This window comes from Ceratotherium simum, chromosome 2 (assembly GCF_057802395.1).
Source record: "Ceratotherium simum simum isolate JZ-2026a chromosome 2, ASM5780239v1, whole genome shotgun sequence".
NCBI lineage: Eukaryota > Metazoa > Chordata > Mammalia > Perissodactyla > Rhinocerotidae > Ceratotherium > Ceratotherium simum.
In genome coordinates this window covers 17,848,099-17,909,046 of record NC_141901.1, presented here as the reverse complement: position 1 = coordinate 17,909,046, position 60,948 = coordinate 17,848,099, and the positions used below count along the sequence as shown (strand labels likewise).

Sequence of the window (60,948 nt, the reverse complement as noted above, 5' to 3'; positions counted from 1 at the left end):
AGCTGCTGTAGAGAAGATGTATCAGAGGTGAACACTTGATGTCCAGTCTCCTTAGGTGGTCCATCTGGCACAGAACTTGAACACTCCTTGTAACTGGTACACACATACAGGTAATAAGTCTTGCTGGATACCAGTTCTATATGCATGTTGTGGAATCCATTCCATTACATTTACTATTGTGTGATAAAATTTAAGAAGTTCCTGTAAGGTTTTTCTTTTGGTTGTTTAACTTAAAATGCAAAAGAAGTGTCCTATGTATCAAATGATTTCCTAAGAGTCACCAAAGGGATTGAGAAAGAAAAACTATTTAGGGCAGTTATTTTGTCCACCAGGTAGCCTTGTCTCAGCTTCAGAAACCAAAGTGCAAGGTGACGCCCCACTTCTACCAAGGGCTTGGCTCTGCTGTTTGCATATTTTTGGTTCCAAGGTTCCTTCTTAGTTTCACAGAAGGAAATTGGGGGCTGAGTGAGCATGTGATAAGGGGGGTGGTTAAATGGGTTAGATACATTGTTTGCTCTTCTTGATTTGATGGGCATGTAAGTCCCACTCCATTTCTCCTCATATGAAAAGCCTAGGTGAGCCCAGGGGACTACTGGCCTTGGGTTACAGAGTCACTCTAGAAAGTCCCTCAGCCCAGCCCAGCCCCCTCTTAGACTTCAGAGTCCTGAGAGCAGGGATGTTCTATGCCCTTCAGGTGATCATAAAAAGGAAATTTCTCTCAAGTTGTAGAAAACAGCCTTTCTGGGGAAGAATATGCATTACCCACTCCCCCCCACCCCACACACCACAGCATCTTCCTACATCTTTGAATAAACTCAAGAGACATCCCAAGTAAAACCAGCCCCTGAAATCACTTTGTCCTTCCAACCATCCCCACTGAACTGATCTCAGATTTCCATCTTAAAACAGAGGTTAAAAATCAGCTTTTAGTATTGTGTTGAATGAAATATTTCATGTCATTACTTCAGTTTTAACATTAAAAACTAAATTCAAAGATAACAGTAAGTTCATACTATTCCAAAATTTTACTTGCGATTAAAGGCATTATTAGTAACCGACTGCTATATAATAATTATTCACTTCTAAAGAGTTGGATGTTAAAATAGAGCTAAACTCAGCCATGGTCATTTTTTTAATCATATTTCTCTTTATATTCAAAAGATTTCATTAACCATCTTAAAAGTCCTCTAAGCATTGACTTCAAAAGAGCAAAAATAGAAAAACAGAGTTTTTTGCTTAGTGGATACCCATGATTTATCTTCAGTGAATAATTAATTTGGCTTTAGTATCATTAAGTAAGGATATCGCATCCTTAGAACCAAACATTGTAACAAAAACCTCACTTTGCTTCTTTCAGGAAGTTAAGTTCTTCTTATTTATAAAGAAATAAAAGTTGCAATGAGATAGAATATAAGCTCACATGACCCATGGTGGTTCAACTTCTAATTCAGATACCTTACTCCTGAAGGAGAAAGAAATATGAGAAAACAGTACATGTCATTCCTGGGCAAAAAGAGAAGTGAGGACTCACATGTGGAAGATAAACAAACATATAGATAAGGAGAACAGATTAGTGGTTACTAGAGGGCAAGTGGGTGGGGAGAGGGTGAAAGGGGTAAAGGGGCACATATGTGTGGTGACAGATAAAAACTAGACTGTTGGTGGTGAACACGATGCAGTCTATACAGGAACTGAAATATAAAAATGTACACTTGAAATTTATACAATATTGTAAGCCAACATGACCACAACAAAATAACTAAAAAAAAAAAAGAGCAGTGAGGAGAGACAAATGTAACAACCCTTAGCCAGCTGACCAATTAAAGAAAGGGTTAGCAAAGATAAGTGAATCTACCGATAATTTAAAATTCTCATTTTGAAAAAGTTCTCTTTTTAAGAATTAAAAAGTAAAGCGTATGAATTTCAAATACGTTTCCTCTGCCAATGAGCAGACTACTTAGAGAAGAAACAAAAACAAAATCTTAGGAAATTAACAGACAGGATAACCAAGTTTAAAATCACCAGAGGTTAACTGTCAATACACTTGGTTACCAGAAAGCATACAGCAGGGTGTGTTAGAAAGCAGACTGAACAGCCAGAGATATATTAGAGAGAAAGAAAAGAGTAAAGAAAGTGTGGAGAGAAAACTAAAGTGAGACGTTTGGGTCACCCCCAAATTTTCTATCACTGAAGAAAAGTGACTGCTTGAAACCGTGAAGGGCAAATAACAGTGGCCCTTGGCTCACCGTAGCAGGGAAGTTGGCCTTCACCTCCAACAGTTCAGGGTGCTGCAGGGGGAGAGACTTTCTTCTCACTGAGGAGAGGGGAAGTTTGTGGTGCCCAGAACAGAGCTCTTCCTTTGAAACTTTGAGCTTTGAGTTCTCTGTATAGCAACAAGCGGAGACTTGAATGAATTCTTCTTTGGGGAAGGCCTTTCCTTTGTTATGTGAAAACCACTCTAGTGGGCCCTTTAGTTATAAGAACTGAAGCAAGTTTTCACCTTACCCATTGTTTGGGGGGAAAACTGTGATGTTGCAATTAATCTGAAAGCAGATGTTCTAGAGTTAGACTGAGCAGCCAAGTGAGCTGGTGTGTTAACAGTTGTGTATAGCTGAGTCATGTTGTAATTTGGCATTAAAGTTAGTGTGCCTGCCTAAAAGCAAAAGCTCCGAGTTGTCCTAGATTCCAAATGAATATTTATTAAAATGAAAGTACATCATAGTGGTTTAAAATTAGAAAAATTTAACATAGGATTAAGAATCAGAAATCAAGATAATGACAGCTCCTTTATAAAGGCAGCTGAAATTAACCAATTACAATTTTCCTTCTGATTCCATCTCATCCATATAAGCAGAAATTTCTCCACAAAAATTGTGTGAAATACTGAATGACTTAGGGCTCATGACTCCTTTTAGAGTTTTTCCCTCTTCACAAAATAAAACTTTTTAAGGATCATAGTAGGTACTTAAATACTTGTTGATTGACGTGAGATTTCATTTGCTAGCAGAGAGTTTAGTTCAAGCTCTTCTAAAAAGTCCTTGAGAAATGAATGCACTATTCAAGATGGATTATGTCTCAATGTACACACTCTGATTTAATAGAGAGGCACTAACTACAGGCTTCCAAGTTTCCTTCCTTTAAATCATTGAAAGAAAGGAAATCCAGGCTCTTCAGTTTAGCTTCAGCATTATCAGTAAACTCCCTGGAGGCTTTCTGCAGTGGAAGCCGGGGTGGGCCCATTGGAATCCCGGAGACCAGAGTCATGATGGCTTTGGTCTGTGACACTCCAAAACCTAGACAGGAAAAATAAATGAGGAAACATGACTGGGACTGTCAGCTTCACCACAAACATCCCAAAGGAGAGATCATATTCTTACAGTGACTACTACAATAGGATAAGGTGGTACTAAAAGATGGGAACATTTCTAGTCAATATGGCAGACCGAGCAGACATAGGAAATCCTTCTTCCTGCCTCAAATACATAGAAATGCTGGAAAATTCTTAACAAGTTGACAAACTGTAAAACAAAGACTCAAAGTAAGATGCAAAGTCAACCTCAAAAGCAAGAAGGAGGGACCAAAGTTATCTGGAATAAAGAGGTCAGAGTGGTGAGGAGGAGCTGAAGCCAAGTGGTCCATAGGATAATCTGACTCAGGGATATACCGTTGTTGGTCAAATGACCAATGAAGTCAAATGGACTTCATCTCTAGGAGAGAATTTAGCTCAAGCACATCTAAGAAGTCCCTGAGAAATGCACTATTTAAAGTAGTTTATGAGTCAGTGCTACTGTTTTAGAGCTGGTGTTATAAAACTGGAGCAGGAATGCAAAATGAAGCCTTGGGTCTGTGCACAGCAAGGACCTGGAATTAAATTCCCTGTATGAAACTGGTAGCTAGCCTTCTGTGAAAAGCAATAGAAAAAAGCCCAGCCCACTGGCCTGGGGATAGAGAGGCAAAGAAGCTTGACTTCTGCCAGGGCTGTGGATGGAAAAAGATCATATGAAAGAAACCCCAAGCCTGTGCTGTATATAAATATGGATCCATATTTGCATTACACACTTGGTATAGGAACCAGACTAAGAAATTAACCTAAAGACTGGTTAGAACTGGTGAAACTATAGTGTCCTAGCAGAGGCAAATGTAAAACCACTTGACTGGACACCTCACAACCTAGAGCACAAAGGATTCCCCAGAAAATGACAGTTTCTGAAGATGAGTTCAGAAATTACAAAGCACATAAGGAAAAAGAAGCTGCAGGAGAGCCAGCAAATGCCACAGCTGACAAATTTCATATGATACAAAATTCTGAAAGAGACTTCATGGAGAAAAAGAAAGAGTAGAAGCCATAGGCTAAATGAAGGGCATATAAAAAGATTAAGATTTGAAAAAAAGCCAAAAAAGAAATACTGTAAAGGAAAAATATAAAATTAGTGAAACTAAACAGGAGAAAACATAGCTAAAGATAGAATTAGTGATTTTGAAGGTAGATCTAAGAAAATAATCCAGAATTCAGCAGAGAGAGAAAGATATTTGTTTTCTTAACTGGCTATTGCTTTTGGATCCAAGGTATGATAAATAACTTTCTTTTGCTAAGTGAACTTAGTTACAGTAACAATTGAGCATTAGAAAGAAAAATACTAGCATGACTAAATATATAGACTATAGTTTGATGAATGCAAAATGGCCCTCCCAGGCTTATTATGAATAGTGGAATAGGGAGCTACCTTCATAAGACTTAAAGTTTATTAAGATAAGTCTGTCTTTGACTAAACCATGAAAACTCCAATCCTCAAGGAAGTCTTAAGATATGTTCTTTTAGATCATAAAAACTATCTTCAGGAGTCTCCTTTTAAAATGCAAATATTCTGCCAAAAGAGTAAATCCTTTCAGCTAATATCTTAGAGGTATATTTTGCAAAACTGTTGCAGTATTACTGCTGGTATGCAAAATGGTCTTATAAACACAGATAAACTTTTAGTTCTTTTAAAAATTTAATAGTTCAATATCTACTTTAGTGCACTTTAGGAACATATAACTATCATAACAAAACCAAAATTTTGGGAAAAATATTGCTTAGGACAAGGGGATAATAACAGGTAACTAACAGCACTCATAGCACACAAATATGACAAAAATCATGAAGGTGGAAAAGCAAATGGGAAACACTGTCTTTGAAGGATTCAGAGAGCTAGCTGAGAACCCTATGAGAATGAAGGGCATAATACATAACAGGTGCTTGGGGCTCGGGAGGAGTTGCCAGGATGAGGCAGAAAGGCTCTGAAGAGGAGGTGGGATGTCTGCCAAGAATAAACCTAAAACTTTTCCTGGACTTGACCCAGGTTCTCAGGAAGGGCCAATCTCTTGCAGAAGTGGAGTGAATGGTGGCCTTGGTCATTTGTTATGGGATAAGACTTGGAGACTCTGGAGAGGTTTCTCTAATAAAATTCATCATATTTTCCTCAAATTTTACCTTGTCGTCTATCCAAACCTCCATCTATTTAAGCTTATTTGTGTGAACAAACTCTTTTTAAATTGCAGACACTCTTGGGAGAGCTTTCAGTCATTCACGGTTTAGTAAGATCTATATTCAAACTCCCTTCCTCCAAGCACTTAGGCTGAAATCAGCTATAGTGTGGCTGTAGAATTTTAATAAGCAGAGGCAAGTAAAGGGAAGGAGTGCTGCTGGTATAGGAGAGAAGGAACAAAAAGTGGTGTGTGTACAGAGCGGGGAGGTGAACAAAGTGCTAAAATGGAGGAGAGAGATTTGTAGAAGGGTGCCAAAGACCTTCCAACTAGGTTTACTTCACCATTTTATAGGGTTGGCCCTGAAGGTTAGTATTGGAAATAAAACTCTGCGTACAACAAAGCATTAAAAAGTGTTCTTGTTGGACTTTCAGACAGAGTGATGAAAGTCCCCCCTCACTTTCTCTGAAACCCTCAGAGAAGTCCCTTTCCTTTACACTCTCCAGTAGCAGACGAAGCAGGAAACTTACCTAGTTTGACCACAAAGTTGATAAATCTCTGAATACAAAACTGGAAAGGAACAAACAAATCTATAGTCAGTATTACTGAACTGTGATAACAATTTAAAGCATTTAGAGGTCAAATTGCAGAAACTCCCGTCTATAATAGTCCACACACCTTAGTTTTCTAAAGGTGTGTCAGAGTGGAGAAAAACAGCCAAGTGAGGATGGTTGAGATCCATCCAGGAGAAGATAGGATCTTTTCATACACAGAAGTTTATAAAATGGGCCCATGTAGAAAAGAAGCTCCAATGATAGAATTGTACCAGAGAGAGTTAAGATGGCGGAAGGCACCCTTTATCCATCTGGCTTACGTAGGTAAACTTATCAGCTAGTGCAGTTGTTTTCCAAGTGGGGTACACTAACCTCTGGGGCACCTGTCAAGACACCTAAGGGGCACCTGGCGAAGGCTAAGATTTACTGGACTCAATTTATATATCCTCAACTTCCAAAGTGCTATTTTCTAAAACTGATCAGAATAAGAATTCACATGTAATGGAGGTGCAGGTTGTCCTTTTATATTTCCCCTTTCACAGTCCTTCTTCTCCCATTTTTGAAAAACATACCTCCTATATCACTGCCTCAGGACACCTCTGGGAACCAAATAAAGGAGCCAATCAAAATGTTGGTATTGGCACTGACAAAGAGTGACAGAGTGATTCCTCTAATTAATGGATAACAAGTCCTCTAAAAAATCATAGAGTTTTCAGTTTTTTGTTTTCAACATTGCTTCCAATGTTGTTACTCAGGTTGTCAGCTGAAAATCATTAAATGATCAAGCATTCTGTGATTTTTGGCATATGATTCAAAAACTGTTCGAAGAATTGAGTGACATTGCTACAACAAAATTTCTTCCATTCTTATCTACTAATTTATAGGAATGGGGTTTCACAGAAGTTATTTCTCTAAAATCAAAAAACAGAAATAGTATCGATGCTGAATTTTAACTTATCCTAGCATTAAGTAACATTCATCCATGAATTCATGAACTAATTCATAAAAAAAGACACCCATCCATCTCATTAAGAGATGCATTTTCAATAACATTTTACTTTTATGTTGTTTTAATCAATTGGATACTAATAATAAAAACTTCAATGCAGAGTAAAATTTAATACCAAGAGCCTTACAAACATATATGTTCTTTTTTCCCTCACATATAAGCTGTAGCACATTACATTCACAAGTTTGTACTTTGCCGCTTTTTACACTTAATATATCATGGAGATCTTTCCAGATCTGTACATATAAACCCATCTCTTCCTTTTAAAGGGCTGTACGTAATTCCACTGCATAACTCAAACATAATGTATTTAACATTATGGATGGATATTTGGGTTGTTTCCGTCTTTTGCTATTATAAACAATGCTGTAAGGAATATCTTTGTACATGTGTCATTTCATTTACATAAATATAACGGAGGGCATTTAAGTCCATGAGAATGAATAAGTTTAGCCCTAACTTTTTCCTTGTCTGCTTCTTCATTTGACTGCAAACTCCCTTAGGGCAGAGACCAGCCTTTTTGAAACTATGTCCTCAGCTCAGCCCTTGGCATATGAATAAATGAGTAAACAAGACCCACTTGCACTTGCCTTCTGTAAGAAGAAACAGGGAATGTGGTCAACTAAATTCCTTACCAATACTGTTGAGTGGGATGATTTGAGTGGGAGTAAAGGAAAAAAAAAAAGAGAGCTGGAAACTAGATCAGCCAATAAAAGAAACCACTAAGTGAAAAGGTCCATATCACAGCTGTTTCAGTTTACTCTATCCTATGATTTCCCTGTTGTTCAGCTCAGAACAGGTTGGAATTTTCAGAAATAACTTTTTCTGGGAAGCCAAGGAAAAAAAAAATAACGAGGAATGCAAAGAGATGGCAGAGTCCACACAATTCAGACTTAGTCTCTTAATTCAAACCAAAGTCTTGCCAATGTTTAGTTTACTCGGCATAGCTTCCAAAGTCCCTACCCGGTTCCTGCTCTCAGCTTCACTTGGTCTGGGGCTGAACAAAGGGGAATATTAAGTAAGCTATTTAAACTTTAGGTAGAAAGTAGATTTAGCCTGGCTTAATGTTCAGGACTAAAGGGTGGGGGATAATTAATCACTCCTGGCAACTGCCTCCTCATGTTCTCTCTGGGTTGGAGCTCAGGTCACTCCCTCTAACCTCGAGGATGCTTTGTACTTCTGCTCTCTAATCTGATTGTCCTGATGGTGGCCTGTCCTGTTCAAAAAGACCCCTTATCTGAGCTTTACTGGGACTGACCATCTGCTCTAATCTTGCTTATGCCTTTCATTCCCACATTTTCTTGGGATACTCCTCAGCCGTTTTTATTATTCTGAAAACCCCTGTGCCTCTTGGCCTCTAAAAGTCTTTCCCTTGTGCCTACCCTATTTCTTTCCACCTCATTCCATTTACCTAAAGTACACACCCTACTCAGCTGCTGAGACTGGTTCTACCCTTCAGTGAGGCTATTCATTCTCTGCACAGAGAGGTTGTCCTCCATGTAACATTAACAGCAGCCACCATTTCCTCTGGGGTCTTCCCTGTAACACACTAGCTCCTGCTGCTTTTCCTGTTTCAAAGCCGGTGTCTCCTTCTGGATCAACCACTCGGCTCTTGTTTCCTGCCTGGTGGATGTTTTCAGTTCTCAGCACATTTCCAGGGTTAAGAAGACTGACCTGTCTGACTTTGGATTAAGTCTCCCCATTTTATGTTAGCAGCTTCATAGATTCTTCAGATACTCTGGTGACTCAGGTGTGACATCCTCAAGGGGATGGCATGTGGTTATTTTCCCAGAGATCTATCACTATTATTTTACAGTCACAAAAATACTTTGAACATACAGTAAAAATAAGATCATTTCTAGGAGGAACAGAGAGGAACATTCCCGTATGGAGCCTGTCCTGATTAGATGTGTAGGGAACACAGACAATGGGGATAGGTTTGGTTTTAAACAAGAAAAAGTAAGAAACAGAAAGAAAGCAAAGAAAGAGGCAGCTAGGCGATTTTAATGAGGGCAGGTGTGGTAGGAATGCTGATGAGAGAGCGTAAGAATTATCCAGTGGGGAAGAAAAAAGCCTGATTTATGTGAAGGGAAGAAAAAATTAACCTGGTGGTTCAGGGCTGAAGAGAAGTCCTTTTTTTCAAAAGCCTCCAACATCTGGTTTGTCTTTTTTCCCAGGTAATTATAGGTACTGAAAAGAAAACAGCACACACTGCAGGATCAATAACTCAGTGGGAAAGGTCCAGATCTTCAAACCCCTCTGCTGCTTAAAAGGGAAAAACATACCTGGACTTCTAGAGGTCTATTCATAGGCCCTAATCTATTAGAGGATCAGGTGTCTAGAAGTCTATCTGTAGGCCCTAATCTATTTGAGGATCAGGTGTCTTCAGTTGAGTCTTCCAGCAACACGGAGCAGGGCCAAGAGGAAGCAGAGAACACCAAAGGGAATAAAGAAAAGGAAGAGAAACAAAAAAAGGATAAAGTTAGGAAAAAGAAAAAAAAAGTGAAAGATGGAAGTCTAATAGGTAGGGAGCAACTGAGACCAGCTGCTGCTCCGGGGCCCACACTGGGGGCAACGCTGGATAAGAACTGTGGATAAAGTGTAATATCTGAGGAGAGTCCTCAAAGCCTTCTGCTGAGGAACTGGGTGAACAGAGCACCACAGTAAAAGGGGCAAATCCCAACAGATTACCTAAATTCTTTGCCAACTTACATATTACCTAGAGACTAGTTTCTAATAATAACATTAATAATGATAATAGTAAAATGAGAGACCATTTGTTAACTGCTTGACGTAAATTATGTCTAATCCTCTCAAAGCCCTGCAAGGTAGAACTGGTTTCTATTTCACTGTGAAAAAACTCAGTTCCAAGACAGGCTACAGAGTTGTCACAAAGGCTTTCCATCACTTCATGCTGCCTTCTATCACAATTCAACAAAAATGAAGGTGAGAATGTTATTTGATCTGATAAAATGTTCTTGTGGACTTAAAAAAAAATCCCTAACTTACCAATAAAGACAAACATCTTAGACTAATTACTGAATTCTTAGGGAAACCAGCAAGGTAGAAGGTTATAGAAATTCGTAACAAGGATATTTCCCCAGTTTCTAATGACTTCTCATATACTAAGTCAGTGTCAGAAAAATGTATTTATCTTGATGTACCAAGAACAGAATGTTGTTGCTGGTACCCCATATATGTAGACCCCAGAGTCAACAGCAAGAGATTCCAAGAACGTGAAGTTCACATTATCTTCTGGTAATAAATTAAGGAAAAATAAAATATAATAGCGAAGTCACTGGTAGATGTGAAACACTCCTAAGTCACAATATGTACATGAATGTCTGAGGAGTTTCAGAATCCTAAAATTTGAATCCCAGTGGTTTTAAATGTATCCTCAGTTAGACAGAGAGGAATGTGATTATAATTAAGAAGAAATGAAGTCTAACCAAATGTACTTTGCTTATAGACTACGTTGACAGAATCAAAATGCCTAGTACGGAGGCCAAAAAACAAGAGTCAAAAAAGTAAGCATTTCCAGGGGAAAAAAGTTTCCACAGTCAACAAATGCAGGCATCCAGGTTTCCTTGGCAGAAATGTCCTTATACTGGTGATGGATGCCACACGCCATCCTGGCTTGGTTAACAAGCCATAAAGACCATCCAACTCAATCACCCTTCATCAAAGCCAAGCTCACCAAGACACTTTATGAATATTACTTTGCTTCTCCTGTACTTTTCCTACGGGGAGGAAATGTATTTTCAGTTAATGAAAATATTTCAATCAATCTGCTTGCAGGTATATTTCTAATGAATTAGGTTAACATGTGCAGTGGACATGCTAATGGAGTTACCAGCCTTCCCCAAGCCTTCTGCTGAGTAGGCATTCTACGTTCCTGGCTGCAGCTGATTGGACCTTAGGTGGACACCTCACTAGGCAGTGCTACCTAGTGATATCCTGAGATGCTACATTTGGGCATCATGATTGGCCATGTGCATGGAGAAGCAGAGAAAGCCCATCTGGAGAGAAAGAGAAGGAAATAAAGGGATGTGCAGAGAGATGCAGAGGTGAGAGTCTCCAGAGGACCACAGACGTAGAAGAATCTGCCTTGGCTGTTGAGGGCTTTGCAGTTCCAGGTTCTCATCCTGAGGCCTGGCTGCACTTCCTCCTCTTGGGTTTTATGTAATTTCCCAGTATTTTATAATAACTTACCTTCTTTTACATAAGTTAGCTTGAATGGATTTCTGTTATTCATAACCAAGAGATTTCTGTGCATGCTCTCAGCTTGTGTGCCTCACCTCTAATCCAACAGTGCTTCTAATAATGACTGAGTTGCTAACAAACTGCTAAGCTCTAAATTCCCTTTCACTGAAAGAATGTGGGAAAGAAAGGCAACTTCCATCAGAAAAGGTATACACGCAAGAAGGGTAACTACTTAGGTGATGAATGCCCCTGGAGGGGTACTGTACATTTATAACCATTGGGAAAAATGAGTCATGCTTACCTGCCCACCGCTCCAGTCGCTCCCATCACCAGAGCACTCAACAGTTGCTAATCAGAAAGAAAGAGTATTCACTTTTATGAAAAAGAGAAAGAGAAATGATGCTACATAAATTGTTTTGGACAGAAACTAACCTACTGGGATATGCCAGGGGGTGACTTACCTCATCCACCCCAAAAAGGAAAGCAAACTGTCGCTGGCGATTCTGATCAACACACTGCCCGAAGTCTAAAAGATCTGTGTCACTGAATTTCAGCCCTTGGAAGGTGGGGATCTTCTCCTGAATCCCATCCAACACCTCCTCAGCACGAACTGCTCAAAACAATAAATGCTTCATTAACCTGCACACCTCTGGAAAATGTCAAATAACATTTCATACAGCCCTACACAGCTGCATTGAGCTACCAGGGGCTGTTCTCAGCTGGAACTGACTGCAGACTGGACATAATCACTTGCCTTCACCTAGTAGTTCCTATGTACTTTTTAAAAATTTTGATTTATTTTTTTATGAGGAAGATCAGCCCTGAGCTAACATCTGATGTGAATCCTTTTTTTTTTTTTTTTTTGCTGAGGAAGATTGGCCCTGAGCTAACATCCGTGCCCATCTTCCTCTATTTTATATGGGATGCCACCACAGCATGGCTTGACAAGCGGTGCTTCGGTGTGCACCTGGGATCCGAACCTGCAAACTCCGGGCCACCGCAGCAGAGTGCATGCACTTAACTGCTTGCACCACCGCGCAGGCCCTAGTAGTTCCTATGTACTTGTCAAATTATAGCCCCAAGTCTTCCGTTCCTTGAAGACAGTAGATAGATATTTATAAATTTATAAAGCACAACTTCTGTTTTTTCTTTTAAGGAAGTTAGAAAGCAATGAGATTTAAAAAATAATCTTCTAAGAAATTTCATCTAATTGTAACAATCTTCTTGCTGGAGAAGTATAATAATAATAAAAGAAAAGCTAGAAGAAAAGTGAGAAGAGATCAGAGTACCTTCCTAAGTGCCAGCCAACGAGAATAGTGTAGGGTACAAGGTAGACACAGTCCCTGTCCTATGGCGCTTACAGGCTGTGTCTTCCCATATAAGGAGAGGTGTGTGTGACAGACACAAAGTGTCTTCTAGAAGCGCTTGGGGGCCAACTAGTCTTTCATACTTAACTTCCATTATAAGGTGGTGTCAATGATTGATAAGGGCTGACTTTATTTTTTTATTTTTGGTGAGGAAGATGGGCCCAGAGCTAACATCTGTTGCCAATCTTCCTCTTTGCTTGAGGAAGATTGTTCTTGAGCTAACATCTGTGTCAATCTTTCTCTATTTTTTGTATGTGGGATGTTGCCACTGCATGGCTTGATGAGCGATGTGTAGGTCTGTGCCTAGGATTCAAACCCATGAACCCTAGGCCACCGAAGCAGAGCGTGTGAACTTAACCACTAGGCCACCAGGCCGGCCCCAGGGCTGACTTATTTTTGATGAGTGACTTATTTTGAAGCAATTGGAACATCTAGTCAACAGTGTTATGCTTTTGTGATGCGGGGTGGGGTGGGGTGGGGTGGGACGGAGTGGGGGTTTCTTAGCGGAATAGAGTAAAATGTGAGAGGTGGAGGGAAAGAAGCAGTACTTACTCTTTATCCCTGTCACGGCAGGAATGTGATAGTAATAAAATGGCAATGCAGGGGCAGCGGCAGCCACCTCCTTTAGGAAATTAATCAGGACATCTGAAAGAACAGCAGGAAAAGTCATAGTGTGAACAAGTGTAAAACACTGCCTTTCCCTGGTAAAAAATGAACCATCTAATGAAATGCAACCATGCTTTATGGAAGCTGAAAATTCTTGACTACCCTTACCATCCCCGGACCTTGCAACTGCAATGTCTTTGCAACTCACTTCACTCAAAGTTTTATTTTCCTTTCTGTAGAAAGGCCAAAATAGTATGATCACTTTCCTACCATACTATAATTTTATTTATTTATTTATTTTTTTTCCCCAAAGCCCCAGTAGATAGTTGTATGTCACAGCTGCACGTCCTTCTAGTTGCTGTACATGGGACACGGCCTCAGCATGGCCGGAGAAGCGCTGCATCGGTGCACGCCCGGGATCCGAACCCGGGTCGCCAGCAGCAGAGCGCGCGCACTTAACTGATGAGCCACGGGGCCGGCCTTTTCCTATCATACTAAAGTGCTATTAAAAAACTGATGCAGAGGATTCTGGGAAGATGGCAGTGTAGGAGGACTCTGAACTCATCTCCTCCCACGGACACAACAAATCTACAACTCCCTGTGGAACCATTTCCTCTGAGAGAGATCTATAAACTGGATAAATAGAACCCCACAACTAGGGAGAACACTGACAGGGTGAAACGGGCAGAAATACACCTCTGCTGAAGAAAAAACACATCCTAGCCACAGCGCTTCACAGCTGGGGGCAATCTTAAAGCCTTTCTTGGAAGAGTGGGGGGGATCTGAGTGGGAGATCTATGCCACAATAGGCATCCCAGCCTTTGGATTCAGCACAACCGAGACGGGTTCCCATAATACCTGGCTTTGCCATTAAAACCAACAGGGAATACCCACAGAAAAACTATCAAACTTCAGGGAAAGAAAGCCTGCTGTTAAAGGGCCCATGTATAGATTCACGCATTCCGGAAACCAAGACAAAATCACCAGAAAGAAAGGTGCATAGTCCTTTGGTAAAAGAGACTCTCTTGCTAAGCTCTGAGTGCATCTCAGACAGGCAGGAGGCAGCTGGGCCCACCTCCCCAGGACTGAAACACTGGCGGCAGCGATTATTGTGACCTAATAGGGCTGTTGTGCTGACACAGATGCTGGCAGACACCACTGGATTTCCTCCTCTGGCCTGTTAGCACAGGGATTTGCCCTGCCCACTAGAGCACCGATTTAATCCAGCACAGCCAGGGCAGGTAGCCTGCCCGAGGAACTGGCCCTGCCCACCAGCAAGCCTGTGGGCCCACCTAGGTGAGGTGTGTGGGACTCCACAGCAGGGTGAGTGGGTCTATCTTGGTGGGGTGTACGTGAAGGGCAGGCCTACGTTGGCACGGTCTGTGGGCCTGGGGGCAGTGGGGCACATTGTCCACAGCAGACTTGTGTGCTGCCAATCTCAAACAGCCACACAAGAGATCTGCCCCTCCTTCCAATGCCTCAAACCCCATTGTGTGCTGCCATGCCTGAGGCCAGCCACACTCATGTGTGCTCCTGAGAGAGCCAACAACAGCCCAGCGCTGCAGGGAGCCTCACAAGAGGCCAGCAGCCATTGTGAGTCCCTGAGCCTAGCAACCAGCCACACTGAGGGCCTGACTCACTTAACAGTAAAACAGCAGCAGTTGTGTGCTATCAGACCTTATAGCCAGCCATGCAGGAGCTTGCCCAGCTCAATAAGGTGACTAAAGTGACCACAGCAGTCATACACAGCTGAGCCTTACAACCAGCTACACGGGGGGCAGCCTAGCCTACCCGTGTGCCCACAGAAAGAGCAACCCTGCCACAACAGAAGGGCACACGTAGCCCACACAGGGGACACTCCTGGAACATTTGGAACTGGTGATGAGATGGAAGCACACTGCTGGCCCCCATAAGGCATCTCTTACATAAGGCCAAATTTCCAAGATTATGAGATGTAGCTGATATACTTAATACATAGATATAAACACAGAGAAATAGGCAAAATGAGGAGATAAAGGAATATGTTCCAAATAAGGGAACAGGACAAATCCTCAGAAAAAGAACTAAAAGAAATAGCGATAAACAATCTACCTGATAAAGAGTACAAACTAACAGTCATAAGAATGCTCAATGAACTTGGGAGAAGAATAGATGAACACAGTGAGAACTTCAACAAAGAACTGAAAAACATAAAGAACCAATCAGAAATGAAGAATACAATAACGGAAATGAAAAATTCATTAGAAGGAATCAACAGCAGAGCAGATGACAGAAGAATGGATCAGTGAGCTAGATGAAAGAGCAGAGGAAATCACCCAAGCTGAACAGAAAAAAGAATTAAAAAGAAAGAGGATAGTCTAAGGGACCTCTGGGACATCAAACATACTAAAATCCATATTATAGGTGTCACAGAAGGAGATGAGAGAGACAAAGGGGCAGAGAACCTATTTGAAGAAATAATAGCCGAAAACTTCCCTAACCTAAGGAAGCAAACAGACATCCAGGTACCAGGAGCACAAAGAGCACCAAACAAGAAGAACCCAAAGAGGCCCACACCAAGACACATTATAATTAAAAATGGCAAGAATTAAAGAGAGAATCCTAAAAGCTGCAAGAGAAAGGCAACAAGTTACATACAAACGAAACCCCATAAGGCTATATCAGCTGACTTCTTAGCAGAAACCTTACAGGCTAGAAGGGAGTGGCAAAACATATTCAAAGTGCTGCAAGGAAAAAACCTAGTCAAGAATATTCTTCCCAGCAAGCTTATCATTCAGAACAGAAGGAGAGATAAAGAGTTTTCCAGACAAGCAAAAACTACAGAAGTTTATCACCACTAAACTGGCCTTATAAGAAATGCTAAAGGGATTTAAGTGGAAAAGAAAAGACCACAAATAGGAATAAGAAAATTATCAAAGAAAAAAAATCACTGGTAAAGGCAAATATACAGTAAAAGTAGTGGAAAAACCACCTATAAAGCTAGTGTGATGGTCAAAAGACAAAAGTACTAAAAATATTTATCTCCATGATAAGAGGTTAAGGGATACACATGCACACATACAAAAATAAGTTAGATATGATATCAAAAACATAAAATGTGGGGGGAGGAGAGTAAAAGTGTAGGGCTTTTAGTAAGAGGTCAAACTTAAGAGACCATCAGTTTAATATAGATTGCTATTTACATAGGTTATTATATATGAACTTCATGGTAATCACAAACCAGAAACCTATTATAAATACACAAAAAATAAAGCAAAAGGAACCCAAACATAATACTAAAGAAAGCCATCAAATCACAAGGGAAGAGACCAAGAGAAGAAGAAAGGAATAGAGAAGAACTACTAAAACACCCAGAAAAAAGTAACAAAATGGCAATAAGTACATACTCATCAATAGCTACTCTAAATGTCAACAGATTAAATGCTCCAATCAAAAGACATAGGGTGGCTGAATGGATAAAAAAATAAGACCCACATATATGCTGCATACAAGAGACATACTTCAGACCTAAAGACACTCACAAAGTGAAAGTGAGCAGATGGAAAAAGATACTCCATGCAAATGGCAATGAAAAGAAAGCTGGGGCAGCAATACTTATATCAGACAAAATAGACTTTAAAACAAAAACTGTAACAAGAGACAAAGAAGGGCACTACATAATGATAAAGGGAACAATCCAACAAGAGGACATGATACTTGTAAATATCTATGCACCTAACATAGGAGCACCTAAACATATAAAGCAATTATTAGCAGACATAATAAAAGGAGAAATTGACAGTAACACAATAATAGTAGAGGGCTTTGACACTCCACTTAAATCAATGGATAGATCATCCAAACAGAAGATCAATAAGGAAACACTGACCTTAAATGACACATTAGACCAGATGGACTTAGTAGATACATGCAGAAGATTCCATCCAAAAACCGAAGAATACACATTCTTTTTGAACGCACATGGAAAAGTTCTCCACGATAGATCACATATTAAGCCACAAAACAAGTCTCAATAAATTTAAGACTGAAATAATACCAAGCATCTTTTCTGACCACAATGACATGAAACTAGACATCAACTACAAGAAAACTGGAAAAGCCACAAATATGTGGAGATTAAACAAAATGCTACTAAACAAGTGTCAATGGAGAAATAAAAATACACCTGGAGGCAAATGAAAATGAAAATATGACATGCCAAAATTCATGGGATATTGCAAAAGCGGTACTAAGAGGGAAGTTTATAGTAATATATGCTTACCTCAAAAACCAAGAAAAATCTCAGATAAACAATCTAACAGTACACCTAAAGGAATCAGAAAAAGAAGAACAAAGAAAGCCCAACATCAGTAGAAGGAAGGAAATAATAAAAATCAGAGCAGAAATAAATGAAATAGGGACTAAAAAAACAATAGAAAAAATCAATGAAACCAAGAGCTGGTTCTTTGAAAAGATAAACAAAATTCACAAACTTTTAGCTAGACTCAAAAAGAAAAAAAGAGAGAAGGCTCAAATAAATAATTCAGAAATGAAAGAGGAGAAATTACAGAGGACACCACAGAAATACAAAGGATTATAAGAGAATACTACAAAAAAAGGCTATATGCCAACAAACTGGATAACCTAGAAGAAAGGGATAGATTCTTAGAATTATACAACCTTCCAGAACTGAATCAAGAAGAAATAGAGAATTTGAACAGACCAATCACTAGTAAGGAGACTGAAACAGTAATCAAAAGCCTCCCAAAAAACAAAAGTCCAGGACCAGATGGCTTCCCTGATGATTTCTACCAAACATACAAAGAAGACTTAATACCTACCCTTCTCAAACTCTTCCAAAAACTGAAGAGGAGAGGAAGCTTCCTAACTCATTCTATGAAGCCGACATTACTCTGATATCAAAACCAGACAAGGACAACACACAAAAAAAGAAAATTACAGGCCAATATCACTGATGAACATCGATGCAAAAATCCTCAACAAAATGCTAGCAAATTGAATGCAACAATACATTAAAAAGATCACACACCATGATCAAGTGGGATTTATTCCAGGGATGCAGGGATGGTTCACCATTCGCAAATCAATCAATGTGATACACCACATTAACAAAATGAAAACTAAAAATCACATGATCATCTCAATAGATGCAGAAAAAGCATCTGACAAGATACAGCATCCATTTATGATAAAAACTCTGAATAAAATGGGTATAGAAGGAAAGTACCTTAACATAATTAAGGTTGTGTATGACAAACCCACAGCTAACATCATACTCAATGGTGAAAAACTGAAAGCTAAGAATGGGAACTAAACAAGTATGCCCACTTTCGCCATTCTTATTAACATAGTATTGGAAGTCCTAGCCAGAGCAATCCGCAAGAAAAAGAAATAAAAGGGGTCCAGATTGGAAAGGAAGAAGTAAAACTGTCACTGTTTGCAGATGACATGATTTTATATATAGAAAACCCTACAGAATCCACCAAAAAACTATTAGACATAATAAAGTTGCAGGGTACAAAATCAACATACAAAAATAAGTTGCATTTCTATACATTCAACAATGAAGGAGCAGAAAGAGAAATTAAGACTACAATCCCATTTACAATCGCAACAAAAAGAATAAAATACCTAGGAGGAAATTTAACCAAAGAGGTGAAAGACTTATACACTAAAAACTATAAAACATTGTTGAAAGAAACTGAAGAAAACACAAAGAAATGGAAAGATATTCTGTGCTCATGGATTGGAAGAATTAACATAGTTAACATGTCCATACTTCCTAAAGCAATGTATAGATTCAATGCAATCCCTATCAAAGTCCCAACATTTTTCATGGAAATAGAACAAAGAATCCTAAAATTTACATGAAACAACAAAAGAGCCCGAATAGCCAAAGTAATTCCGAGAAAAAAGAACAAAGCTGGAGGTATCACATTCCCCAATTTCAAAATATACTACAAAGTTATAGTAATAAAAACAGCATGGGACTGGCACAAAAACAGACACACAGATAATGGAACCCAGAAATAAACCCACACATCTATGGACAGCTAATTTTTGACAAGGGAGCCAAGAACATAAAGTAGAGAAAGGAAAGTCTCTTCAATAAATGGTGTTGGGAAAACTGGACAGCCATGTGCAAAAGAATGAAAGTAGACCATTATCTTACACCATACACAAAAATTAACTCAAAGTGCATTCAAGACTTGAATGTAAGACCTGAAACAATAAAACTCCTAGGAGAAATCACAGGCAGTACGCTCTTCGACATGGGTCTTAGCAGTATCTTTTTGAATATCATGTCTCCCCCGGCAAGGGAAACAAAACTAAAAATAAACAAATGGGCCTACATCAAACTAAAAAGCTTCTGCACAGCAAAGAAAACCAACAACAAAACGAAAAGACAACCTAACAATTGGGAGAAGATATTTGCAAATCATATATCTGATAAGGGGTTAATATCCAAAATATATAAAGAACTCATACAACTCAACAACAAAAAAACAAACAACCCAATTAAAAAGTGGGCAGAGGATATGAACAGACATTTTTCCAAAGAAGATATACAGATGGCCAATGACACAGGAAAAGATTCTCGACATCACTAATCATCAAATCAATGAAACGCAAATCAAAACCACAATGAGATATCACCTCACACCTGTCAGAATGGCTATAATTAACAAGACAAGAAATAATAAGTGTTGGAGAGGATGTAAAGAAAAGGAAACCCTCATACACTGCTGGTGGAAAGGTCAACTGTGCAGCGACTATGGAAAACAGTATGGAGATTCCTCAAAAAATTAAGAATAGAAGCACCACATGACCTAGCTATTCCACTTCTGGGTATTTATCCAAAGAACACAAAAACACGAACACAAAAACACTAATTTGAAAGATATATGCACTCCTATGTTCATTGCAGCGTTATTCACAATCACCACGACTTGGAAACAACCTAAGTGCCCACGAATGGATGAATGGATAAAGAAGATGTGGTATATATACACAATGGAATACTACTCAGCCATAAAAAAAGATGAAATCTTGCTATTTTGTGACAACATGGATGGACCCTGAGGGTATCATGCTAAGCAAAATAAGTCAGATGGAGAAAGCCAAATACTATTTGATGTCACTCACATGTGGAAGATAAAAAGCAAACAACAACAATAACAATAAACAAACACATAGACACAGAGAATAGACTGGTGGTTACCTGAGGGGACGAGGAGAAGGAGGAGGGCAAAAGAGGCAAAGGGGCACATGTGTATGGTGATGGACGGCAATTAGGCTTTGGGTGGTGAATATGACGTAATCTACACAGAAGTCAAAATATAATGATGTACACCTGAAATTTATATAATGTTATAAACCAATGTTACCTCAATAAAAAAAATGAATCTGAAAATGAAACAGCCCCAAAAATCTAATACACTGATTAAAAAACAAAATGGGTGTGAACCTTCCCACATATTAAGAGAAGCTCATGAAATACTCTTATAAAAACCAGAGACCCATCAATAGGGCACTTGCCCTCTCACCCCAGAGGGCAGCTAAGTGTGGTCAGTGAATAAGGACTCTGCATAAGAATCAGAATAATCAAGTTGTAACTGAGAAAATTCTACTATAAAAAGACAAAGAACATCTGTTTAAAGAGGAATGTTATAAGAGTAGTGGCACATCTCATAACAGTCAACCATAGTTTGGTACTTCTCCCTTTTTGGGAGAAATTCAGATACGTCAGAAGAGAGCTCACTCTGGCTTATTGAGGAATTGGGATTTCCTACGTTATCCAATGTGAGCTTCAACTGCAACATTACTGCAGATGATAGATAAATCCAGCAGAATTGCTTACACTTTGGATAGTGGGAGAGAGAATCTTATGTACTTCATCTGAATACTGTGATGATGTATTTTGTCTATGATAAATATTTCTGCCAAAATTATGTACAATTTGCTATTCTATCTTTTGTGAAAGGTAGTCATGTAAAATCTTTTAAAACCACGTGGAAAAAAACTTTTAAAATGTTCCATTCTGGGCCGGCCCCGTGGCTTAGCGGTTGAGTGTGCGGCTCCGCTGCTGGCGGCCCGGGTTCGGATCCCGGGCGCGCACCGACGCACCGCTTCTCCGGCCATGCTGAGGACGCGTCCCACGTGCAGCGGCTGGAAGGATGTGCAGCTATGGCATACAGCTATCTACTTGGGCTTTGGGGAAAAAATAAATAAATAAATAAAATTTAAAAAAAAAAAAAAAAAAAAAAAAAAAAAAAAAAAATGTTCCATTCTAACCTCTTAAAATAGCAGTATTTAAATTACTTATCTATATTAACAACTATTTTCTATCAATAATAGGTGATATCTTACGGTAATTTTGACCCATTATACATTTAGTTATGGATTTATTTAATCATGCATACAAATAACATCTTGTCTGTTTTTAATCATTTTAAAATTTGTATTTCTTTTTTTGCTAATCAAAAGGATGAAAAAGACTCAGCACACTTGGAAACCACAAATAGTTTCTACAGAGGAAGCAGAGGAGAAGGGGAAGGGAGTAACTTGATATTTTGGAAGATAATGGATATTTCTGTGAAAACTCTTTCCAAATTCATCACTCACTCAACCTTCAATAGAATATGTAGTGTCAAAATGCCCATCATTTATGTTGTTCTTTTTTGAGAAAAATGGTCCCACACATTGCCATGTAACCCTGACACTCTGCACAACTGACTGGACAAGGAGTGGACCCCTGACCCAAACACAGGCACCCATAGGTTGACCCAGGGCTTGGTGGATGACTCAATGGGAACTCTTGGCAAGAGTTGAAGCCCTTTAATGGAGTCTTATTTTATGGATCCAGGGAGGCCAAATATTCGGGAGAACCACTGTACCAATTCAACTGCATGCCTCCAGTCCATAAAACTTTACTTTCATGAGTTAAATACAAGCATTTTGAACAAAACCAAAAAGAAGTGGACCACTTGAGGCACTGTGCATTTGGACCTATCTACTTACCTTTGTTCCACGGCTTGAGAAAGAAAGGTGCAATGACAGCGATGCCATCGGCTCCTATTTCTGCTGCGTGTTGTGCCTTTAAAAGAAGAAAGATGACCTTTATGGGTCTGGTCACACTTCTGATGTGTGTGGGTGTGGGTGTTTCCCCACACCAACAAGCAATTCTCCGACACCAGTTGGGTGTCCTACAATTCAACTCAACTCTGACACTACGTACCTGGAGATAGAGTCAGATTCCACAGGTTAAGGACTCAGTCCCACAAGACTACCCTCACCCCTGCCTTCAGATGTCACTCCCGAGCCCAGGTTATCACCTGTGCTTCTGACTGGCTATAGATTGGAGGTTCCAACAACCCCCTCCTTGGGTTGATTAAAATTTGCTAGAGCGGCTTGCCGAACTCAAAAACTGTTTACTTACTGGATCACCGGTTTATTACAAAAGGATATAACTCAGGAACAGCCAGATGGAAGAGATGCATATGGCAAGGTATGTGGAAAGGGTGGGGAGCTTCCATGCCCTCGCCGAGCTCCAGCGTGCCACTTTCCCCAAATCTCCACAGGTTCACCAATCTGGAAGCCCTTTGAAACCTGCCCTTTTGGGCTTCTATGGAAGCTTCATCACACAGGCATGATTGATTAAATCGTGGGCCACTGTCAACTGTTTCAACTTCCAGCTCCAACCCTTCCCCTCCCAGGAGGTTCGGAATTGGGACTGAAAGTTCCAACCCTCTAATTACTTGGTTGGTTCTCCTGGTAACCAGCCCCCAGTCTTAGGTGCTTTCCAAAAGTCACCTCATTAACATAACAAGAGACACCTTTATCGCTCTCATCACAGGAAATTCCAGGGGTTTTAGGAGCTCTGTGCCAGAAATGGGACAAAGACCAAATATACCTTATTATAAATCACATCACAACCATCCTGGAGTAAGTGATTTATTATATTCACCTACAGCTTAGATACTAGAAGTTAGCAACAAACCCTTTAAATTTGCCAACTGATGCACCACTAGAGAGTGGAAAATGAGCCAAATTTAATGATAAATGTCATTACCAGGAAAATCCCAGGTTGCAAAGTAGAGACCCCCAGTGGAGGTGAGCTGTGCATTTAATCTTATTCTTCTTCAGACTTTGTCAGTAGAAAAAAACCTTTGCAGCTCAGGAGACATGAGTGGTTCATTTTGATAGATTATAATGTTAATACAGAAACTTGCAGGTGGAATTTCTCTTCTAATGTTGAACCCACTGGATGATACTGTCTTTCCTGTCCAATGATATCACAGTTATATTTAAAAATTTATATTATGGATTGGGAATGTGGTTGAGAAGAAACAGATTATGTACATCACAGAAGATACATTGCACCACTCTTGTGTTTTCTCAAATTCCCCCACAAAAAATGAACATTTCCTCCTACTGGGCCCTCATAATATTTTTGTCTATTTCAGGTAGAGTACCTAAACCTACCACATGGTAAGAGAGTTGTGTACAGTGACTGTTCTCCAACCAGAATGAGTTCCCTGAGGGCAGGGGTCAGATCTTATTCACTCTGTTGTACAGGTCAATCAGGGTGCTGAGCACATAGCAGGGACTCAGTAGATGATTGTTGATTGTTTCAGAATATGCCCCACTACCTAAAAGGGAAAAACGGCTTTCCTCTGAGACTTCAACTAGTAACATCTGTATCTAATATGCACAAGTAAAATAGGCGAGTCAAAGAGAAGATTGGGATATAGTCTGAAGACCAATCAAGACACTGGGTGTAATTTCATCAACACAGGACTGGAATGTAATATATCTGAATCATTCGTTTAGTATTCTGTTTAGGACAAGAGTTAGAAGGGTAGCCTTAGCCGAAAGTAAGGAAAAAGGAAACACCCAAGAGACAGTTGATGGCAGTGCCCATTCAGGCATCATCCAATGGTCAGTTATGGCTAAGCAGATGCCAATATTATTGTCTCCAATAGACACCAATACTATTATTATAGATTATCCCTGTAGCAGGATTATCCCTACTTTTAGCGCCACTGGGCAATCCTTTTTTAAAATATTAAATTTAAAATTTTTTTTTAAATTGTGATAAAAAAGCACATAAAATTTGCCATCTTAACCATTTTAAAGTGTACAGTTCAATACTGTTATGTACAGTCACACTGTTATGAAACAGATCTCTAGAACTTTTTTATCTTGCAAATCTGAAGCTCTGTACCCCATCAAACAACTCTCCTTTCCCCCTCCCCATAGTCTCTGGTAACCATCATTCTACTTTCTGTTTTGTAAATTTGACTATGTTACATACCTCATATAAGGGGAATCATATAGTATTTGTCTTTTAGTGACTGGCTTATTTCACTTAACATAATGTCCTCAAGGAGGTTCATCCATGTTGTAGCATGTGACAGGATGGACTTCCTTCCTTTGTAAGGCTGAATAATATTCCCTTGTATGTATATACCACATGTTGTTCATCTATTCATCCATCAACAGGCATTTGGGTTGTTGCCACCTCTTGGCTATTGTGAATAGTGCTGCTAACAACATGGGTGGGGACAATCTTTTTGCGTTTCATTTCTCTCTCTCATTCTCCAGGCAGCAATTCTCAATTTTTACCACTCTTCACGTCTGAACCCCTTCTTCCACGTCCTTTATGCCCAGCAGACGGCCTTGCCTTGTACTTCCTAGAGATAACTGAGGTTGGCTCAAGTTCTGCTCCTTACCTGCAAACTTAGCTACATCTATCCCCATCCTTACTTTACTCAGAGGAAGAGGTGCCTCTGTCTCCTAATCAAAGCTCTGCTACAGTAGTTATCGCCTTGGGCTCTTCTCTTCATGGCTCTGTGCCTGCTTCTAGATGGTGGGCGCCCTGAGGTCCCACAGCTTATATTCTCCAGCATAGCATCCGATATATAGCAAAAATGGTACTAACTTCAGCATATAAAAGGAGGCCCATCGAGTGGTGTCTCTCAGATGGACCTATATACATACCAGTTCTTGTGACTCTTTCAAGCTTAGTGCTCCTACGTGAATTACTACCTGATCCAACCTGCAAAAGAGAAAACACTGTGGCATCACTTGAAGTTTACAGTAACACAGAAGGGCTCACTATCTTGGTTTGTGCTGGTTTTAGCAGTTAGCTAATGTCTCATTAATTTCAATCTCAAGATGATTAAATTCTACTATTTAATTAGTCTATTCAAAATTAATGTAATTAGGGATTTAAAAAAAATGTCCAGGGAAAAAAATTGAAGGTTCAACCAAGCAGTAGAATTTTGAAACCAATAAACTAATTAATCAATACACGAATACTTATTTTGACTAAGCATTGTTTTAGATGCTGTATTTGATAGTGACACGTATATGAAGATAAGTATAAAACTGAGATATTTTTGGTTGGAGATAAATATAAGGAGGTTCCTCAAAGAACACAACCAGAAACCAGCCATATGAGAAATGAATTCACTGTAAAAAGCTTTGTCCTATCTTGTAAGTCCTCAGAATTTAGCCATAAGAGAGGTTTTCTCTGACACCCCAATGTTCATCTTTGGGAGGTGCTCCACACAGACCTGTGGGGAGAGGCCACAGTCAGACCATTGTTCTCAGGGTAGGATTAATAAAACTCAGCTGTGAATTCAGTCATCCCAGCGAGTCTTCCTAGTGAGGGACTCTGAATGACAATACGCCTTCCTCGTGGGATGGAGACACCACATTCCTACTTAGGTCCAATCACTGAGTCCTCCAATGATTCTTGACTTGTTACGTCTTAGGTAAAATGGGACCTAGTTGGGAAATGACATGATCAGGTTTGCACTTTCAAAGGATAACAGAAGACTTCTGAAAGGAGAAAAGAAGGCTGACTGACCTGTTTTACCAACAGCTTTCTTGCATGACCTCCTTAAACCTTTCATTACCCCTTCTCCCAGCTTAGGTTAAAACAATCATCCATTCCCTCCTCCGCTCCACCCTGCTGCTAGGCGCTGCTAGAGAAAACCACCCTATGGCTTTAACACAAACTTGTAATTTCCCGATTCAGGAGAACGAGGCTCCAAAAAGCCTTCTGGTTGTCATGACTTACTTCCCTTTCCGATTCTCTGCAGTGGCTACTCCACATCTTGACTATTCTCCTCAAGCTCTAAATTCCACCACAACTCCTTGTTCTTTGCAGATGTCCTCGCTTCCTAGATACCAAAGATAAAGATGCTTTCACACATAGACTCCCTCACTTTTCCTCCTCTTCACCTGTACACTTAGCTATGTCACCATCTATGCTTTCCTCCCGGCTTCTTAGCCGTCTTCTAAAGTTACTCTAACTACTTTTGGTTTTATTTCAAACCTCCCACCAAGACCTTCCATCCAAGGCATCAGTTCTCTACTCTCTTTTAATCTCTTCTCCCATGGCAGTGTCCTTTCAGCAAAGAAACATGCTCAAGACTTCTCCACTTTAAGAAAAGAAACTACCCTTCTTTTAATCTTGTTTCCTCCTCCCTAATCTACTATTCCCTCTCTCCTTCCCTTCACCAGGAAATCTTTTGTGGGAATAAGCTACACTCACTGCCCCCACTTCCACATGTCGGCTGCATTCTACAGCTCACTGCAGTCTGCTTCTGCTACACTAACCCCACCAGCTCCACTCTCTCTCAGGTCATTGGTCACTTTCAATGTGTCAAAACAAGTGGTCTTCTCAGTCCTCCATCTACTGACTTTCATAGCATCTAATAATTATTATAATAAATGTTCAAACAAACTCAGCATCTTCTGCAAATAATTAAAATGAATTCTTGTTTGAATCCTCACCACCACCTTATAAGATAAGTACTACTATTCCTATTTTATAGATGAAGCACAGGGTAGTTAAGTGACTTACCTGAGTTCTCAGAGCTAGTAAGAGGCAGAGCCAGGACCAAACTCAGGCAGTCCAGCTCTACGGTCCTTGCTTGTAATTTCCATGCTACACTGACGCTCTCTGAAACCATTCCTCCTGCAGTGACAGCATTCGCTCCTGACCTCCCTCCTACCCTTCTGAGGGCTGTCTGTTTCTGCCCACTTTGCTGTCCCCCTTCTTTCTAGTGCTTTTCTTAATGTTTATCTTTAACCTTCCTCTTTTCTCACTCTGCCCGTGTCTTTAATCTTTTTGGAAGCAGGATCTGACTGAAAATTAGCCGAAAGCTGATGGATCACCAGAGACTGCTTATGTGGACATGCACTCAAACTTGGCACACAATTTCAGAGTCCCCAAGGTGCTCTGGAGCCATTTATGGATTCCCAAGGTGGTCATGGGCTTCCCACTGACAACCTCTGTTCCTGACTCACTTGGGACTTACCTCCAATCTTTGCCTCCATCTAAGGCAACATCAGTCAATCCCTTCTCTGATCCCTGTTTATCCTATTTATCAGAAGGATCAGAAGGTTAGTTTTCATAACCTGACATCTCTATGGGACAGTAAGCAACCTGATGGCAGAGATCCGTTTTATAACCTCAGTGTCAGAACACAACATAATAGACAACGAATAAAACTTGGTTAATTGAATGTGCTTCATGAACTGATACTGTCCTATTTGTTTAACCATGGCATGAATTGACAGTTATAACAAAAACATATCATTACACTGAGGTTTAGAGGATGCAGAAAGTTCCCTAAGATTACAAGAGGAAGTACCACAAAGAGCATGCTGAGTCATATGCATAGAGATCTGTGAGGGAGAAACAGGCTGACCTAAATGTCAGGCACCCATCCTGAGGAGGGAAGGAGTATGAGTTGCTCAGCAGAAAAGCAAGGAGCGCAGCAGCGTCAGTCACCAGCACCTTCCTCTCTTGTCCCCTCAGCCCAAGGAAAGGTATCCTGAGGAGAATGGCCTGGTAGACAGATAATAAGGGGCAGTTTCGTTTCCAGATGGAACCTCAAGGAGCCAGGTGTGTCTTGCAGCCTGACTGCTCTTGCACACAGAAAGGAAGGGTGCTCCTCTGCCTCAGCTCTTTGCAGAAGTGCGAGGATCCTCGGGTCCCTGCTCATTTTCCCACAAGCTGACCTCGAGCCTGGCCTCTGACCAGGAGGCGGGGAGGCTGTGTCATCCAGGGAAGAGCAGTACTTTACACAGCTCTTGCAGATGAGAGTTTTTTTTTATCCCCGTAGAGCCACTCACTTGTTCCTCCCTTTTGTCACCCACTCTTCTGCGACCCGGCGGCGCTCTGAGACGCTCAGGGATAGGCCTTCTCCTGTTGTGCCATTCACTGTTCCAAACAAAGAGGCAGTCAGTGGGACCAACCAATACCTTCTGCTCCTCCAACGCCAGTGCTGGGAGCACAGGGTCAGAAATCCCTGCTTACGAGGAAGTGACACGGAGAAACATCAGAGGATACAATCTGGGAAGGGAAAATGCCATGTTTCCATTTTCGCCTCAGACTCAGTCTTTTTTCCATCTACACCTTGTCAAAAGCAGCAGGAAGGTTAATTATAACTTGTAATTACAATCTGTCCTGCCATCAGGGACAGAGAGCAAATATGTTGAATGGAGACAGAGAAGACTGCCCACATTTTAGGCAAATCTCCAAACACACCCCCCAGTTCTATATTTGGGTGGGTATTCAATGGCAGGAAAATCATTACCATTGAATACCGGGATGTCGAGGTGGTCATAAGTGGGAGTTACTTATGAGGACAGTGGTGTATACTACAGAACTAAAACCACCTCTGTCTACAGTCTGACACGGTAGTGCTCTAGGACAACTCATTTTTTTAGTGATAATTCATCAGAAAGCACCAGGATATTAATATTTCTTGCAGCAAGCACCCTTATACATTCACTTATTCTCACAACAACCCAGCAAAGTACAAACGATTCTTCTCATTTACAGATGAAAATATGAGGTTCTGAATCACTAAATAATCTAAGTTTTGATCTAGATCTGTGTGATTCCAAAACTTTCTCTTCTACTACAATCATCTCTTAATAGATCACAGAAAGGATGCAAATGGCACTAGGATATATTACTGGGGCCTAATGCATACAGCAGCACTTTGGATCTCAAAACACTGAGCACTCAATTGGGGTAGAGGAGGAGGGTGGGAGGCGAGGGGGAGTAGGAGAGAGTTTTTATCACTCCTTTGGGGTCTTGAGACAAGTCAAACATGCTCCAGTAGTAGAGATGTTCCTACTTCTTCCCTATACCCAGGGGAGACCTGTGGCCCTTGGAGGAGGAAGAATCTGTCTTCACCCCTATGGCTTAGAACCACTGAGAGGTTCTGTAATCAGATTTCAGTCTTGAATGCAGTCTGGACGCCTTTCCACTGATGTTTTAACCTGATTATGACCACGGTGCCTCCAGCTCTGAAGGGGCCCCTGTTGGCAGGGCAGTAGCTCAGGGCCAAGGTGTAGTGTCCTCAGAATGACAACCAATCCAAAGGGCTGAGTGCCCAGAACACAGCACAAGGGGTAGCTCAATCGCAGGTAAGTATAGTTCTCAGGCTTAAAATGTTCAAGGTCTGATTTGTTTATTTCCACCGTCTACAAAGTAAATGAGGGTAACTGCTAGACCTGGGATTCCTCTGGGCGCTGCACTTAGAGTCTTTCTTTCGCTTACAATAGGAGAGGTCTGGTGAAGAGAGAGTAAAGCCCTTTTTTAAGAGAGAGCAGCCTGGGTTTTGTAGTTACTCTACACCTCCTGGCTGAGTGCACTTGAGCAACCTAAACAATAGATCTGAGCCATAGATTTTCTTCTTTAAATGGGAATAAAAATAATACCTTATCTGTTTTGAAAGCACACTGCCAAATTAGACTATCTCTTGAGGTGCTTTATAGGCTTAAAATGGATGAGTCGACAAATTCACAGATTTTACATAGCTTAGCCACACTCAGTCATAACCTATGACACAACGGTACCGTGACCTCCTGGCTAGTAACAGTTGAGAGCTACTTTGTAAGGACTGAGCTAGAGACAGGTAGAGAAATCTCTAAAGATGACTTACCAAAAACATTCTTCACTCCCTGTTCTTCTACAAGATAATCCACATACTGACCAATGACTGAAAAGTTGATTTCTCTAAAAGACAGGGAAAAAAAAATAGAAAAAATGCATACTTAGTCTTTTTTAGATTATTATTTAACCAATCTCCAAATCTACAAACTCTTCAATCTTGTTAACAGGTTATTAAAAACCACCTAACCAGTTTGTGAAATTCTTAGCCTGCTCTGAATAATGCCTGTTTGTTTTTTTCTCCTGAGTCTGGTGATTTCTGTACTCAGCCACGTCTGTCTCACTTATGTGAGCAAAACACTATTAGTTATCAACAAAGGCTTTACGTTTAAACCTCATCACAAGTAATATTTAAAAAGTAGTTACTTAATCATCTTTTGCCCTTTTTGGAAAGAATGATGGTTGGAGGCATGGTTAAATGAGAATTTAACATTTTCCATTTGTGAGAAACAATCATTTTTTAGGCTTACAAGATAGGAAAATTTGATTTTAATAATTTAAGAATTTTAGCACTTAATATTGATGACAACAAATGGAGGCTTAAATTGTATTTGCTTAAATCGAAGAGGATTAACAGTTGGAAAGGAACTTTGTGTCACGTTGCCTCTCAAAGCGTGGTCTGCAGAACGGCAGCATAGGTATCTGAGAGCATTTGTTAGAAATGCAGAGTCCCAGGCCCCACAGAGACCTACCCAGTCAAAATCTGCATTGTAACAAGATTCTCATGTGATCTGCATGCACTGTGCAGTTTGAATAGCTCTGACCTTGTAAGGATCTGATGCTTAAGGCAATAAAGGCTCTTTTCCTTAACGTCATATTGATTTTAAAATCTGGAAACTGACTCACACATAAATCATATAAAACGACCTGTTCTCAATCAAAATGCAGGTAGGAAGGACGGGATGGAGAGACAAAATCCAAAGGAAAACTGTGTGGCAAGTCTGTGTTAAATGTTGCAGAACCTGTGGTTACATTGCCAAGAACAGAAAGTACCAGTTGCCTGACGTCTGCATTTTTGTCAATGGGGCCAGAGAATCCTAACTTAATTTTAATCTTATTAACATTCTTTTCATCTTTACTTACTGTATTCCTTAAAAAAACAAACAACAGAAAAAAATCTGATGCATATAGAAAAGAAAGACATCAAAGGGTATTTGTCAAAGGGAATGGGGCAATAGAGATAAAGCAAAGACTGCACAGGCAATCACTGCCCACAACACACAAATGACAACTAGTCGGAGCCTGCCACTTGGGAAAACGTGTGCTTTCATGTAGTTAGAAGGCCCCCAAGGGGAGCAGGCTCCCTCCGTAATGGCTCATGTCCCAGTATCATAACATCGCCCCTCCCTGTCCCACTTGTTCAAATGCCAAATCCTGGCCTCTCAGTCTTGCTAAGCAGGGAGGCTCCCTGAATGCGTGACAGGAACAAATTCAGGTTGTTCTTACCTGAGGGGAGGATGGGGGAGTTAGCTGCCTAGACAATGCACCTCAAGACCCTCATTTAGGTCAGCTTGACCTGCTCGACTTCTTGAAACCTCTCTGCCTCAGACATTTCTGACCACTTGGAACCACACCTTTACGATATAGTCATGCGTTGCTTAACGACAGGGACAAGTTCTGAGAAATGCGTCATTAGGCAATTTCCTGCTGTGCGAACATCACCGAGTGTACTTCTATAAACCCAGATGGTACAGCCTTCTACACACTTAGGCTATATGGTACTAATCTTATGGGACCACCGATGTATATGCGGTCCATCGTTGACCGAAACGTCCTTACATGGCGCATGGCTGTACACCTGCCCCTTGCTGCTTCCATAAGCTCTTCCCCACTTGGGATAAGCTCTGAGATGCAGGAACAATCAGCTGGGGCTTTGTGTGACACTAATTCTGGTTTTGACCAATGATGTCCATCTGCTCATGCCAGCAACCAGGGAACAGCTCTGGCAGACCCAGGAGACTTCTGAATCAGATTGGAAACTGGAAATAAACTCACTGGGCAATAGCCTGTGTCGGGGTCATAGATTCAAACATAGTGGCTCCCGTACAATTTCAATGAAGTCTTGACACCTCCCTGTCCCACCTCGGCCACATCCTCAAAGACACTGAGAGCAGGCCTGGCTTTTTCACCAAGGAGCAGCCTGTAGACCTGTGGATGGTCGAGGCCTGGGAGGCACTGTACTCACTTTGAGGTGCTTCTTCTGGTTTAATCTAATGCTTTCTTATTTGGAAAGGGAAGCTAGAGAGCTTGTTTCCATTTTCAGAAATCCTTAAGAAGAGAAACCAATTTAGTCTGTTAGTGTGTATGTGTGTATCCCCAAAGTGGACTATAAACTCAGGAGGGACCACCCCTGCCAAAGTGGGCCTCTAACGGCCAGTCCAGCACAAGTGCTCAGCATTGCACCCGGCTCCAATTAAATGCTCGATATCATTGCTGTTATTATTCCTCAGTGACAAAAACCGGAAATACCTCACACTCCCAGCACAGCTCACATCTTTATTATTACGAACATCATTTGGTAAACTGTTTATGCCTGCTTTCCAGGCTGCAGCAAGAACTTCCTGAAGGTAAGAACTGTGCCTTTTCTACTTACAATCCCTCGTCTGCACCTACAGCGCAGATGCTCAACAAAGCCTGGTGAAGGAGGCGTGACTCACGAACTTCTGATGATGAAATACCCATGATCTCTCCCTTAAAAGCAGCTTATCCCACACTTGCAGGATGCATTTAAATTTCACTATGATACTAACTGAGTAAAGGAGATAGCAAATATAAATAACTAAAATATTAAGGAAAATATGATGAAGGCTATGACTGAGTTAAAAAGTATATAGGGGTTCAGAAGAAGGACTGATAATTCCAATTAGGAAGGCTGGTAAGGATACTTCGAGGAGGAGTTGGAATAATAAATAGGGTGAAATCCTATGATGCTCCTTTCCTCCGACATTCTTGAGAGCTGCTATTTGTCTGGCCCTCCTCTGGTGTCCTCCTCTTCCCTGGAAGTTGGCTGCACCCTAGACCAGTATGTGAAACCCACAGTTCCTCCTCCTTCCTCAGTGAACTCCACACTATTCTATGGCTTCAGTGGGTAGTGCTTCTGTCTACAACTTCCCCTCCCCCTGCTTTAGGCTTTGCTGGATGACAGCTGTGACAATTTCACTCAGGTTAGGGTGCTAACGGGTGATACGTTATCCCTTCAAGAAAGCACAGTTTGCTGCTTCTTATAAAACGCCCCTAGCCTACAGGAGTGACACTAATGTAGAATTCCAGGGGCAGTGGCAGAGTCACCCAAAAATGTCCCTGGACTTATGGTCTCTTGGAACTACCAAATCCCCTCAGAGAGATCAGAAGTTGATAAGGGATGGCTCCTAAATGTATTCTGTTTGACTTTCACAATGTTAAAATTTTTTTCATGTTAAAAAAAAAAATGACTTTATTTGAAAAGCCAGAAGATCTAACAAGGCCAGGCCCACATTTCCATACAGCACCAACTGGCTGGGAAGAGCAGTGGCTGCCCCCTTTGGAGGCACAGAAGCACCCCAGGTCACCTCAGGGATTTCATGTCCCTGCCTGACCGGAGGTGCCAGTTTGCAGCCCTTGGCAGAGATGCTCAGTGGCTCCAGTCACAAGCGAGTCCCGTGAAATCACACAGAGCTGTTGCCATATTTGTCACCAAGGCGCCCCAAACAGTAGGGCTCGGGAGGCAACAGGATGATAATTCTCTCTGGGGACTTTGCTTCCTTCCCTATTTTCCCACCCACTCGCCCTCCCCTGGGCATCTGGGTTTATGGTCATTGCTGTAGGCACCGCATCAGTTATCAGGAAGTCACTAGAGAGAATGGAAACAACGAGATTGGATTATTCTTCTCCCCACTGGCTGGCTGCGTGGGGCTTGTTGTTCAGGGAAGTGAGAGGTGGCACAAGCCAGTTCACTTGGAAAGGTTGGACTGGCTTTCCACTGCATCATCTCGTCCTCCATCAGCCCCCAACACATCTAACCACTGGCCACCTCAGGGGAGAGTGGCCCACAACCAAATTCCATGCCTGCTGTGGTCATTCCCATACTTAACCCCAATTTCATGTCTTAATTTTAACTCCCATGGGTTCGGATTCTTAGCCTTAGGTCCATGATTTTTTTTTTATAAAAGTACTTTATTTTTTTTCATATTACAAAAGCTATATAATTTATTTTAGAAAGTACACACAACAAGAAAAGGAAAAAAAAAAACTCACTCAGGATCTCCCTGGAGATTATTACTCAATATTTTTTCACTTAGCATTCCAAATTGAATATTTTCCCACATCTTCAGATATTCTGTTATTATACTGGCTACAGAGCATTTCATGTATGGCCGAACATAATTAATTTAGCTAATCCTCTATTCTTGGACATTTAGTTTACTTCCAATCTACATAAGAGGAGAGAACATTTGTCAAATTATTTTTGCACAAACTGAGGCCCTGAGTGGGTGAACTGTGAAACTGCACGTAGACTCCTCTCTCTTTCCTTAGGGTATAAGGATAACAGAATTTTTCTGACATGGCTTTTCAGAGAAAAATCCCTACTGCTGTTCATTTCCTCTCCCGGCGCATGACACACAGTGAAGGACGTGCACTTTGAGAACAAAGAATCACGGGGACAGGCTCTTTTCGTCACTGGATGATCCCACATGCATATCAGAAAATCTGACGTCCCATCTTTTCGCCTTTTATACATAACTCTCAGCATTCAAAATCAGATGGAAGTTGTGTGTGCTTATGGCAAAATAACTCTTCTTGGCTACTTCAAAACTCCTTCACCAGAGAAGCAAGCAGGGACTGTAACTGCCCCTCCTTGCCAGAGGTAGACAACGTTCTGTTCTGGGAACCTGGGTCATTTAGTCTCCTAACACAGTTAAAAAGACAATAATCTGTACACCTCCAACTCCAGCAGGCCAGAACCTCTCTGACTGGGGTAACAGGTTTGTTTTTACTACAGGGTGTTGTGAAGATTCCTATGGTGAAGTCAAGGGCATTAAAGGGAGAAAACACAACTTTTTTCTTGACATTTGGCCAATCAGAAAATGGACTTTCTAACGACTGTGTACTTGCCTAAATGAAAAAGTGATTTCTTGAAACAACTAAGGAAAGCAAAAGTCTTTTACTCTGGTGCAGAAAAAGACGAGAGTTGGGATGGGTGGAGAAAGCTCTTCCTTTGGAGCTCTGTGGCTAGGCACAAGTGTCTTAATCTTTAGGATCTGGGTTTCATCAACTGCAAAAACAGAGATCACAGCTCTCTCAGAGAGTTGCTGTGAAGATTAAACTGGAACGTGTACATTAAAATGCCAGCACAGTGGCAGACACATAGTGTTTAGCCAATCAGTGTTAGCTTCCTTTCCTCACGAAACAACAAAATTTACCAGACACTGTGACAGACGCTGAAGATACAAAGATAAATAAGATACATGCTCAGTCCTTGTGTATTGCCTGGTACTCAGTAAATATCTGTTGAGTAAGGTTAAGCAGCTCAAAGCCTGCTGGGAGAGACAGACATGTAACAAAGAGTTATCGTAATAATTATCATAAAGAAATAATTCTGATGTAATGTAAAAGGTATGTACAGGGTGCTATGGGATCACAGGGTAGGACTCTATAACTCTTTTCAGGGAAAATGGGGAAGACTCACCAGAGGGTTTTGAAGAGTGAACAGAGGTGTTCAAGTGGAGTAGAGAAAGAGAGGCTGCTGACAGAAAAAGCAGAAGAAACAGAACGCGTACAGGCACAGAGGGAAGAAAGGGTATGAGGTACCTGGGGAAACGAAAAAAAAGGCAGATTGTAAAGGACTACGTCATCCCAGAGAGCCTGGGCTTCAACCTTTAGACCAGTTCATCTCAGACTTTAACGTGCTAAAGAATCATCTGGGGACATTGTTAAGATGCAGGTTCTGGTTCAGTGGTATGTAGTACGGCCTGAGATTCTGCACGTCTAGCAAGTTCCTAAGTGATGTTGGAGCAAATGGCCCATACCACACAATGAGTAGCTAGGCTTAGACAAAAGGGAGTCAACAGAAATTCTTAAAGAGGAGAGTGACATGATTAGATTTATTTACAAGGATGCTCACTGGGCTACAGTGTGGAGGATGGACTGGAGTTACAGGGACTTTATACATTGGTACTTCATGGGGATCACCACAATATCCCTAATGACGATACTAAAGGACTGCAGACTCTCAGAATTCAAATGGGCCTTAGAGATAACGTGGCTGAAGTCCTCTGCAGAATATGAAAGGGAACTTTTAAAAGGTGACAAGACCTCCCCAGGGTCAGACAACTAGTTGGCGGCAAAGCTGGGGGTCAAGAAGGCAGACACTCTAACTAAAATTCATTAACCACGTTCTTTCTGCCAACCTCCCCCACTGCAGGATATCACCTTATATTCAGAGAGTGGAATCATGAATGAAGATTCCTTAGAATTATTAACAAAAAAGAATGCAGGGGAATAGTCCTTGCTCAGCCATTCCAAATTATGGAGGCCATGCTATACAGTATGAGCCAGGTTAGGAAAACTTCCATGATAGCAGGTCACCAGGCAGAATTTCCACGCGTTAGATTCCACGTGACCCTTCTTTTTGTCCCATCTCTTGGAAACATGTCTGAAGCACAGATGCCCTCAAGTAGGTTAATGGCCACTTGCTCTCTGTGGGGGCCCCAAACCTGCTTTGTACCTATAGGAATGTTTGCAAGGAGCAAGTGGTGGGAGAAAGGGGAACTAACACAGCTTACGTGCCTACTCTGTGCTATATACTAACACGTTTTAATTTAGTTTAATTCTTACAAAGCCCTTACAAAAAATGCATTCCTATTTTGATTTCACACCTCAGGAAAGTGAGGGTCCTGGAAGAGAAAAGAATTGGTGAAAAAAGAGGAGATAGTGAAATGGAGGCAGCAGGGCCAGGGGTATTTGGGAAATGGAGAAGGATCCAGCAAAGGAGAGTCATTTCTGTAATCTCTAATACACGGGCCCTGGCGTCCCAGGAAAACAGCAGAATATGGAGGACGAACACACTGGCTCTCTCAATGGGTCCCAGATGAACAAACAAGACTGTTTTAAGAAGCCACTTCTAGACTAAGAGGGGTCTGGTTAAAAAGGTTACAGGAGAATCAACCTTAGTATTTTGAGCTTGCAAACAGGATATTACTCCATAACAGGAAGTAAACTCTGCCTGCTTATGCAATCACATGTCTTCTGTTTTATCTGCCCAGTAAGTGGCTGACACATGGAAAAAGAGCTGACTTCAGTCTTTTCTAGAACTTGTGGAAAGAGAGAAGCAATAGAAAAAAAATTGCTATTAACCACTGGGTAATCTAAATGCCATCTCACCAAGAATTTTACTTAGACTTAGTAAAGATGTGATTTTTTCATGAATCTTAGCAGCTGGAAGTCTTGAACTCCAATGATCTAACGGAAAACTGTGATATGGCCAACTTTGAAAGAGAATGGTAAAAGTCATACGAAATTTCATCTACTTTAAAGGGGTAGGGTTAAGGTTTATATATTCGGCATCAGAAGACCAAAAAAATAAAAGTCTTATTTAAAGATATCTTAAATACCTCATCTTCCTTTTACCCGTCTTATGCCACAATAGCAGTTCAAACTTATTGACCTAAGTACATACTGACCCTGTGCTAAGTACTATTATACAGATTATCTCATTTAACACTCATAACTCCATGATGTAGGTATGATTATCATTATATTTTATAGAGGAAGAAAGGAGAAGCTTGAAGAAGCAAAAATTCTGACTGTTTTGGTAAACTGACTCCTCCAACAGGTCAAAACCATTTCGATCCAGGAGATGGATGAATCCCCTTTTTGTTAACGGCAATGTCCAGGGAGGAGTTATATCCTGTGCATGAACACCTATGGCACATTATCTGACAGCATAAGCAGAGGAACTTCCATACTATTCATCTGAAAGTCAAAATCCTTGCTTGGGTAATGATTTCTCAGCAAATATCTGTTGCTACCTCCCACTCCTGCAGGCTCCCCGACATTCAACCAATGTTGAAATGAGACTGTAAATACGCCAAAGGGGTCCATCTTGCAGCTACCTGCCTCACTTTCCTCAGGTTAGGACACTTTCACGATGCCTATGAACAGCCTGGGGTGGAGTCAGGCAGACGTCTAGAGACAGGAGCTAGAGGGGATAGGCCAGTGCTCGATATCAAATCTTGCTAAAATGAGGTTCTCCTCACTCAATTCCACTGGCCTTATGTGGGAAAGCCAGGGGTCTGATGAATCCAAGCAGAATCTGCTTTGTGGAGCTATAGACACTGGGAGAAAGGCAAGCTGCCACATCTTACCTTCTCTCTTTCTGCAGTGTTTGTGATATAGAGACCTCTTCTCTGACTTCGGGTCAGAGACACTGCAAGGGGACAACTAACAGAAGCTGCCATTTGGCAACAGTACCACAGAGAGGCAGAGTCTAAGTGACTGTTACTATAGAGAACTTCTGTCCATTTTGGTGGAGTGAGAATAAATTCCTTTAGGTCCCAAATGATAGTTACCCATGCTCAGTCATCGGCGTGATGGTTGCAGCAACAAGACCTTGAAGTTTCTTCTTCGAGGAGGCCATTGAGCTGCTGACGAGTCTGGAAAACATACAGTGTAATTCCTTTCCTTCCTCAAGGAATGTTCATTAATGATAACACTCCTGGGCAAAGTCCATTCCCAGTTTAGAACTGTGAAAAATGCTTACAAGGACACAAATACACACAGCAAATGAGAAGAATGTAAAATTTTAGAGCTTAATTCTATAGGGGAGGAAACTATTTTTTAAAGACAGGAGGGGGTTGGACAAGAAGAGAGCAATGTTCTGGGAAAAGACTATCACAAAGGCCTTCCATTTTGTCTAAAAAGATGACCGAGGCAACATGAAACCCCGAAGAACGGGTAAATAACAGCAGACCCAAGAAAGAACATGAACCTAGCTCAGGGAGGTCAAATATATAAAGAATTACTATTACTTAAATTCCATATCTTCATTCTTTTAAGCAAGAATCTCACTTAAAACCAGCACTTACAGTCTTAAGGCTTCAGTGTGATCTACGTAACTATCTTCAAATTTACCTAACAATCCTTTCATATTCTAATTTTGACCAGTTTTGCCCTGTTTTCCTCACTCTAGGAAACCATGTAAACTGCATCACAATTGTTTATTCACCTCTCCCCCACTAGACCAAGCTCCCAGGACAGGGAACATATTTCATTGTCTTTGCTTTCCCTGCACTGACTGCTCTGCTGGACGCCTCGTGTTCAATTAAAAAGTGATGAATATGTGGGTGATTGAATGAGGTGTTCAGATTGTGTGGACAATGACCTCCAAAGATGGGGAGACCAGTGCTGACAGAGTCAACTTGACCCTACTCATTTGGGGCAAAAGAATTCCTTACCACCTGGCAGAGAGTGTACCTGTCCACAATCAGCATAAAAAAGCCAAGAAGTTGTCCAAAACAGGAATGAGAGGCAGTAGAGCATCCTGGTTAATAGTCTGGGTTCTGCAGGCAGAGTGCCTGGTTCAACTCCCAGCTCTGCCTCTTACTAGTCATAGAAGCATTGTTATTTTTTGAGCTGTAAGACATAAAAATTCGAAACTACAAATGCAGTCTAACAATTAAAGAAGAAAATAAATATAATCAGATAGTATTTGGTGACAACTATATAAAAGATGGTTGGCTTAGAGCAAACACAGTGATGTCTATAGGTAATCAACAAGAGGGGGGATATTATAGTTCTGAGGTCACCGGTATGATTTAAAAACCCAACGCCCACTACACTTAAATCTGACCCACATAATGTAATAATTATGAACTATCTCATTTTGTTTCCTCTTTATAAGTGGCATCTCCCCAAATAGCAGTATAAACTTCTGGAGTACAGAGATCATATCTTCTACTTTTTCTGTAGCTCCCTTTTCTGTTTCTGGCTTCACGGGCCAGAAACAGGACAAAACAAGGACAGAAACATGCAAGGGTACAGTAGGGGAAAACTTATCACTTTTATGGAACGCCAACCTGATACATCCCCTCGCAAACAGATGTGTCCCTAGCAAGACTTGCTCCTGAAATTAAGTCAAATTCTTCAAGTAGCTTTGTTCTGTACGGATAGGGCAATAAAGGGGAACCTCACCAGATATATGGGATACTAGGATTTCTCTGACTTCTCCTAGTTTGAAGATGAGACTCAAGTCCTGTTGGAAGTTTTGAAAGATAAATGTCATCATCTGGTCCATGGGGAAAACACAAGGCCACTAACAGAGGCCCTGCCTACCCCAGGGGAATGTCTGAGCACGAGATGCGACTGATGCTATGCCTGCTGCATATCTTCTCCTGGTACTCCTGCAAGCGTCTCCACACCCCAAAGAGAACCTGCCATCTTGTTCTCTGAACGATTTCTTCCTTCGTTCCTTACAGTAGAGGGCTTAGAGCACTAGCTCTAGAGTCAGACTTCAGGCTCTGCTTCCCGGTTCCTCTACCTACCAGCTTTGTGACCTGGGGACTGTTATTTAACCTCTCTGTGCTTCAGTTTTCCCTTCTGTAAATGGGGATGATAGTAATCATCTTGCATAGGGTCACTGAGAATTAAATGCACTAATTCTTGTAAAGTGATTAACAACAGTACCAGACACACAGTAAGCACAAGTTCAGCTCCCTCCATGAAGTCTGTCTGACGGCTACAGGACGTTGGCAAGTACTGTTATTAGTCCCTTGCCAGCACCCTCTTTCCTGTCATCTCCACTCTCCTGGTAACTCCTCCTCAACCCTCATTACTCTTGTCAATTCAGGGACTAAGTCTCTTCAATTCTGTTACCTTCTTTCCCTGCAATCCTTCCCTCCCCCTTTACTGCCCTTCTCATAACTTACCCTGTGTTACCTCTTATCTAGACCAATGGGCACAACCCCAGGTCCTAGGGGCCCAGAGGGGCTCAAGAAGCTTTAAGCGATAAGAGTCTCAAAAGCTAGGTTCAGCATTAAGTCTCCTAAATCCAACACTACTAGGCTGTTCACACTAGAAACTTCTATATTCTTGTGCTTTTAGCTGCATTTATTTCATATTTAGGGCAGTTACATTGATATTCTTAGGACAGTCAGAAGCTCGGACTGGCAGTTATATATATATGTCTTTTATTGAAAGAAATCAAGTTAAATGCACTTTAGGTACAGTTTGATTAGCTAAAAATTCAAAACATGGGGCCTGTGGGGGTGTGGGATGGAAGTTAGGAATCTCTGTTCTAATCCTCACTCCCTTCTCTTCCTTCAATCCACACAGGCTGCCAGATTAATCTTCCAGTAGCACAGCCATTTCTCATCTTGCCTTTGCCCTGCTCAGAAAATGCCAATAACTTCCCCCTGGCTTCCACAGGATAAATACCAAACTTCCTGGTCTGGGTCTCTGGACAGATCTCTTCACGCCTGAAGCGCACTCGCTCCACTGTCCCCTGTCGCTCCTCCCTACCCTGTAGTGTCTAGCCTTTCTCCTGTGGTTCTCTCAGGAGAATATGAAAATGCCATTATCTCCCACTTCAGCCCTCCAGTCCAGTCAACTTTTAAAACTCAGACTTTAAAAGCTAGGGAACATTCCCTGATCCACAAAGATGAAAATAATTTCTCACTCCTTAGAACTCCTCAAACACTTGCCTTTTATTAAAAACCTTACATCAGAGTTATTAGCAGGGTAGTTTCTGCTCCTCTTCTAGACTGTAAGCCATGAGGAGGCAGGAACAGCTTCAAAAATCTGTGCACAGAACAATACACTAAATACATGAGCCAAGTTTGCTGACTTTGTGAACTATGAAACTCTGGTGGAAGAGATGAAGATCACAATATCTTACAAAAGATATTTTGTAAATTTGAGTTCAAAAAAGAATTGGTAATGTTATGCTTTGAAATTCTTCATAGCCTGTATCAAAAGCAAATGGTTAGAATGTTCTCCAGCCTAAGGTTTAATGTGCATTTAGAATGTCCTTACTGAAATACTGAGGAGGGGCTATTATTCTTGAATCTTATACCTCTATCGACAGACAGGAACAGTTAGTGCAAAGAATTCAGGGCGCCTAAATCAAATTATCTTAAAAACGCAAAGTTTCAAAAAAAAAAAAAAAAAAAAAATCTCTGGGGAGAAGGATGCAGCTCCGGGCAAGGAGAATGACTTGAGGGAGAAATACTTGGAAAAGAAGAAACAGAAATAGAGAAACTAAAAAAATAAAAACAAAACAAAATGCAGAAATACAACCCATTTCCCGTAAAATGAAAGAATTATATCCAATTTCATCTCTAAACTCTCTTCCGCTCAATCGCTGATTCTGATCATTTCGGGAAAAGGATCCTTAGAGACCGGCTATGCGGGGTGGAAAGAATCCAGGGGAGCGGGTCCCTCTGCCCGGGTCTGTCGGACACTTGCTCCCGGTCCGGACGGTGTCGCATTCACACTTCCTCCAGCTCCGTTTCCCAGCTTATCTGCCTTCCCCTTGCCCTCGGGCCGTCATCGTCTCATCCACCCCCGCGTCCCGTCCCCCGCGTCCCTCTGCCCGAATCCTGGGGTGGCCTGTCCGTCTCCGTCAGTCCATTCACGCCGGCGAAGGCGCGCTCACCCGAGCCGCCGAGGTCCGCCTCCGTCGCCGTGGCAGCCGCCGCCGCTCCGCGCTGCGCCCCGCTCCGCTGCGCCCCGCCCCCGCCGCGCTCTTTAAGGCCCCGCGGACGCCCCGCCCGGCACCACGTGCGCGCCACGCCCCGGGCTCCTGGGGACTGTAGTTCGGCGCCTCTTCCCCAGGACGCAAGGTCGCGCTTTCCGCACCCCCAGGGCGTTATGCACCCGTGGAGTTTGCTCTTCCTTCGGTGTTACATGAACGACGTGGGCTGAAGGAACATGGGCGCGCCGCCTCGGCTCCCCGAGAAGTGCAAGCAGGCGAACTTGCTCCTGCTCACACGCGCCGCGATTGCGCTGTGGGCAAACCTCTCCCTTCCTCTTTCTCCTGGCCAGTCCTTCCGCTTGCGGACGGCTCCTTGCGGGCTCCTTCCCGTCTTAACTTTCTTTCTGACCAGGGCCTTGCAACAACAGGTGTATCGTGGTTCTGGGTTTTGAAATTTGGACTGCTGTTTCCGAAGCACGCTGAAAACGTTGTCCCGCGGCGATTCCGTGATCTGCAGGCTGGGTTTGCTGCCCCAGCGGCGCACACTCGTGTTAAAAAGAGAGGAACGGATATTAGAAGCGGATCGGTTACTAAAGCAGCACCTTTTCTGGCGTATTCTGGAGAACAATTGAGAGGCTTTTGAAAGGGAAAAGTATTTTTAACTAAACTCTCTCTACTTGCAGGAATGTCAAGAGTTTGCTTTCTAATATCATGTACCGTGTTAATAAATCCAGAAACATAGCCATCAACGAGTCCTCAGCTTTCTCTTGCTGATGTGAGTTAACCTCGATTTTCCATAAAAGGCGATGACTTATGCTTATTATTTCATTTAGAGAAAGTAAATTTCCCAAAGGGCTTCTAGTTTGCAAAGTGCTTTTAAATCCGTTATAATAGTTCTTTCATTACACACAGCACCGGAAATTAATTCATAAAACAATCATGTGTGGTGGGTACTAATTTTTTAATTTGTATTTTACAGATGAGGAAGCGGCACCCCATTTTGCAGATCAGGTTTAAAGAGCTTATGTGATTTGCCAGAGACCACAGAGCCAGTGAGTGGTTGAGCTGTGATTTGATTTTGAGTAATCTGGCAGCTGATACTTTTAACCCCTACCCTATGTTACCCTGCAAAAAAGGAAGGGGGAGTCCCCTTAGATCTGTTTGTTTTGTAATGTTAACAAGAATATTATATCCTAATGGGACAATGTTAGTAATTCTTTTCAAAATCACTCTTTAATATACGCAAAATTAAGTATTTCAGTACCCAAAAGTTATGGGTCATTAGGCTTAATATTGTCAACCAATAAAGCAATATTCCAAATGCAGCAACTACTGTTTATATAATATGGTAATACAAAGAAATTCCTTATAATAATGTGTTGGGGTTTGGTAAGAAGCAGATGGGATTTTAGGCAGGGGCTGCTGCCCCAACTGTGCACATCCCTGTGCAGGAGACTTATTGTGGGAGGGAGCCAGAGAAGGCAGGGAGAGCCCTCAGATTGTCACCCAGGGCTGACACCTGTGGTAGGAGACACGGCAAGAAAGAGGGCAGGGTAGGAAGAGTCTCATTGAATGGTGGGGGGCACATCACAGTATCCACTGTATGCCCTTAAGAAACTTGCAGCCTCTACTGTGAATTGTGGGAAAGACATCCCTAAAAATATATAGAGCTGTGCAAAGATATTAACAAACGCTGAGGGGAGACTAATCTGGGTGGAGAGGCGAGTGTGTGTGTATGATGAGGCAGGAGAGTGTTTCAGGGAAGTCTTCCTGGAGGAGGTGACACCTGAGCTCAGTCTTAGATGATGAGGAGGCCTTAGAAGAAGGGAGAGGCAGCAAAAGGCTCACTGTTAGCCTGCAGTCCTCTAACACTTTCTGATAAGGGGCAAGGGCTCTGTGACATTTCTTCTGTTGTTATCCAGTGTTATTTAATCATCATTACTTAACTTTTCGTGCTTTTGTTTCTTGCCCCCTAACTCCACTGCTAGGTGCTCAAAGCAGGCGCTGTGTCCTATTTCTTTGTTTTTCCCACAGTGAGGAGCACAGTGCCTATCCACTCGCAGGCCAAGAGGGCGGGATTGGGAGACATTTACTCCCTTCAGCTTTCTTTTGTTTTTTAAAAATATTGGGGTCTCACATCATATTTTCTTCACTGCAGTTCAGGTTTGAAACCCACTGACGTAGAGAAAAGGGCTTGGGAGATACAGTGCACTGTCGTTGCTCAGACTGGCCACATGTTCCATCCTTGGAGCAGGATGTGGAGCCCCATCACGGGCTCCTGAACTGGTGGTGGGGAAGGGTGGTTCCCCAGAAAGGTTCTCCTCACCTTCTTGTAAGGTTGCTGAAAGGTTCTAGTACCAATTCCAGTGTTGGGAAGGGGGATTCCCCGTGCTAACAAGGAGCAATTCCCCAACACCATCTGGGTGTCCTACAATTTAATCCAGTTCTGACGCTATCTACTATCTATAGCATCAGATTCCACAGGTTAAGGGTTCAGTCCTACAAGACTGCCCCCCGACCCAACTTCAGCTGCCACTTCAGACCCAGGCTGCTACTTGTGCTTCTGACCAACCAGGTACAGATTGGTGGTTCCCACGATCCCCTCCTGGGACGCCAGTTGCAGGCCCAGGTTGTTACCTGTACTTCTGACCAAATGGCTATAAATCAGAGGTTCCCATGACCCCCTCCTTGGGTCCATTAATTTGCCAGAGCATCTCACAGAACTCAGAGAAACATTTTACTTACTAGATCACAGGTTTATTATAAAAGGATATAACTCAGGAACAGCCAGATGGAAGAGATGCGAAGGGCAAGGCCTGGGTGCAGAGCTTCCACGCCCTCTCCAGGGGTGCCACTCCCTGCACCTCCACGTGTTCACCAAGCCAGAAGCTCTCTGAACCCTGTCCTTTACGGTTTTTATGGAGGCTTCATTACACAGGCATGATTGATTAAACCTCCAGCCCCTTTCCCCTCCCCGGAGGTCAAGGGATGGGACTGAAAGTTCCAATCTTCTAAGCACAGGTTGGTTATTCTGGCAACGAGCCCCCATCTGTAGGTGCTTTCCAAAATCACCTCATTAACGTAACAACAGGTACATTTATGCTGTCATCACTTAGGAGATTCCAGGGTTTTAGGAGCACTGTGCCAGGAACTGGATAAAGACCAAATACGTATTTCTTATTATAAGTCACAATATCTCAGTTGCCCTTACGAGAAAAGAGGAAATGGATTTTACACAGCCAAAATACTGCTACAATGAGAAACATCCGTGAAGGAAAGAGAACCTTGTTAGATCTTGAAGTGTTGCTATCCATTGTTGACCTGAAAAAGTGCTGTCCACAGGTGAGCAAGAGTCCTTTCCATTCAATGTAAAGAACATATAACCAGGTTACAGGTATGAGAATTACTCCCAGAAATTCTGGCTGTGTGGGTGTGTCACTGGGGCTGGTGGAAAAGCTGGAGTTCATTTTTTCATCAAAGGCGAGAGATCTTCAGAGAAGGGAGCAGGCCGTGACTAGAACTTGGACTGATTGCTGGTCCCCAGGACAAAGACCCTTCCCTTTTAGGGTTCGACTTCTGAGGCTGAGTGCCAGCTAGCAGAGGGACATCTCTTGAGGGGAGAAAAGAAAAGTCTTGTGCATAAGCTTGGTTTCAGAGAATGCTTTGAAGTCACAGGAAGGAACAGTTTTGAGAGCAGTGTAGTGCAGTCATGCTCAGTGGTCTCTTGGCTCAGCCCTTTGGTGAACACATACTGGATTCCTAAGGAGAAGGAATCTGAAAGAAAAAATGAGTTGAACGGAAGAGATGTAGTTCCATATTTGGCATTCTTAACCTGGGATCTGTGACTTCAGACTTTTTTTAATAACGGCTTTATTGAGATATAATTCAATAGAATACAATTAACCTATTTTAAGTGTTTAGGTTCAGAAGTCTTTAGTATATTCACAGTGTTGTTCAACCATCGCCACAATCAATTTTAGAACATTTTCATCACCCCCAACAACCTGTACCCACTACCAGTCACTCCACATTTACTTCCTCCTCCCCACCCCAGCCCTAAGCAACCACTAATCTTTCTGTTTCTATAGATTTGCCTATTCTGGACATTTCGTATAAATAGAATCATACATTATGTGGTCTTTTGTGTCTGGCTTCTTTCCTTTAGTGTAATGTTTTCAAGGTTCATCCGTGTTGCAGCATGTATCAGTACTTTGTTCCTTTTTATGGCCAAATAATATCCGACTGTATGAATATACCCCATTTTATGTATCCCTCCATCAGTTGATGGACTTTTGAGTTGTTTCTACTTTGGGGTTATTATGAATAATACTACTACTGTGACTGCAGATTTTAAACCTCCTGGAATTTTGTGGTGTCCTTTTCCCAGTGGAGTTAGTTTATAGCATTCTGGCCTCTGTTCAGTTCCTCAGAATCCCCAAGTCCTTACGAAGACCAGGGCTTTTACATGTGCCCAGGATGCTCTTCATCTGGTTGCCTTCTACTCATCCTTCAGATCATGGCTCAAATGTAACCTTCCTAAGAGGTTCCCAAGTGCAGACCCTCCCCGTGTAGGTGACACCCTCCTCCTCATAGCACCCAGTGCTTTCCCTTCCTATCACAACTCATTAGTGTGTTTAGTTCTCCCTTATTAGTGTGTAAGTTTTGTGAGGACAGTGACCTGTCCTGTTCCCTGGGACACACATAGTGCCTGCTACATGGTCGGCACTCAATAAATAGTTGAAATAGTATGGACGCAGAATGAATGCTGATAACTCTGTGGCCTGAACATAGGCTTTAGCACTGATGGGAGGAGAGTGCCTCCTTGTTGACTTATGCTGATGTAATAGTAGGGACACTTGTGGCCAAGAGGGATGGTGTGAACACAGAGAATGGGAAACTAGGGAGCATGAGGACACAGGAGCTGGATGAAGAGGACGATAAAGCCTCATTGAGAGCAAGAAGGGAGGGACTCCTGGCGTGGATTAAATCTGGGGAATGTTGCCTTGTTGCTGACTTTGAGACCCTCTTTCTGAATTGTATCTCTGGACTGATGTGCCAATGGTTTACACACATCGATTTGTCATCACCTAATAATTGGAGAACCCTTTGAAAATTTGGGCCTAGTTTGACTACCAACAAGGGGGAATTATGAGGGTGCCATCAGTTGAAAACAGAAGAGAAAGTTAATTTTGCTTGTCAGGGCCTCTTTGACAATATTCAAATAATTACAGAGGCAAAACTTACTTTTGAGGGTTGTTCAGCCTGTATTATTATTTCCTACATGAGCATTAGCCTTTGGGAAACACACAAGTGAGTCTATTCTACTTGTGACCGTAGTCTAAAAGTTTCCCCAGGGGTCTCAGAGAGAAATAAGCATGTCTTCTAAAAGCATCCCAAGGTTCCGTAACTCCTTGTGTTATGAATAAGGTCAAAACTCACCACTAGGTGGCAGTCTATCAGCGGAAATTGCTTTCTCTGTTAATGAATGCTTTCCAAATGGAGAGTTTCTGGGAACATCAGTGAACAATAAAAATATTAGGTAATCTTTTCCTGATCCCATTTCCCCATCCTCCTTTTCCTAAAAATCTATGCAGTTAACATCTTCAATTTTAAATATTCTTCTTCAATCTCCATCTCTCTCACTAGTATTAAAATAATGAAAAAATGATTTATAGAAACGGAAATTATTCCCCCCCATACTAGTCCTTTGGGCTTTGAAGATGAAGATGGCTCTAAGAAGAGTACACCAGTGGTCTTGACTTTTTGATATGTAGAGGATACTTAAAATTATGGTTCAAGTTTAGTATTTACATATTAGTATGTAAAGTATTTTCTCCCTCATGAATAAAACTTGAGGCTTCCTTTTGAGCATTTGAGGTGAAGATGGGCAATTAGGAAAAATATTATTTTAGCTCTTTCATGAAAAACTTTCATTTTATGTCCCTTTCGAATAAAGGGAAAATTCCCTGGAAATAATTCAGTGAGGTAAGTGCAATTTAAAATTTAATTTGCTTCCACCCAAGGCTGGTTTGATTCTGGGTAACAGCTGAATTTAAGTGCTAATAGTGGGCCCCAGACGCATAGGCTGGTAGCATAGGGTAGGAGCCCAGATGGCCCCTGGGGGGCACTCAGGAAGATTTAGGTGGTCCTGTGCCTCCTTATTACTTCTGCCTAAGCCATCATAATTATCTTGGACTAGTACACTCAGATTCCAGCTTGCAGTGTCATTTCCACCGTCCCCATTGGCCAGGTTCTCCTGGGCCTACTGGAAAGCTCCCATAAGTTACGCCAAAGTCTCACTCTTTATTCCTGTGCTCCATTTCTCAGGGTAGGTATCTGAGCTATAGCTAAATTATGTTAGCTCCGAAAGAAAAACATACAATCTATATTTGGTCATGCATTTAAAGGTGGACCATGCAGGTAAAAAAAGCAGTGTACAGAAGAGTATTTATTCATTTTTTTCATTTGTATTAAAGGAAAAAAAGAGGTATGTGTAAGGATATACCTGTTTATGCAGGTCTGTTATCTGGAAGGATAACAGTGATAATTCAGAATATTTAACAACTGGTTCTGCACTGGCAGAAGGGATGGCTGCTGGCCTTAGAGCTGGGGGGAGGCCGGGGGTCCTCTGATATCTAAGCTTTAACCCTTTAACGATCGATTGAAATTCTGGGGGGGGACAGCACTCCAGGGGCTTGGAGCAGTGGCTCTTTACCAACCAGTAGGGAAATATTTAAGAGTTTTAATGACCTGTGTGATTATACTGTTGTATGCCAGCAGCTGTTAACGGTTTCTCCTGGGAAAGGGGATTGAGGGCAGGAGGGACTTATTCTCCTGCGTGCCCTTTAGTACTGTTTGGAATGTTTTTTTGTTTGAATTCTACTCAACCACGTACTTTAGATAGAATTTCATTTTGTTCAGCTCGGGAGTTGTCTTATTTTTAGAAATTGGTTCTGGACATTTCTGGCTAATCGTCTGACTCCAGTCTGTCTACAGCCTCAGGGCCGTTTTCTTTAGCTCCATCTTGCCGGAAACTCCTCCACCCAGAGCTTTCCTTAAGCCCCCCTCCTCGTGGGGAAGGGGAAGCCTGGCTGAACTCCCCCTCACCATCACTCAGTCTCCACCCCTAACCCCCAACTCGGGTATCTGCATCTCCTTCTGTTACTTTTCTTGGACCCCTTGTCTCTCCACCTTCCAGACCTCAGTCTCGTCGCTAACTAGTATAGGCATCACTGCTTAATCCTGTGACCAGCAAATAAGTGGGTTTTTTTCCCAAACAGGTCAAAGATTTTATTTAACTCACTAGTTAACGAGGGAACCAGGGAGATGTTACAACCAATTCGAAGGAGAACTCAAAGTGCCACATATATAGGGACCGATGAGGAATTTAAGAAATGAATTTACAAGTGGATATAAGACTAGCAGAACTGGGCATATGCAGAGCATGATAATCAGCTGCATTCCACTGGACACAACTTGGATTTCTATGAACAAGGATTATTTGCATTACTATCAGTTTTCTACAAGTTAACTTCTATCTCTACAGAGTTTTAAAAAAATTTTTTCCCCAGGTTTATTGAGATATAATTGACATATAACATTGTTTGAGTTTAAGGTAATACATGCTTTTTTGTGTTCATACAACTTTTGTATACGTAGAACCTGCATTTCCCTAAGTTTTATCTATGTATCAGCACTAATGGTAATAGTTATTATATCAATGGTAATAACTCACATTGCATTGGTTTATGCCTTCACCTGCTTAGTGCAGAACCACCCTTCCCTCTGAGTCTCCCCCAGTTTTTCTGGGAGGCATGGTGGTACCTCCAATGTGCTCCCTCCCGTCCTTTCTTTTCTTCTGCTTTGAGCTCCTTGTTGGTGTCCCCTGCCATGAAGCCACTGGGGGGCACTGTCTCATCTCAGCCTTTGTCACAGCCACTCTCAGCAAAGGTCGTGCTCTCCTGGTGCCTAAAGATGTGGAGAGAAGCCCCTTTTCTTCTCCTTTGCCACATTTTTTCACCCAGGCCCCAGAACAGCATGACTTGTGTCCAGTGTCTCACTGAGCCCCTTCCCTCTCTACCTGCGGGTTCTCCTCCACAGGGCTCAGGCGTGAGTCTCTGGAGCTGAGGCAGGGAACCCAAGTCAGAGATGAGACGTTTTTTCCTTCCCATCCCCTTTTCCCCACCCCAAGGCTATCTCTTCCTGTCCTTCTTTCTCCACCCCAAGGCTGCCACAAAACCGTGTTCAAGCAGTTGCTTCCCTTCAGTCTAATCAGTTCTTACCAGGTCAACTGCTCCCTTAGATTTATCAGAAAAAGTTGACTCTTAGTGGTGGGCACAACGGCTCAGGCCGACACCCTGGCCACATGTATTCTGTTCACACTTCTCTCACTGCAGGGTAATTATCTGCTGGCATGTCTGCTTTCCCATTAGACTGTGGGTTTCTCGAGTGTGAGCTCCTAACTGTGTGGTATTTATCTTTGTATCTCCAGCGTCCAGTCCCTGCCTGTTATATGGCAGACCTTGATAAATACTTCTGAAAGAATAATTGAACACAGTTGTTTAGCATAGATTCACAAAAGGAAACAGCTCATCTTTATGAAAGGCAGCACACACAGAGGGAGGGAAGCTATCCTTGAGGGAGTCCTCTACCCTACAAAGTAGCCCTTCAGAACTCTCTAGGCTCCTTGGGTCCTCAAGGTTGGAGAAGATTCAGAGTTAGAGCAGCACTTTTGCGAGAGGCTTAATTGATCTTTTTTGAGAGAATAACATGTTGAGAGAATAACAAATAGCTATTTGACTAGTTACATTTTATTGTGTACCTGCCAATTGAAAACACAGGGATAAAAACATGGTAAAGGGTACAGAATGGCAAAACATATTGATCAGAAGGGGGGAATGCAGATGACACACAGGGACAGAACATTTTATTTGTATCATTCCAAAATCAGAGAAATATGGTTAACTCAATGCTTGATCCACCTAAATGTTTATGGCGGAGGTAAAAGTGACAGACTGAGGCATGGATTTGTTAATGCTGGAGAATGGGTGTTTCTTCTCTTATTATTTACTAGAAGTAAGTCTGATGTCATGTGGTAGACCACTAAGTGTAAATGACTCTTCAACCAAGAAAGGTGAAGAAATTGTATGACTACCTGACTTTACTCTCTGAGAAGCAAACCCATGAATCACAGGCGAGGCAGACACTCTTCAACTAGTGTGTGAGACAAACAGAGGTACTAATTATGTTTATTATGATAATAATAACTTACTTCAAGGCGTGGCATTTCCAGAAACTGGAAAAAATAAGAATATTCCAGTGGCAATTATGGACACTCAGTGGCGATGTCACAAATAATCACAGTCATGGGAATATTTTCAGAGATGAGGAATGAGCGTTTAGTTTCAGAGAGGGAGAGAGAGAGAGGTTAAACAGTTTGTTGAAGATCACATGGCTGGAAAGCAGTCTCTCTAATTGCAAACCATGACCTCTCCCCTCTGCACAGCAGTGCATCCCCAATTGGAGAATGTAATAATGTACAATCTTTAGAGGAAAAACATTTGATTTTCATGAGATTTAAAAAATGGTATTGTCTGGTTATGTGTTTTGGTTTCCCTGTTCTACATACATAGAAAAAGTTAGGTAGAGAGAAACTAAATGGCTTGCTAGGTGACAAAGCGCATTGGACTGAAAGGATAGTGGCTGGAATGAACATGGTGCCCGAGTCTTCTGTTACCCACACCTTCTCTATTTCCTGCTTCAGGTTCTAGATAACTCAGCCTACTTCAGGCCTTTCAGAAAATCAACCAGCCAATCTCCCAGCCCACCCACCAACCTGCCCACCCACGAGCCAATAAACCATGCAGCATTTGTTGAGGGCCCACTTTGTTGTTCCTGGAACAGTGTTTGGTGCTGTGGGAAATGCCAGAGCAGGACCACACAGGGTCTCTGCCACCCTGGTGCCTGTAATCTAGGTGGAAAGACAAGACAAAAATACATGACACAATTACAGAATCTGACAGAATGTAATAAAGTGCTAAATTGTGTGGTACAGACAATTAGAGAACAAGACAGTATATAATAAAGTGCTAATTGTGTGGTACAGACAATAAGTATAATAGAGTTCAGTGAAGGGATGGATGAGTGTGGGCTGCAGTCTTCAGGGAAGGCTTCTCATCATGTCAGGCTGCTGTGTTTACCCAGTGCATGATGGGAAACTGAATATGAAATAGAAGATGAATTAAGAGCAGAATAACTGTACTGTACTGTGGTATCTCATCTCAGTCTGGATGAGAACAGAAAGAGAAAGAGTTCTTTGAGAGGTGGCATTCTCCATTAAAAAAGAGTCAAATAGAGAAATACCTTATTTTCTTTATTAATTGTGTTACAGAAAATTTCCACAGAAACTTAAAATCATATTTTAAATTGAGTAATGTTTTACATGTACTAGGAGAGTTTAGTATTTAAAGAAACCACGTTATAAATTCTTTTCATTAACAAAAAATACTTTTGCATGATAGATAATCTCTTACTGGTTTATCTTTATACAAGATTCCCTAAAGCAAGTAAATAGATACTCCTGAATACTACTGGCGGAACTGATAAACCTTTTGCAAGGTAATTTGGCAATGTGTACTTCAGATCTTGAAAACATGCATATTCTTCAGCTTATCAGTTTCACTTCTGGGAATTCTTCCTAAGGAAGTAATCATGGCTGATTGCAAGAATAACTTTTCTACAAGGATAATTATCACCGAGTTGAGAGAAACTGGGGACAATCTAAATGTCCCCAAATAGAGGACTGATGAAATAATTAACGCATTTATAAAATGAAATGTGTAGTCACTAAAATGCTACCATAGAAACGCATTTAATATGTTGGAAAATGTCTATAATACATAGATAAGTGAAAAAAATTCTAAAACTTGTAGAGTATGATTCCATTTTTGTTAAAAGTATGTTTTATTGCAGAGAAACATCTGAGTGGTGAAGATATAAGTAATTTGTACTTCTTTATGCTTTGGCATAATTTCCAAATGTTTTCCAAGCTACGTGGTTTACTCTGTAATAAAAACGTGTATTAAAATCCTACAGTTCTCGGGCCGGCCCCGTGGCTTAGCGGTTAAGTGCATGGGCTCTGCTACTGGCGGCCTGGGTTCGGATCCCGGGCGCGCACCGACGCACTGCTTGTCCGGCCATGCTGAGGCCGCGTCCCACATACAGCAACTAGAAGGATGTGAAACTATGACATACAACTATCTACTGGGGCTTTGGGGAAAAAAAGGAGGAGGATTGGCAATAGATGTTAGCTCAGAGCCAGTCTTCCTCAGCAAAAAGAGGAGGATTAGCATGGATGTTAGCTCAGGGCTGATCTTCCTCACAAGAAAAAAAAAAAATCCTACAGTTCTCTGATTTAATTTGTTTTGAGTTTGGGGAGTCACTTTGGATTGTCATCCAGTGAGTTTTCTTATAGTGGGGTAGACCTATCCTCGAGGGATTCCTACAGACCTAGGAGGAGGAGGTGGAGGTGGGTTAGAGCCAAAGATCTCATACAACAAACAAGTTCTGGGCCAAGAGACAAGTGTCAGAAGCATTATTCCATTCTCCTTTGAATTATAATTAACTCCTATTGAGCAGAATGTATACCCTTTTTTTGTGAACTCACATCAAGGTAGGAGATATTTGGGAGGTATGCACACTCTTTAAGGCTTATACAACGTGAATTTTTAGCAGCAGAGCCTGGCAGAGGAGGCGGAAAGCCCAGGGCATGGATCAATTTCTGAGACTTCTGGAATACTAAAAAAAAATACACATGTACCAAAACAGTTAAAAAAATTGTAGTGCATTTTATTTTAAATGCTTATCTCGAACAAGTTAATACCTTTAACATATAAAATACAAGAACAGGAAGTAAAACTTCACTTGGAGATTATGAATTTGAGATCTTTGGGGAATGTGGGATCCAGGCCAAATTAGGCCCTGCCTTGAAACCACGTGAGGGATGTGGAATTATTGAAAAACATCAGGAAATATCTGGAAAGGATTTTGGAATTTTTGGTCTACGGAATTTTCCATGTCTACAAGTGAAGACAAAATACTCTTTTTCTGTTCCGAGAACTTTGTTTAGAACTATTTCGAAAGGGGCCTTTCTCTGAAACATTTCAATACAAAAGCACTTTATTTCCTCATCCTATGACTTGATGTCTTCCATTTTCTACATTTTGACTAATTTAAGTTCTTAAAATATACATATTTGAACCCTTTTAGTTAATAATTTTCTGTTTCTACCTCACCGTCTAGCTTCTCATCTGTCAGTTGGCCCAGTGAAAATAAAATGCAGCAAAGTCAGAATTTAACTTCCTTTCCTATGCCCCCAAAATATAGAGGAAATCCTTGGATACACAGGTTTTTTGGAAGTGAAAGCTTGGCTAAAACTGGGCCGTGTATGCCTCTCTCTGAAGAATCCATCCTAAAGGAAAACTTCCTTTTGCTGAGATGGGCAGCATCCCTGGAGTTCAAGTGGCGAGGACTTGTTCCTGTACATTCCCATGTCTTCCAATTCATTTGGGCTAATTAATTCCTCTGTGCTTCAGGCTTTCCCTTGGATGGCACAGTATAGGGCTCAACTAGAGGATGAAGGGCCTATACAAAGTAAATAAAGTATTTCTGACAAATGGCAGACAGCTGACATGGACAAAACTTCCTTCCCACCACTGTCACATAGAAAGCCTAGATAAAATGTGGCAGCAATTAAAAATATTTATATACAACCAGCATTGAAAAAAGTAAGGGAAATAGTCTAGTTCTGTGTGGAAAAGGAACTCAGAGCCGGTGGGATAACTGTAGCTAATGTTGCTGCACCTGCATGTAGGTCCTAGAATCTGAGGGCTGGGGTGTTGAGGGCCATGTAGGGACAGGATATGTGGCCTCAGGTCAAGTTTAGGCAGAGCACTGTGACTAGGGTTGTCAGATTTAGCAAATAAAAATATAGGATGCTCAGTTAAATTTGAATTAGGGATAAACAATGAATAATATTTTTTAGTGTAAGTACGACCCAAAAGTTGAATGGGACATACTTATACTAGAAAAATGTTTATCTGAAATTCAAATTTAACTGGGTGTCCTATATTTTATCTGGTAACCCTAACCGTGACAGAGTTCTGTCAATAAACCCTTGAGCCCAGGAGGTACACTTCATGCATGAGGAAGGGACTGGAGAAAACATTGACAACTGTTGTGAGGAAGCAGGTAGGATGCTTGTAGTTGGTCTGGGGCTGTGGGTGGGCAAATGTAAGTGTCCCCCAAGGCTTACCAAGAGTAAATTGTAGGATTCAAATTCATACAACCTGCCGGACATAGAAATCTCAACCTGAGAAATTACCATAAAAACTGGTCCAGAACCTCTGAACCCTCAGAATTTCACCAGAAACAAACTGCCATGTTGTGGTACTTCTACAACTTAAGCACACAAGTATCCATTGGGATAGCCAGCCCTGCTGAAGATGATGTCTTACTAAAAATTAGAAACCAAATGAGGAAATGAATCACTCTAAAGGGGAACCCAAAGATAAAATAAACAGGAAAATTAGCAACCTAAAAACTGAGTTAACTTAAAAAATCTCAAAGAGGTTATGAAATAAGTATCTTTTAAATGGCAGAGACATAAAGGGAGGAATAGAATGAAAGAATAGTTTATTATGAAAAAAAGAGCAGGTTTATTTGAAAAGGAACCAAGTAGAGAAGAGAAGAGAATGAAGAGAATGAGTGAACTGGAAGAAAGAATGAAGACAATCACCCAGAATTAAGCACAGAGGAATAATGAGGTAGAAAAATATGAACATGAATAGGAGAAATGGAGGTTAGAATGAGAAGGTCATGCATGTGTGTGTGCACAGATAAACACACACACACATACACACACACACACACACATTAAGGAAGCCATAAGGAAAGGGGAGAGTAGAGAGAACAGAGGTACAATTGTTAAGATATAATAGAAGTGGCTTAAAAAAAGACCCTAAAATATAGAGGCCTAAACAAGATAGAAATTTATTTCTCTCCCATATAGCAGTTCAGATGTCAAGGGCTGATAGAGTGGCTCTGTTATTTTCACTTTGTGGCTACTGTTTCAGGATCCCTAATGGCTTCTTTAGCTCCAGCCCTCAGTTCTGCATCCTAGGCAGGGGTAGTGTGGGGGAGTTTGCAGGAAGGGAAAAGGAGCATGCATGCCGATTTCCTTTAAAAGCACTATCCAGAAGATACACATATCACTTTTCACATTACAAAGCCATTAAGGAGGCAGGGAGAGGTTCTATCTATGTTCCCAGAAAAAAATTTGATAGTTCTATTCTCAAAGGAAATGGAGAAAAATAGATATTGGAGGGAAACTGGTAGTTTATCCCACAGAGGTAAGGCAACATTAGAAGAGATTGTGAATGGGAGTTTTCCAGAATTGGTGAAAGACAAGGGTCCTACGAATGAAAATTAGAACATGTCCCAAGCGAGATTAATAAGAACAAGCCTCACACTGGGCTGATATTGCCGACTATTAAAGTAAAATAAAAATATTAAAAACAACTAGAAAAAACCAGACTAATCCCAAAAGAAGGACAAGTAGATCAATAGCACACTTCTTATCATCCATGACAGATGCTAGAAAATAGCAAAATAGTATCTCCAAAGTGTTGATGAAAAATAATATTCAACCTAGAAATCTATATCCAACTGAACTATCATTCAAGAATGAGGAAAAAATAAGGGCATTTTTTGATGAATAATTTAAAAAATAGACTCTTGATAAAGAACTACCAAAGAATATGTTTTGGATACAGAAGGAAGGTGTGGGATGCAAGAAACAATGGTAATCTCCTCCTTGTATAATATTCTTGAACTCTATTGCACTTGAAAATTCATCTCAAAATATATAAAGCAAAAATGTGACAGGATTATGAGGATGAGAGGTACCATAGAAAGCACATCAGATCAGAAGATTTGGGTTGTGACCTCTGATTTGACACTATTTTTCTCAAAACATCAGATTAGACTAGATATTTTTATAATTTATTCTAACTTAAAAAAAACAACTCAACTCCAATTTTTCAGTTTTATGGCCTTGTGGTGTAATCTTTCTGGTTTACAGTGTGGGCTTTGGATTATGATAGTCCTGGTTCAAATTCTTGCTCTGTCATTGACTAACTTTGTGATCTTGGGCAATTTAACAAACTCTTAAAGCCTCAGTTTCCACATCTGAGAAACAGGACAAATAATTGCAGTAGTCAGAGTTTTTGTGTTGGTCAGTGTTCTCTAAGCAATAGAAGCTGACTCTTGCTGAATAAATGGAAAAGCGTTTTATTTAAAAAATATTGGGTGGATCACAGAACTGTTGGGTGGACTGGAAAACTGGGCTTGAGGATAAGCCTTGGGAAACAACACCCCAAGCCAAGCCGTAGATCTAGTAGGAAACTGCTGCTCCTCCCCAGCTGCCGCTTCTACACCAGAAATACACCATTGCCACCCCTGGGAAATAGCTCCCTCTGCTGCTGCCACCACAGAACACCAAGCCCCTTTGCTTCCTCCTCACCAGCAAAGATGCAAAGATGGAAGGTCCATGCAGATCCTCTTTCCTCAAGTCACTTACTCCTGAGTCAAAATCTTATGATGGGCCGGCCCTGTGGCTTGGTGGTTAAGTGCGCGCGCTGCAATGCTGGTGGCCCGGGTTCGGATCCCGGGTGCGCATTGAGGCACCACTTCTCCGTCCATCCTGAGGCCGAGTCCCACATACAGCAAATAGAAGGATGTGCAGCTATGACATACAACTATCTACTGGGGCTTTGGGGGGAAAAAATAAAATAAATAAAATCTTTAAAAAAAAAAAAAAATCTTATGATGGCATCCCTGATTGGCAGTAACTAATTCATGTTCATGAATCCTAGCTGCAAGCGAGGCTGGAAATCTGCATTCTGACTCCTGTTGGAGTAGTGATGACTCATAATTTGGATATTTCCCCAAATATAGGAAGGAGACTCCAAAGATGATAGGGTGCCATGAATATGATAGATACTCACTATAATAATAATGATATCTTCTGTCCAGAGTTTGAACTCCTTCCTACTTTTGGAGAATCCACCATTTTGTGAGTCCTGCTAGGTGAAGGATCTTCATCCTACAGCAGAAGCCAAAAAAAGATCAGATACTAGTTCGCTTGAAATGTTGACATGAGACTTAGTGTGGACATGAGACTTAAACTCTTGTCCTGAGCTTTATGACTGTAAGAGTGATGCAAAAAGCTGGGGCAGTTTGGCAGTGAATCTACTGTGGCAGTGTTGACGGCTATGACAGTCAGTGTCCAGTGTCCACTAGCAATAATGACAATAGGGTGCAGAGTCCACAGCTCTCATTGTCACAATGAACATCTTTTTCTCATCTGAAAATGAGTGCACCTTACTTTAGAGGGTATGTATAAGCATTAATTGAGAATTACAAATGAGAAAGGCCTCTGAGAACCATCAAGCACCTCATACATGCAGGACGTTATTCTATTCCCCTATCATAAGCGCCAGCCTTGGGAACATAGCATAATGTCTGGAGTTCCAGAAGAAAGCATAATGTCTGGAGTTCCAGAAGAAAAGGAACAACTCATTTAAACTTTAAGAGGATAGATAAAACATGTAAGAGGAAACAAAGACTATTTGTTCATTTGACCATTATGTACTACTGAAAGGTAATAAATGCAACACTCCATTAGCTCACTGGGATCAATGACAGATCACCTATTTTGACAAGTTGGTTCTTGTCATTATATCACCCTCAATGTGCAACTGAAGTGTTTGAATTCCAGCCATAATACGACTTTTGAGTATGTTCGTTCGAGGCTCCAAATAAGGCTAATTCAAAATTCTTTAGCACATAACAGTTACTCTCAGCTAAAAAAAACATAAGACACTTCGTTGCCAGAACCTCATGTGGTGGGGATGTGCAGTTGATATCCTCATAGAGTTGTAGCTCTGTAACATTCCCCATCTAATATTTACGTGTGTGGTTGCAGTTTCCTTTTTGTAGCATTTGGAGTGGAGAGTGATGTCTGGGGGACTCTTGAGTCCTTTGGGGCTCAGTCAATGCTGCACAGGTAAGCCAGCTTTTAGAAGCACCCTAATTTATAGCATTTGTCAATTCCCAGGTTTAAATATTGCCGGCATGGCTAATTTCAAGCTACTAACATGGTGTCTCTGAACATGGAGTTGGGAGGAGATGTGCAAAATCAGCTCTTGCTAGCTGGATCAGCCAGCTCCTGAGGCACACCACTGGCAGTTTGCATCTTAAATGTTTGCTTTTAAGGTAAGAAAATTCCAAATAGGCCATAAATCACACTGTACAGTTTCATATATTTCAAAGCTATGGTGGCCAAAAAAAGCAGATTAATAAAAAGTTTTATCCAAAGAAAACCTTTAAGCCTATTGTCCCTCTGAACTTTAAAACTTGCTAATTTAAATGAAAAGGAGGCAGAGAGATCTCTTTCAATCCTAGAGTGGAGAAGATGGAGAGGCTTCTGTTCGGGGTGGGAGTCCTTTCTGTAGTTAATGTGTGAAGGGGCCATTTTTTTTTTTTTTTTTGTGAGGAGGATCAGCCCTGAGCTAACATCCATGCTAATCCTCTTCTTTGTTTGCTGAGGAAGACCGGCTCTGAGCTAACATCTGTTGCCAATCCTCCTCCCTTTTCTTTCCCCCCAAAGCCCCAGTACATAGTTGTATGTCATAGTTGCACATCCTTCTAGTTGCTGTTAGTGGGAGGCGGCCGCAGCATGGCCGGAGAAGCAGTGCGTCTTGTGCACGCTAGGGATCTGAACCCCAGGCCGCCAGTAGCAGAGCGTGTGCACCTAACCGCTAAGCCACGGGGCGGCCTGAGGGGCCTTTTCCAACGATATTCAATCATTTCTTAGATTTATATGGCGCTTTACAGTTTTCTTCGTTTGATTCTAATTTTAAAGAGAAGAAAGCTCATCAAATGGAGAACTAAGATTTGATTCTTTTGATTCCAAGTCTGGTGCTTTCCCCACTGCTCTACGCTGCCTTCCCAAGGCAGCCAGTCTTCCCTGG

General features: G+C 41.5%; 1 protein-coding gene across 3 annotated transcripts; it reads right to left on the bottom strand.

Moving 5' to 3' along the window:
* Positions 1 to 1,124: 1,124 nt before the first annotated feature.
* Positions 1,125 to 42,874, bottom strand: NPL (N-acetylneuraminate pyruvate lyase). Of its 3 annotated transcripts, none has more exons than XM_014783366.2 (12): positions 42,818 to 42,874; positions 38,736 to 38,819; positions 30,182 to 30,255; positions 28,359 to 28,446; positions 25,206 to 25,263; positions 22,224 to 22,299; positions 13,149 to 13,241; positions 11,691 to 11,839; positions 11,531 to 11,577; positions 9,132 to 9,216; positions 5,994 to 6,033; positions 1,125 to 3,293 (listed from the first exon to the last, which is right to left on the bottom strand). In XM_014783366.2, the coding sequence occupies exons 2-12, from the start codon at positions 38,801 to 38,803 to the stop codon at positions 3,109 to 3,111; spliced, it is 963 nt and encodes a 320-aa protein (XP_014638852.1). In that variant the 5' UTR covers positions 38,804 to 38,819; positions 42,818 to 42,874; the 3' UTR covers positions 1,125 to 3,108. The 3 variants fall into 3 exon arrangements, with proteins under 3 accessions (XP_014638852.1, XP_087294936.1, XP_087294937.1); XM_087438810.1 differs by lacking the exon at positions 42,818 to 42,874 and adding an exon at positions 39,640 to 39,798; XM_087438811.1 differs by lacking the exons at positions 9,132 to 9,216; positions 42,818 to 42,874 and adding an exon at positions 39,640 to 39,798 and having other exon boundaries at positions 3,069 to 3,293.
* Between the last annotated feature and the right edge of the window lie 18,074 nt (positions 42,875 to 60,948).

Coding starts and splice junctions, on each gene's coding strand:
- NPL (XM_087438810.1), bottom strand. Junction 28,447..30,181: donor GGGAGTGAAGAATGTTTTTG/GTAAGTCATCTT, acceptor TGTTTGGAACAG/TGAATGGCACAACAGGAGAA. Junction 9,217..11,530: donor GCGACTGGAGCGGTGGGCAG/GTAAGCATGACT, acceptor TTTTCTTTTCAG/TACCTATAATTACCTGGGAA.